Source organism: Malus sylvestris, chromosome 12, assembly GCF_916048215.2.
Source record: "Malus sylvestris chromosome 12, drMalSylv7.2, whole genome shotgun sequence".
Lineage (NCBI taxonomy): Eukaryota > Viridiplantae > Streptophyta > Magnoliopsida > Rosales > Rosaceae > Malus > Malus sylvestris.
The window spans coordinates 32,478,744-32,548,339 of record NC_062271.1 but is presented as its reverse complement, the minus strand read 5'-3'; the positions used below and the strand labels follow the sequence as shown (position 1 = coordinate 32,548,339).

Sequence of the window (69,596 nt, the reverse complement as noted above, 5' to 3'; positions counted from 1 at the left end):
AACCCTAAACCCTAAACCCTAAACCCTAAACCCTAAACCCTAAACCCTAAACCCTAAACCCTAAACCCTAAACCCTAAACCCTAAACCCTAAACCCTAAACCCTAAACCCTAAACCCTAAACCCTAAACCCTAAACCCTAAACCCTAAACCCTAAACCCTAAACCCTAAACCCTAAACCCTAAACCCTAAACCCTAAACCCTAAACCCTAAACCCTAAACCCTAAACCCTAAACCCTAAACCCTAAACCCTAAACCCTAAACCCTAAACCCTAAACCCTAAACCCTAAACCCTAAACCCTAAACCCTAAACCCTAAACCCTAAACCCTAAACCCTAAACCCTAAACCCTAAACCCTAAACCCTAAACCCTAAACCCTAAACCCTAAACCCTAAACCCTAAACCCTAAACCCTAAACCCTAAACCCTAAACCCTAAACCCTAAACCCTAAACCCTAAACCCTAAACCCTAAACCCTAAACCCTAAACCCTAAACCCTAAACCCTAAACCCTAAACCCTAAACCCTAAACCCTAAACCCTAAACCCTAAACCCTAAACCCTAAACCCTAAACCCTAAACCCTAAACCCTAAACCCTAAACCCTAAACCCTAAACCCTAAACCCTAAACCCTAAACCCTAAACCCTAAACCCTAAACCCTAAACCCTAAACCCTAAACCCTAAACCCTAAACCCTAAACCCTAAACCCTAAACCCTAAACCCTAAACCCTAAACCCTAAACCCTAAACCCTAAACCCTAAACCCTAAACCCTAAACCCTAAACCCTAAACCCTAAACCCTAAACCCTAAACCCTAAACCCTAAACCCTAAACCCTAAACCCTAAACCCTAAACCCTAAACCCTAAACCCTAAACCCTAAACCCTAAACCCTAAACCCTAAACCCTAAACCCTAAACCCTAAACCCTAAACCCTAAACCCTAAACCCTAAACCCTAAACCCTAAACCCTAAACCCTAAACCCTAAACCCTAAACCCTAAACCCTAAACCCTAAACCCTAAACCCTAAACCCTAAACCCTAAACCCTAAACCCTAAACCCTAAACCCTAAACCCTAAACCCTAAACCCTAAACCCTAAACCCTAAACCCTAAACCCTAAACCCTAAACCCTAAACCCTAAACCCTAAACCCTAAACCCTAAACCCTAAACCCTAAACCCTAAACCCTAAACCCTAAACCCTAAACCCTAAACCCTAAACCCTAAACCCTAAACCCTAAACCCTAAACCCTAAACCCTAAACCCTAAACCCTAAACCCTAAACCCTAAACCCTAAACCCTAAACCCTAAACCCTAAACCCTAAACCCTAAACCCTAAACCCTAAACCCTAAACCCTAAACCCTAAACCCTAAACCCTAAACCCTAAACCCTAAACCCTAAACCCTAAACCCTAAACCCTAAACCCTAAACCCTAAACCCTAAACCCTAAACCCTAAACCCTAAACCCTAAACCCTAAACCCTAAACCCTAAACCCTAAACCCTAAACCCTAAACCCTAAACCCTAAACCCTAAACCCTAAACCCTAAACCCTAAACCCTAAACCCTAAACCCTAAACCCTAAACCCTAAACCCTAAACCCTAAACCCTAAACCCTAACACCCTAAACCCTAACACCCTAAACCCTAACACCCTAACACCCTAAACCCTAAACCCTAAACCCTAAACCCTAACACCCTAAACCCTAAACCCTAACACCCTAAACCCTAACACCCTAAACCCTAACACCCTAAACCCTAAACCCTAACACCCTAAACCCTAACACCCTAAACCCTAACACCCTAAACCCTAACACCCTAACACCCTAACACCCTAACACCCTAACACCCTAACACCCTAACACCCTAAACACCCTAAACCCTAACACCCTAACACCCTAACACCCTAACACCCTAACACCCTAACACCCTAACACCCTAAACACCCTAACACCCTAACACCCTAACACCCTAAACCCCTAAACCCTAAACCCTAAACCCTAAACCCTAAACACCCTAAACCCTAAACCCTAACACCCTAAACCCTAACACCCTAACACCCTAACACCCTAACACCCTAAACACCCTAACACCCTAACACCCTAACACCCTAACACCCTTAAACCCTAACACCCTTAAACCCTTAACCCTTAAACCCTTAAACCCTAAACCCTTAACCCTTAAACCCTTAACCCTAAAACCCTAAATGAAAATATAAATAATGGGCATGAAAGGGTAATTAAAATATAAATAAATAAAAAATAAAAAATAAATGTCATTCCTTAGAAAGCACTGATATACCAGATAACAGGCATGAAAACCCAAGTAGGGCAAATCTTAGATCTTCCTATTATTGAAAAATTATGCTGGGTATAGGCAGCTCTTATAAAGGCTAATGCCACTGCAGAATTGTCTAACCCGCTCGCGTCCGGAAACAAGTAACCTTGTCCATCACCGAAGTGACAATAAGGTTAGAATCTTGTCCCGAAGTAGCATTGCATCGATGACGACCAACCTCTGGAACGGGTGTTAGGCAAGGGACTGCCTTCCCATAATAAGATAACCCAGCCTCTATCAATCTCCTTATCATGGACTCTCTAATGCCCACTTTGTCCATACCGCTGGCCTCCATAGTTTGAGGTCCACTCCAATTGACTGAATCCCTACGTCTTCCAGCTCCACTCCGCCCGTAAGCTCCGGCGTCAACTCTTCAACATTTGTTCCCCCATCAACAAGTGCAACAACATCTCCAACATCAGCAATCTTCACAACCTCCTCAGCATTAATGGCCTCAACCAATTATATCTTCATTCCCTTGGACTTGGCGACGACCATTTCGTTGGCCTTACGAAGTCGCCTTCTTCTCCAAGGTACTTAATCCTCCTAATCCAATTATCCTCCTTCAACTGCCTCTATCGGGCCCAGAGTCAATCACCAACAACTCCGCCTCTAACTCCGCCTCACCTCCTGCGGCACAACCAGACTTGCACAAGTCAATGACTTCATCTCGAGCCTTACCCCTCAAAAAAATCTACCTTTTCTTTAGAAACGGTGTCAGCTTTCCTCTTCGCCACCCTCAACTCCAACTGGTCATCCTTAGGAACTTTGACAACTTTGTTAGGCTTCTTCACGTCCAGGTAGTCACCAACTTTTTCTAGCACCACCTTTTCTAGTCCACCGCTTGGTGACATCCTTCAGTCCGTTGGGAGAATCTCAGTCCGGGTGAATGATCCAAGACCAGTCCCTATGAATGTCAAGAATGACAGTGAATGTGCAATCGGTCAGATGCGCTCTCACGATTCTGACGAAGCGAGCAGGATCAAAGATGGCAGATAAGGTAGCAGGTATCATGAGAATGTGAGGGCCATGTATGTCACCCTCTCAATTCCCTATAGGTTGGAGTTTGTCACGGTCGTAGTCCTTGTCTTTGTTAGGCACATTACTAATCCAGGTCCGATTCCAAAATCTAGCATGACGACTCTAATAAAAGTATCTCGGACTTGCAGAAATACTTTTTAGAAGATACAAAGCCCGGAACTCAGGAAAGCCCAACCCAGCTTCGTAAATCCTATTCAAACACTCAAAAGCATACATGAACCTATAGGCGGTGGGGGTAAGATTGATTAAGGCATGCTGATAGTGGGCCAATACCTCTTTGATGAAGCCAAACTTGGGGAATTGAAGACCCATACTTAAATACCACGTGCTGGGTCAACTTCTTGCCTTCATGCGGGTCAGTGAACACGTTCACCCTATGTGCCTCTAGTCTTAGGCGACAACCCCCCAACACATCGCAGTGCAACTCTACAAACACCTTAAGATCACCTTCGTTGTTTATGGGCAAGGGCATACAACTATTACACGATGACTTGCTAGAGATAGGTTTATCAGATCTGAGACCTCCCTTGATAAGCATCAAGTACCTGAAGTCTACAGCGTCCATGGCAGAATGAATAAATGCGAAATAACAAAGGAAGAGATTTGAGAGGAATAAAAGAAGAAGGAAATTATGCAAGGAAAATAAGCAGAATGAAATAAGGCTTTTTGTCTCTCAAAAGCAAAGTCTTAAATCTCTAAGGAGATAGAAAGAAAAAGAAAACGGATGAATCAAAGGGTATAAATGCCCTGTGACGTAGCCATTCAAAAAGACATACAGCATCGGGTGAAGAGTCGTATCTCAACCAAGGTATTAAATATCGATGATATTGAAATATCGGTAGTCCGAAAACACGGAAATATCGATGGAAATATTGGGATATTATCGATATCGATAAAAATAATATGGAAACCACGAAAATTGTAAGAAAAACTTGGAAATTTTTATTGAAACTTTGCAGGATATTTATTTAGTCAATTATCTATTAGTTTATCACAAAAAATTGGAAGGAAATGCATTGCATGGTGGATTTAACATTATCAAGTTGATTATATAGCAAGCTGGCAAACATTGTGAGTGTAGAAAATATGTAGTAATTAATGAAAGAAGTTTAAACACATCATAATCATTTATATATAATGAATTAGTACAATATTTTACATGGTCTGAAATTGTAAAAAGTGATTGTAAAAGTTGTCAGGTGAGTCAGATGACCCAACCACACACGCACACAGACATCACACGCAGACAATCTCTCTCTCTCGATCCTTCTCTTTTCTCTGAGCTCCCTTCTCCCCCTTCTCCATTCTCCCACACACACACACAGATCTCCCACACACACGCACAAAGACCCAAGGTCTCTCGATCCTTCTCACACACACACGCACAGAGACCCAAGATCTCTCGATCCTTCTCCAACATCATCTTATGCTCCTCCCTCGTCGACGCCGTCTCTTTCCTTTCTCTCTGCACCGAGGGTCCGAGACCCACATACACACACGCACACCATCACACCTGCTTCAGAAAGACACCCATCATCATCAGCAACCTCGTCTTTCTCCCTCTCATTCTCGTCTCTGCAACTCGGCGAACGCAGGAACTCCGACGAGTTTCTTGAATTTCTCCGGTTAGGTAAGCTTCGGGTTTGCCTCTTTCTGTTCTAGATTGAAGCTTTTATGTGAAATTTAAGTTCAAAATCGTGTTTTTGCAAGGTTTTTGGGATGAAATCGGCTCGGGAATAGGCACACCCATCTCCGGCGAGGCCGTAGGTGTCGACGAACTTTCCGAACACCTCCGACCGTTTCACGGCAAACGAAATTTATAAAAACATTCATCTCGTCTTCTTTCATTTTGATACCTAGATCGGAGTCTAAGGTGCTCTTTTACAGTCGGTCAGAGCTGTAGAAGCTCCGGCATTCTTCTTCGATTAGCATAGTTCCAAAATATCACGATTGTTTCAGAAATATCGCGATATTATCGATAATATCGTGATATTTTGATGAAAACCCGTTGGATACCTATTAAAATTTCGGTAACGTGAAAAACCGATAATATCTATAAAATATCGCCGATATTATCGGCATTTGAGACATTGATCTCAACACGTGGCAGTTCGAAAAAGCAATCGACAATTGCTGGGAACCCATGCGATCTTCACACCTCGCCATCCACATATGATGACATATCAATGATGGCCATCATGGAATGAGGTGTCGCTTAACATCTTTCACACGCCAAAACTACCAAAAAGCGAACCTTGAGCGTCGTGCATAAACAGGCACGACACTTTGCATTAATTGTTGAGATCATGCCTTTTCATCTCTCTTCAATGGTCACTTCGCCAGTTACTCGCTTAGAACGACAATAGAAACAACAAAAGGCCATGGGTAAGGTGAAGAACCTACTCCGAGAAAACGTCCAAACGCCGTTCGCACCACTCCAAAAATAAGCAAGCACACAACCTTCGCTCGAGGCAACACCTTGGCAGAGAGCTCGACAACAACAAGGTTTGAATATCAAATATTACTCCAGAAAAAATTACCTCAAATGGATGTAATTATCCCTCCAAGGGACTTGGGAAGGATAGTTAAAGGCAATTGTAAGACCCTAAATTATCACCTTTCCAGAGTGGACATAACATAAGCTCTCACCGTTGGGTGCGACCTGGAATAAATAAAAGGCTAAGCCTACCCCTAGAGGGGACCGATGTAACATCCCACATCGCCCAGGGGAGTGATCCTTAAATGTATATTCTCATCCCTACCTAGCACGAGGCCTTTTGGGAACTCATTGGCTTCGGGTTTCGTAGGAACTCCGAAGTTAAGTGAGAAGAAGGCCAAAGCACTCCCATGATGGGTGACCCATTGGGAAGTTGCTCGTGAGTTCTCAAAAATAAAATCGTGAGGGAATGGTAAGCCCAAAGCGGACAATATCGTGCTACGGTGGTGGAACGGGTCCGGGAAGTGATCCACCCCGAGCCGGGATGTCAACATGGTATCAGAGCCAATCCATGGCCGGAAGTGTGCCAACGAGGACGTCGGGCCCCTAAGGGGGGTGGATTGTAACATCCCACATTGCTCAAGGGAGTGATCTTTAAATGTATATTCCTATCCCTACCTAGCACAAGGCCTTTTGGGAGCTCATTGGCTTCGGGTTTCGTAGGAACTCCGAAGTTAAGCAAGAAGGAGGCCAGAGCACTCCTAGGATGGGTGACCCATTGGGAAGTTGCTCGTGAGTTCTCAAAAATAAAACCGTGAGAGAATGGTAAGCCCAAAGAGGACAATATCGTGCTATGGTGGTGGAACGGGTCCGGGAAGTGATCCGCCCCAAGCCGGGATGTGACAACCGATCTAACCAGGTGGTTCCAGGTATGACTGAATGCAACCGACTTACCCTTGGAGTGAGCTAAGCCAATCCAGAGTAAAGCCTCCACCAGCTGTCCAACTACTAGGTTTAGGAGGCTAGCCTGTACAATACCTTCTGGACCACGTGATGTGTCAGGCGGCACAGTCTGGTGCAACCATTCCTCCCGCCCACGATGGAGAAGAAACAAAGTGCCCTCCGATGCGGTGTATATGTTGTACTTTTATGCCCAAATGGAAGCGAATTATAACAAGGTACCAAATAACAACGTCGTAGGCGACAGCTAAAACAAACAATCTCAAACTAACACAAGAGATTTACATGGTTCGGCGTAAAGCCTACGTCCACGAGCGAAGCACGGCGAGGAATTTCACTAAACAAATGGAGATTACAAAAGAGTGTTTAAACTCTCACAACCCAAATCCCACAAATTACAAACCCTAAACCAAACAAGTAGAGAATCCAAAACTAACGGAGAAGATTCTCCCAAATTGCTCACAAACTCACAAATTGACTCTCACCAAATTGCCACACGAATGAGCCACACTAAATACACTAACCTTAAGGTTCTATTTATAGTGTATAGGACTTAGGTTACAATAAGAATCCTAATAGGAAATAAATCTAAATCCTAATCAAATAGGTAATTAACAAAATCTCTCCACCAAGGAGACCAACTAAGAAGTCAAATCCAAACCTAAATAGGACATCAAAACCAAATAGGTAACACAAACCTAATTTATTGCATCATCCTAATTTTGAGCCAAAAACCCAACAATCTCCACCTCGGCGAGAAATTAGCAAACTTTCAAATCAAATACAAACTTCAAATTTGGGATACCAAAATACAAACACAAACGATCTCTACCTAGAATAACAAAAAATTATCTGAAAGTCTTCAAACTTGAAATTTCCTCCAACGCCTTCTCCAACAAATTCCATTATGGAAACTAACAAATACAAAACAAAATCCAAGCAAAAGCTTGAACATACGAACAAAAAGTGTGAATTGCACTCCACCCAAAGAGCTTAAGTACCAAGCTCCACCTTTTCACGTAAACTTTAGAGGAGTTCAGAACAACGATATTCTGCAATGTTTTGCATCAACACTAGCAAAAGACTTATCAAACGACTTCTTTTTGTTCATCAGCCCACGAATTCGGCAAAGCCTTCACACCCTTTAGCGTTTTCAAAAGCCCTTGTTGAACTAACAAAGCACGCATCTTCAATTGCAAAATACCAAAGTCATTGTTGTCAAACTTTTCAATATCAACTTTCACTTCACCGATGACACAGAAGGCTTCATAGTGACTGCCAAGCAAAGCCCAAGTTGAAACCTGGCTCTGATACCACTTGTTGTACTTTTATGCGCAAACGGAAGTGAATTATAACAAAGTACCAAATAGCAATGTCGTAGGCGAAAGCTAAAACAAACAATCTCAAACTAACACAAGAGATTTACGTGTTTCGACATAAAGCCTACGTCCACGAGCGAAGCACGGCGAGGAATTTCACTAAACAAATGAAGATTACAAAAGAGTGTTTAAACTCTCACAACCCAAATCCCACAATTACAAACCCTAAACCAAACTACAAACCCTAAACCAAACAAGTAGAGAATCCAAAGCTAACGAAGAAGATTCTCCCAAATTGCTCTCTAACTCACAAACTCACAAATTAACTCTCACCAAATTGCCACACGAATGAGCCACACTAAATACACTAACCCTAAGGTCCTATTTATAGTGCATAGGACTTAGATTACAAAAAGAATCCTAATAGGAAATAAATCCAAATCCTAATCAAATAGTAATTAACAAAGTATCTCCACCAAGAAGACTAACTAAGAAGTCAAATCCAAACCCAAATAGGTAACACAACCCTAATTTATTACATCATCCTAATTTTGAGCCAAAAACCCAACAATCTATATGTCAAAACGATCTCCTCGTCGGACCCTTTATTCCTGACCACGAAAGAGAATGTCGGGTGACGCAAACTGACTCTGTAGAGTGCCTATAAATATACCTCATGGCCTTCACCATAGTTAAGCCCAGAACACCCCAGACTTAGGCATCAAAGCCTCCACGAGAACCACCACCCCCCCCCCCCCGGTGGGGGGAGCGCTTGGACTCAGTGTTTCTTAGTCTTTGGCCTATGCAGGTTTCACTCCACGGCGGGTCAAAGTCTGCTCCAACAACTACTAATTGTTTAGATAAATACGTATAAAATAAAAAGAAAACTAATGAAAAAAACTTGAAAACTTTGAGTTTTAACGATAAAAACAAAATAAATGATAAAATGAATAGTATCATGATTGACTTTTTAGTGTAAAAATGTGATTTTTCGTTAAAATGAACAATACCAGAAACTTTTCGTTAAAGTTTTCTAAAATAAATGAAAATACCATAAAATTGTATGGCTGTATAGGACGTTTAGGCCTTCGTCCTCTTGGACCTTGCATGAAATTTTTGGGCCCTAACAAAGGAGGAAATACTATCATCTTCGATTACAAATGATACTAGACTACAGATATATATACATCATACTGATATGATCCACATTACAACTTTGTCGCTACAATAAACAAGATGTGTCCCTCCTCAATCACACCCCACCCCCACCCCCCCCCCCCCCCCCCCCCCCCCGGCGACGATAAACTACCAACTGCACAACCTAACGCGAGCTTAAATCCTAGCCTAAGGAACCAATATTTTAAGAACAAAAAAGATTCTTTTGAGAAAATACCTACTGAAGGAAAAGAATATTCCCAATTTTCAATCGAGCATCAGACAAACTAAACTGTAAAGCCTTTTCAACAATATCTGCCTTTCCTATGTAAGATATTAGAACTCTGATTTCATGAGTTTTACTCGAGGTCCTATGTAGACGTTGTCAAAAGGCTTTGCCTGTTCCACATGGATATAATCCCTTGTCTTAAGCACCTGCAAAAGAGTGAGTAGAACCACAAGTGAAAGATTATTAAGCATTTCAAACTACACACCCACAATTTGGACAAGTAGGCTAAAGTATAGCAAAACAGAGTATTAAACTTAATGGCTACTCAAACCCTATTTTAGTAGTATTTACATGGGATAAATGAGAGATGATGAGGCGCCGAGGAAGAATGGTGAGAGGGTTGTGGAACAAATGCATAGGGTATGGTACACAGTTCTAAGTCGTTTTCCCTAAAAACCTATAAACTGAACACAGTTCTAAGTTGTTTTCCCTTTCAAGTTTTTGTTTCATACCTGATCCTTCATTTCACCCTCCTCCCACCTATCACCCTTTGTCCCTCTTTTCCCCCATCTCTCTCTCTATCTCTAGCACAAAAATAAACTAAAAACAAAGTTTTATCAAATGGGCCTAAACTAGTTAGACAGGAAATTATTTCCCAAATACTTTTCCAGAATACATATGATAAAAGATAAAAATTAAAAGCTTAAAGCCTTCCATTGGTAGTTAGTATCTTCCTTCTCTTGTAAAATTAATGATGTTACATAAAAGGCTGCCTCATGGATTGCTGCTGCTCTAACCTATCTTTAAAGTTTTTGCTTTAGCTCTTTCAGGACATGCTTTTGGAGTTCCCAACATTGTACTACATTCTATATATGCATGTGTGTGTGTGTGTATATATATATATATATATATATATAGAGAGAGAGAGAGAGAGAGAGAGAAAGAGAGAGAGAGAGAGAGAGAACACGCTACATCCTCATTAATGAAGTCTTCTGACTAATTTAGCAGATCACCCAGATATAAGAAAACCACAGCATAGCATTCAATTATAACACTTACCAATGTTTCAAAAAACATCCTTGATGCTTCCTTTCGAGTTTTACCATTTAATAAACTGTCCATGCCAAGAAACTTTTTCCCATGCACAGGTTCCTTATAAAGTAAAGTCTGGAGATACTTAGCAACAGCCCTATAAGAAAATCAAGAGTTGGGTCTTAATAATAATAGAAAACTGATAGTAGAATGATAACAAATAATTGAAAATCATCATCACAAAAGAACAATCAGCAATTTTAACTTAGGAACTGTGACTAAAGGAATTGTATAGCATAGGAATTATGAAAAACACCTATTTACAAGTGCACAACCATTTTCTCGAAGTGGAGAGAGAGAGGGTTTACGGTTTTTCCATTTAAAAATTCTTAAATCAAAATATAGCAAATTATTTCATATTGTAAGGCTTCAAAACATAAACTTGTCAGTATCACCTTCAACGAGGTCATGCAAACCAGAAAAAGCAATTCCACTGACTTACAATAAAATGAAATTAGCAGCATGCATTAAACATAGAACTGACCATATTAAGTACACATACCTGGTGCGGGAAGACCATCCACTATTCTCAAGAAGACGAGTATCTCCAGCGCATGGCATGTCATCGACATCTTCAGCTATTTCATCATCATCTACATTCAAAAATTCTGAGAACAACAATAAAATATGTTATTCAAAGGAACTCAACAATAAAATATGTTATTCAAAGGAACTCCAGCACATAAGTGCAGGGGCAAAAGAGTATTTTACTTTAAATATATGTGTAGACACTAGTACAAGAACACACATAGTCATCAATTATGCATGCACAGACAAATCTTCATTTATCCTTTAGGTGTTTCACAGCATTTAGTTGTAGCTAAAGTCCAACAAAGTTGAGAAAGGAGTTTGGAAGGGCCAAAAACGTACAAAGAGTGCATTCATAAATGCATAAATAGTTCTGTGTAATGTGGATAGTCCGTGTACACCAAATCTTCATACTAATAGGTTCTAAGCAGGATACATAAGAAAAAAGACAGGCCAAGAGATATAAATAAGAAGTCAAGAAGGCAGGAAGAAGAAAAGGTCAACCTGTGTCATCTCCAAAAGCTACATCTTCATAATCCTGCACAATATAGCCAAAATGTGAAGTTAAAAACACATATTGAACTTTACAGAGAGACAATGCCTATAAAACAAAATGACATGATGCAGAAAAGAGCCCTGTTTCCAGAAGACAATGCCTATCCACAAGGCAAAAACATATATAGTTTAGGAACAGCATTACAATGTCACTTCATCTTTTTCTAGTCATTATTAGGGAACTTAAATCAAACAATTCTCAATGAATCCAGGGTAAAATATGGCAATCATAAAATGAAAAGGAAGGCTGGGAAAGTAGTTTTGACAGGCAAGGGAATGGAGCAAATACTTGTTTGAAGAATAAAGGTTTATTTAGTTCTAACGGAAATAGGGCATCACCAGCATGAGGGTGTACCATTGTAACAATTAAACAAGGCCAAATATATACGTACATGTGCACAAAATGTTTGTCCCCAAGAAAAAAAAAAGAACACATGCATTGGGTTTCCTTTGTCCTTTTTAAAGGCTTACATTCAAATAACTCTTTTTTTTTATATAAGAGATGTTCCAAATTATTTTCAGAACCAACAAGAAAGAATGTTAACAACTTACACCACGATCTTCTGGAAGGGGGTCTGCAGTGACTTCTGCATCAATACCACTATGTGGACCAACCTCCCGGCAACCTAGATTTTCCTTACCATTCCAGGAAGCATTCTCGTTGTCTTCACCGTGAATACAATAAGAGTTTGGGTTGTCATCACAATGCAAGTTTTCCTCCAGGACCTCAGTTTCATTCACAGTATGTTGCTTGCTGTTTTCAATTTCTCCCACAGATTGATCAGTTGAAAAACGAAGGTTTTTGCATTCCCCAGTTGCAAGCGTAACATTTACACTGTCGGTAAGTTCAGATGCACCTATCTGAACATCTGCTCTGATTTCGACACTGCGGTCAACAACTTCAATGGCATCAACTTCTTTCTGGATACTTGACTCCACTATCAATGCGTCCACCCCCATGGGTTCGGCGTCCAACTTATTGTCCAGTGACCCGAATAATGCATCGATCTGCAGTGACGCATTTTCCTCAGTTTTATCCGTAAGCCTTGACTGGACGTTAACTTCAGCTGACACCTTGTAAATATCTTCTAAAACAGGATCAGCAACTTCAAAATTTTCTTTGTCAATTTCCATTTCAGCTATATCTCCCAAGGGTTCATGTTTGGAAGTATTAAGTTCTTCCAAGTCACTGATCCTTTGTTCTTCAGCATCAATATGGTGAGACCTTAGGTTATGATCTTCCTTCTGGTTTTCATCCTCAATGTCAGCAGGCTGTGCTGCTGTGTCATCTCTCGCTATTAAAGGTTCAGTGCTTCGAAGGGGTTCAATTTCTTTAGTAGCATTTGGCTCCAGAGAGGATGCTACATCCTTCAATGGCTCCATAGAAGCATTGTTTTGATCATTTTCAGAAACCCGGGTTGTACTCGGATCAAATGCTTCAGTGTGCAGATATATCAGTTCCGCCGACATGCCTGACAAACATCAAACGAATTCAGGTGGCTTGTAAAGATTTTGTGAAGTATATCAATCATTCACATGGCTACCAGTATTCCTAAATAAACCAATAAATGATAGGCAGTAATTGTATACACGCACATCTAATTATATTTAACTTACCAGTAAATATGGGTTCAGTGAAAATTGCATCTTCCAAAAATTGTCGCTGAATAATTGAAATTTCTGGGCGAGTACAAGGAGCCTTTTTTCGCACACGACGTATGTCTTCAGTATTTGTCAACTGCTGGCGTATTTGACTTCAGAAAACCAGCAGGCAAGTAGTTAGCATTGAGAGAGAGAGAGAGAGAGAGAGAGAGAGAGAGAGAGAGAGAGAGAGAGAGAGAGAGAGAGAATAATGTAGTATGCAACAACTTATACAATCAGATAGGCCTAGCATGCTTAGTATGTTTATTTTCATCTCAAAAATTTACAGAGTATCTAAAGTAAATTACTAGTCAGTCAGGTCCCACTCTGCTACAACTACCAAATAATATATACTTTTAAGGAACAAAATGCCAAATTCTCATGGAAAAACAGCCCCCCCCCCCCCAAAAAAAACCAAAAAAACAAATTAGTTTCTATATGCAGCTATAATCTCAATTATACAAATTTAGTAGTATAGGCTTTTTATAGTCTTAAAACAAGAAAACTTTATTTTCAAAAGGAAGCACTTTTCTTATGCTTGATCAAAATTAGTTGGTGTCCGTTATCACATACTCGCCATGCAAAACCATTGTATCATCCATTAGCACTTTCCTCTTTGAAGAGGTACCGCGGACAGCAGTTCTTGAGCGTTTTGTGCACATTATTTGAAGTGCAGGCGGAGTGGGTTTCATTTTTAGAACTGAAGACCTTCTTCCAACTGAAGCAACAAAAAAAATTTAGTTCAGTCTTCATCATATAGCCTTATAACTCTATCAAACAAAGATTCAGGGAAAAAAAAAGATAAATGCCAGAATGATCTATCAACACAAATGACATGTAGAAATTTCTGATGGCATGAAGAAAGAACCCATTTGATACCTAAAATAGAAGACAATAAATCATCATCATCAGGGATAGATTCTGCGGTTCTCTCTTCTCGGGCCACCCCAAGTGATTCAACTGAATTTAAACTCTGCACTGTCATTGTACTTTCTGTGGAACTACGTTTTTTCCCTGATATGAATTTAATCCCATCACCATCACCAGCATCCCCAACTATGACTTCTTTTTCAGGCGTAGTTTCCACTATAAAATCACTTGGTTTAGAAGTGAACCCCTCTGGTACAGAGAGCAACTTTTCAGGTGCAGGCAAGTTAGAAGCGGCAGATCTATCCAAGTTCTCCAATTGAGTCTCCAAAGATGTTGCATTGTCCAATGAACTTGGCACTACAACCTCAGATGGTAAGTTGCAAGGGACTTCCGAAATTTTATCGGTAGGAGATAGCATATCATGATGACTTGGGAGGGAGCTGCATGCCCGGAGCACAGGCACTTCAGCAGCTGCTGTGTCTTCATACATAACAGGCTTCAAAGGATCTGTAATGATAGGTGTGCATGATTCTCCCATATTATTAGCAATTTCAACATCATTCTGTATTTCAGGCTTTAAATATGTCTGTTGATACTCCAAATAATCCTCTGATACTCTCGGAAAGTTACTACTTGCACAGATCTTACGAGAAGGGTCGTCCAACTCAGATGTGACCTGGGAGCAGCTAGGAGATGCATCAGTTTCATCCAACCTAACTCCAGCAGGTTCTACATGTTGGTCATCCTTTTGATCTAGGCAGGGCATAAGTGGTTCATTGTTTATCACAATACCATTATGTATATCTTCCACCCTGTTTCGGCCATCCAATGCACCAACTGTCCCCTTTGAACATTCCAATACTGGAGAAAGGGGTTTAATTTGGTCATGCTCCTGTGGTTTTGCTTGTTTGATGTCTATATCGCCCAAATGATAGCCATTCACCTTGGTACTATCATCCCCACAACGCGGACCTGACATACTACCAGCATTTTCTGAGCTGCCCACGGATGCTAAGTTTGATAAATTATGGTCTTCAAAATCCAACTGATCATTGCAGGCCATAGGTTCCTGAACAGCAAACAGGTTTGGCTCTTCAAATAGTCCAGGAGTTGATGGAGCCTGAGCATATGTGACAAAATCAGTATTTGCAGCCAGGACTTCATTCTGTTCAAAAGGGATAAAAAAAAATATTCATCACTGAGGCAAGAATTGTATTATACATAATATTACATGAATCGCACCTCCGTCCACCCCTCAACAACAACGAAAAAAGAAACAGAATAGAACCTTGCTTACACATCGCAAATAACGAATAATTAGGACAAGACTTAAAACAGAAGAAAATAGGTGGTATTAATAGACCTGGCTTTCAATCCCATTCATTTGCATGGTTTCTGAAGTTCCAGGTATCCCCTCATACATATCATGCTTTTCCAAACGTGTTACTGATTGGCCCAATGTCTGAGGATCACCACTGAAATAGTAGAGAATGAATAGGGTCATCAGAAAAGTTGTAGTGTCCTAAGTGATTCCATGGATCAAGGAAATAAAGAAACCACACAACCATACACAACACCGCCCAACAGGGACCAACCTCATCAACATGAAAAAAATTCCAAAGAAACAAATAAATGCATTGAGGGCAAAAAAACCCAACTTTATTATTAAGTAGATAACAGCATACCACTCACAGTTTTCTTCTGCAGCTTAATGACGGGGAAAAAAATATACTTTGCTTAAAAATTAAAATAATAAATCACCACCACCATTCATACTGACAGATTATTGAATTCCCGATGGATAAATTACAAATTTCAGCGTTCAACTTTACCATGAAAATTGGAGCTAAAACATGAGAATCTACAAATCCTAACACTTCAAATTTGTAGTCTCAAATCCTGTGATTTAAAATTTATTGGATACTTCCAAGTTTACCTTATCCAAACCCACGATTATTATTTTTTCCATATATAATTAATCTTAAGGATATGGTGGTCAAAAAGAAGATGGGTGAAAGCAGAGGCTTTGTTTACTTGAAAAGAGGTAGAAACATAGGTCTAAACAATCCACCAAAGAAGTTTTTATTTTTTTTTCAGATTCCAGCAAAGAAGTTGAGATGCTTTAATTCTAACTTATAGAATCCTCTTCGTGCAATCAAACAATGTGTGAAAGAATTAAAATTGTAACCCATGCTTGACACTTTTGAGATATAGAGTTTACTCTGAAATTCCATCATTCCCTTGAGCTGAAACCTTGCCAAAAAACAGGTCCTGTTTTCCATCATTCAAAAAACAATAGCATCTATAAGTGACATATATACATACGTGATATAATAGTTTTGTATTGTAGGAAACATAAACAGGTCCTGTTTTCCATCATTCAAAAAACAATAGCATCTATAAGTGACATATATACATACGTGATATAATAGTTTTGTATTGTAGGAAACTTAAAGATTATATTAGTGAGGTCTACAAAGGAAGTAAAATCAAAGTGGACCACAGCCCACGGAAAACAAGCCGCCATAAACAAGGTAAATGACAAATATATCACAGTTAAGCCTCTATATTCTTGCACAAGCAACACATAACACCAAAGAGCACCCAAAAAAACAATGAAAGCTACACATAGCCCAAAGGATTTGAAGACATTAAAAATTGGTGAAACCCTACAATTGAAAATCAGCCCAAGCTGGCTTTGTGATTATATAAGAGATTTAAACAAAGACATTAGAGAGACGGGCACGTATGGCTTCTTGAAGTGGTTATAAATTATATACAACAGTCAGTAAAAACCCACTAGCCCGCTTTTTACTTTGTCCAAGCCCATATGAGAATATGAGAGCTTGCACATGTGAACTTTAGCCACTCCAACCAACTTGAAGCATTCTAAGAAGGCTTTCGTTTTAGTCGGTGAGTGACACAGGTAATGCCAAACCCTATAACAATCAATTAGTGAAACCGTAGTAACAAATCAATAAAAACAGTGGCAGGCCATAATTTCACTGCAACAACACAAATTTTAAGTAAACCATGCATAAAGAGGAAAAAAAGACAAATTTTCCATGTATGCAAAGGAAAGGAAGTCTTGTAATTCCATACTATTCAACTATCCAGTCCATTACCAAATTCTTCCACTTAAAAGTTAATACTACAAAGCAGGAACAAAATATTACCTCATCAAATTCCAGACCAATTTGAGAAGTATCGCCATCACCAAACCGCTCTGAAAATAAACCAGGAAATATTGGACATTTAACGTACATAAACATCATTAAGTTTTATCCTAACCATAAAATTTAATTCAATGTACAATCATATCACTCATGACAGTGAATTGATGAGTACTAACCATCCAATCCAAATTGAGATGTTGAGTAAACCACACCCTCCATTGTATCTTGGAGAGTTATTTGCTCCCTTGTACTGACATGATGGTCAACATAGTTACTGCAAAACAACTAAATGTTAAAACCAACACAAATACAAATCTTCATATCCAGCATCTCTACAGTGAACGCTTTAGTCCTAAACATAATTGAACATACTAACCCCTGAAAAATTTCATTATCTGGTAGCTCAAAATCATCAAGATCAAACGTCTCAGGCAAGGTTATGGAATGATACGGAGCAGTAGATTCTTCTGGAGGTAAATCGACTGCAGTGGAGCGAAAAGCTTGCTTTATCTTAAGCAAAGCCTCGCTACAATCATCAAACAGGTAATTCACCTTTCTAGAATATATCCTCACCACACCAAGCAGAAGATGGCTGGACAACCGGAGAGCAATCGGAACTTCAGGAAAAAGAATAGAATCTGTAACCAAAGATTGATCATCAGAGTTACATGAGTGGATAGATGAATTGGACATTAAGAGAGAGAGAGAGAGAGAGAGAGAGAGAGAGACTACAAATTGAAAAACAACTGAGATTACTGAGTGCAACTACATGCCCCATGAAATTTAATGCAAGAATAAGATCTAAAAGAATTTAAATGCATGAATTAACTAAAAGTGCTCTGCACTTAAAGAAATTTTCTTTTTCTTGAATTTTTCTTTTGGCCGAGAAGAATGAAACATTTAATTAGAAACAGTAAAAGATTGAAAGCAATAACTACTGATACAATTACACCATAACCATACATTATGACATGCATGATGCACCATAAGTCAAGTCTGTCTGATGAATTACAAAGCCTTAATTTATAGAACAAAAACCAAATAAGAAGCCCTGTGTAACTAAATTACTAAGACATCTAGCTTTGAAAACCCTCGAGATAATTATACCACGAGCATAAGCAAAGTTAACGCATCAGTAAAAATATTTGAGAACTAGAAAACCCTAAATTAAAATAATCCTGGTCTATTCTGCATCAGGTACACTTCTGGGCATCATTACGGCCTTCAGTTTCTTTAGAACTCATAAGTAGCTTTGCCACATCTGTTGATGCATTCGGTGAGTGAATTCAGTTTTTAGGTTTCTTAGCCCAGTGGAAATCTTATCCACTGCACTGTCCACCACCTGTTCTTTTAAAGAAGATCTGTTTTCTAGTGAATTAATAATAAAAATAACTGGGGAAGGAAATTCAGAAAAGAAGAAGAAAACGCAGCTCTTCTTGGAAATGTTTGTGGAGATTCCCTTTCAAATTTAACTCTTTTAGGTATGATGTGATTACACGCAAATATGGATTATATGTCAATACCATGGGATAATAACATTATGGTTAATGGCTCCCTGCAGAATAATATCAAGGATATTATTATTTAGTTTCCTATATCATCTATATTCCTATTTATTATGGAATTAAGATTATTTTCCTACTTGTAGATTTACAATCTTTCCTGTTTGTTGTATGATTAGGTTATTATAAATAGGTGCTTTGTTCTACTTCTTGTAGATTTACAATTCTTTCCTGTTTGTTGTATGATTAGGTTATTATAAATAGCTGCTTTGTAATTCAATATTGGTAGACTTGAATGATTGATTAAAAGGATTTTCTCCCTGTTTATCTTCTTTCCTCTAAATCTTTATTCTATCTTGATCTTCTTCTCCAGAGTCTATTCTAATCCTCTGTCTGATTCTTCTAAATTCTCTTCGGCCTATCCCTTTTCTGTCATCTAGCTCCAAACCCTAATTTCTGGTTACTCGCTCTACATCACTCCCATCGTTGTCCTTGGAAAGTCATTTCAGACCGCATGAGTTCATATTTCCTAATATTGGGTTGTGCAAATCATTTCCTCATCTTTATAGATAAATATAGAGTATGGTACTCTCGTAATGTATCCATGGCAGTGTAGGTTGGTTTTCTTTTCCATGGGTTGAAATCATAAGTTTCGTAGGGTCCCTTTGACAGAAAAATATATCCTTACAATCTGCTAGATCGAACAGAAGGTCTTGGAAACTTAGAGGTGAGACACTTGGTCTTGTGCAAGTCTTATTTCAGCAAGTTAAGTGATGAGCCATCTTCCAATGGTTAATCATCCTCCCGTGATTTGAAAGGTTAAAGTAGCTAAACATGGTCCTTTTCGTACTGAAAAGCTGTTGCATCCCAAAATGCCCTATGTTATCAAGGGGTTTCTGCTAGTTTTTCTTCTTCTGAGTATCAATCCTAGTGGTCATCCTCTACTAGATCGAAATCCAGAAAGAGTAAGAGTTCCGAAATGGGCAGGCATATTGTGATACCATGCAAAAACAATGCCTAATTTTGTATTATATCCCCCCTCCATGGGAAATGGTGTCTTGATTCATTGGGTAGCTTTTCCATGAAATTTTATTGCTGCTTTTTGCTAAAAATGAATGCAGATATGGCTTTTCAGCCTTATGGTTTGATTTGGAAAATCTAAAGAGCCCCGTAAAGTGAAAGTCTTTACTTAGATAGGGGCTCGTGGGAAGGTTAACACTTGCGACATGCTTCAAAAAAGAGGACCCAATTCTTTACATATGCTCTTAGTGGTGTATCCTTTGCAAGAATTGTCTATAATCTGCTGATTGCATCTTTTTACGCAGTCCAGAGGCTTTTAATCTATGGCTGCATTTGTTTAGGGAGTTCGCGATTAATTGGGTTGTATCCAGAGGTTGTTCTTCTTTTATGTCAGTGAAGCAAAATTTACCTGCAGAGGTTTGGTTATGTTCTAGGTAATATGGATGGAAAGAAATAGGATAATATATGAGGATTTTGCAGGCAGTAGAGGAGAGAAGTTATGGGATGAAGTTCGCTTAAGGTTTTCGCTATGGGATTAGGTTTCTACAAAATATAAAGATTTATCCTTCTGAGTTATTTGGCTTGATCAGAATGGTGCAATAGTTAGCCTTATAGAGTTTTCGTAACTGTTTCAAATTCAGAGGGACTTTATTTGTTGTCTCAGAAAGGTGCAATAGTTAGCCTTATAGAGTTTTCGTAACTGTTTCAAATTCAGAGGGACTTTATTTGTTGTCTCGATTTTGCATTCTGTTTTTTGTTGTGGACAACCACTTGTGTAAATTAAACTTCGTCTCTTTCTCAATTATGGCAGTTCGTGGAATACAGTTTTGTGGCTATTGTTTGGTGGTTTGGATTAAAATTTGAAAGAAAACAATGATTTATCAAAAATAAAAAGTGTGGGAGGATGTGTAGTTCCTAGCGGATAAACACATTTGGAGCATTCTTGTAGGCTTTATTATCTCTAAATCTAGGGACAAACAAAATTTTCTTTATTCATGCAGATTCTATTTTCTCCAGGTTAGCTGTTCTGTAATCATTGTATTGCTATCTGTACATTTGGTTTCCACTGTTGTAGTTGTATTATTTCTGTTTCTTTTAAAGGAAAATTTTTCCAGCGTTTACAAAATTCAACCAATTCATAATTCAAGCTGAAAAATTGCTGCTATCATTTTCCCATATTTTCTCGAAAGAAGAAATCATAAAAACATGGAGCACACAAGGTAAAAAAAATGAGAACTGACCTACGGAGACGCCAATATCGGTGTCGGCGACCTGATTCTTGCGAAGCTTGCGCTCCAAATGTGCCGCTATCCATATCGTTCCAAGAGGACCTTTCTTGGCCAATATAAACTGAGAATAAAACATTTCTCTCTGTTTTTTTTTTACTTCTCACCAGATTACATACAACAATCTTTCTATACAGGTACAGGCGAAGCAAACCCCCAATTTTTACGCCAGCCAACCCAGAGTTAAGAACATCAAAAGGAAAAATACTAAATTTACATGACAAGACTTAACCTCCAAAACCTAAAAACTTCAATCGTCTCCTCAACCTAACAGTGAGGATTTAGGAAAATCCCAAATTAACAAACAAGAAAACCCTAACAAGCCATAGCGCTATTCTACCCTTTCAGAAAGCCCAACACTTATCATCCGCGACTATTTGGCCAAGAATTTGGAGCTTTGGGAGAAAGAGATACAGGAACTTAAAGTAGTTGGAGTTGACGAAGCGTAGCTAAATTGGAGTTGGCACTTTGAAACCTAGGCGTCGTAAAACGACGCTGTGTAGATACATAGACAAAATTATACAGCTTGGAGTTGGATTTGCAAAGGTGCCAAGGAATGAGTTTGACCCAGTGAGTCAGAGATCGGACCGAGTCGAAGCGTTTATGGAGAGAGACTGTGTGGAACAGAAGAGAGGTAGCGCCTCTGGATTTTCGAACTTGGTTATGTCATGGTGTGGGTTGGTACACCTTTGGTGATGGATTTTGGATTTTGGATTTTGGATTTTAGGGATCAAATAGAGCGGAGCACCAAAAACGAAAGTACGTGGAACAGTATTTTCTCTCGTTCGAAATGACTTTACCGTCTTAAATTTACACCATGTTTGTCCATGAAAATAAACTTAGAATTTAAGTAAATGCCAAAACTTATAAAATTGACATACATTAACGGGTTTATTCAATTGGGAATTTGAGAGATTTTAATAGATTTATAAATTCATGGATTTTTAAGGAGTTTAACTTATTTGTAGAGATTCCATATAAAATTTTGATTCAATTCCCTCGAAATTTTATGGGAAGATGTAAGATTTGTATATGTTTAAAATACATTACAAAATCTCTTCAATTCTCTCAGATTCCTCAACTTTTCCAAATTCTTTAAATTTAAATTTTAATTGAATACACCTAGAATATTATAAACTTCTTTAAAATTTTAATTGAATACACCCAGATTACTAAAGATTTTAATAAACTATCTTAAAATCCTGATTGAATGCAAGTTGAATTTAGGGGAATCACTTAAAATTCAGATTGAATATCACTAGATTCAATAAAAGAATTAAAATACCTCAAAATCCCAATTGAATACACATCATTCTCTTATTTGGATTCATAAACATTTTCCGTATGAAAAAAAAAATAGAAATTTGAGACCTTCAATTCTCAAGTTTAAATTCTATATAAATTAGATGTCATTTCCTAATTTCTATTATTTAAAGTTTAAAAATAACAAATTTGTATTTAATTCCACTGTTCTTTTAGAAAACAAGATATTTCACAAATTCTATAAAATAAAATCTCGTCATTTCAATTTCTGTCATTTTAAAATTCCTCCAAACATAGTGCTTAGGGGCATATTCAATTAGAAATTTGAGAAATTTTAATGGATTTATAAATTTTTATAGAGTTTAATTGCTTTGTATATATTTATATAAAAATTATGATTCAATTCTCTCAAAATATCATAGGAGATGTGAGATTTGTTAATATAAAATACACTAAGAAATCTCTCTAATTTCCCTCTAATTCCTCAATTTTTTCAAATTCTTTAAAATCAATTTCTAACTGAATACACCTAAAATGTTATAAACTTCTTTAAAATTTAATTGAATACACCCAATTTCTAAGGATTTTAATAAACTACCTTAAAATCCTAATTGAATACAAGTCGAATTTCAAAGAATCCTAATTGAATACCCCTAAATTTATTAAAATAATTAAAATCTCTCAAGATCTCAATTGAATACACCCTCAATCAAATGTTTTTGGTGTGGAGTTTGCTCATCAAGCCAATAATGGGGTGGAAGCGGTAGTTGGTGCAAGTGAGTAGAGGTAAAGGGAGGCGCGGTAAATTTAATCAAATGTTTTTGTTGTGGAGTTTGCTCATGCTCTAGGTTAGAAAATTTTAGGTCAATCGATAAAAATGACCCATTCTTTTAATCTTGTGACAGAAATAAGATTTTTCGAATATGCACAGAACATGCACAACAACATGACAGAAGTAGAATTTTTTTTACACCTTAAAATGACTTAATATATAAATAGGTTATTTCCTCCCATTTTCTAATTTCTCTATCTCTACTCTCTCTAAAATTGATATTCATTGGTTGTTCTTGGATTAATGAAAGATAATGAAAACCCCAGTTGGAATATTTGATCATATGGGTGTGATATCCACATACCCCATTTTACTTCTCACACATCTTTTTAATTTTCGACCGTCGGATCATATGAATTAAAGAAGATCAACGGACAGAAATTATCAAGGGGTGTGTGAGAAGTAAAATGGGGTGTGTGGATAGCACACCCCTTAATTATATATGCTTTGGTTGGAAATGATAATTTTGTAGTAGAAATTTGTTGAAACTTGTAAGAATGGAAAATAAATAAATAAGTCTGGTTAATGATTTATTTAGAGATTCTTTGTGTTTGCTGATTAGTCCTTTTGGAAAATGAACACATTTATGTGCTTGTAGTTGCAGATTACAGATTGGGAATTTCGTCTTCAAATCATCTTCTCTTCAAATTCAAAATCCCATTCAAAACTCATTTGGGTCAAAACCAATCTACGGTAAAAAAAAATTTCAAATATCGAAGAAAATTCATTATGAAAAAGTAAAGACACCATTTTTTCTGTTGCAATCTCTCTCTCTCCTCTGCTGATGAACGCCTTATCCCTTTAAGTTCAAAGAAAATCCTAAATTTGTTATATTATCAATACGTGCAGCGACATCGGTTTTGTTGTGACGTGCATTGTGCAATTAACGGTGTTGAGGGATATGTGGGGGCCTAGATTCTGGAAATCCCTTAAAAATCTGTAGGTTACAAATCTTTGACCTGAACCTAGATTCTGGAAATCGCATTAAAAATCCACTCTTTACAGTGACATGCACACGACATGCATAGGACATGCACATGATATACTCACAGATCTGAGCCAACCTAAAAACCCATAGCTCATAGGTCTCTCTTCGAAATTAAAAAAAAATGATGTCATCACATATGGCTTCACCACCATATACACTATATGCACACCACATGCACATGATATGCACAAAATTGGAAATCGAGCAATGAGCTTCTTTTTGCATTAATAAGAAACTCAACCTACTGGTATAGTAGATACAAAAACATAATTGTTACGTATATAAGGTCAAAGTGGCAGTTTGAAAAGCCTTGTTACGTATATCAACCACCGCTTAACCGTGCACGTGGAAAACATGATACTCGTTATCGTTATTTCATGGACATGTATGACCCTTAACGTCCTTTAAGATTTTTCTTAATTTTGTTTTTTGCCGAGGCCAGCTACGTTGTGGTTATACTCGCTAAATTTCAAGGCACGACATACGTGCATCATAACTAATGAACATTCTCACTTCTCATATTAAGATGTAGCCATGAACACCATATGCACACAACATGCACATTACGAGAAAATTTTCACAAATTTCTGCAATTAGACACTTGAACCAGAAATTTTTCCAACCCGTTTTGAAGCACGTCAAAACTTAAAAATTATTGCACAACCCATAAGCCCCAACATGGAACACAAACCCTAATTTAACTTCTAATTATTAATTCATCTTACCAACAACCCATTTATTCCATAAATCATTGGTGAAGGAACTTGGAACTAAACATCCTACCTTACTATGTCTGCCGAAGCTTCAGTTGCCCAAAAAAAAAATGGAATTTACCAGCCAAAACATAAAATATGGTATAAACGTTCTATCTTTAAGGATGGAACAAATTATTGTGTTTGGTTATGGAAGAATAACACACATAACTCATAGATCTAATCTAAACCCCCTCGACCTCACTCTTCTCACCTCTCTCAACATCCTTGTATTCAAAATCAGAGATGTGAGGTCAACCCAAAATCCATCTTACTCTTCTCACCTCTCTTTGGACTTATCTCTTTGAAATCCTAGCTCAGAGATCTGAGCTCAAGATGAGTTGATAATATATTATATATTTTACCCTAATCTTAGTATTAATTTATTGGTTATTTTGTGAGAATTTTTATACTTTGAATTATATTTTCAATACAGGATATTTGACATCCTATTGATCAAAAAGTTATCATACAGATGAATTTTGGAGTGATTCCAATTGGAGGATGTCCGTGAATCTTTCAAGATGATTGTACCAAAGTTTCAAATTTTTCTACTAAGTCGTTTGACTGCGGCAATGAAATAAAGACCCAGCGCGCAACTTTCCCAGATTGACGTTTTTGGACGTTTTAGGTATTTTGGAGGTCAAAATGGCATATTTTGAGGAAGATTCATTCTGAGGATTTGTTGGGAACTACTTAAGCTTTTAAAAGAGATATTTTGGGACCAAATCGAAGTTGATTTGGTTGGTCAAAAGTCTAATTTTCTGATAAATCTGAATTTCAGTGCAAAGTAGAAACCTTTTATTTGTTGTTTTATTATTTTATTATGTTTCCTTGTTTTATTGTAAGACCCTTTCTAGGTAGGGTTTTATTTTGTAGTAGTATAAATAAGGCTTTTTAGCCATTAGGGTTAGAGGAGAGGGGGAAGAACGCATCAATATTGTGCTAGGTTTTGACAATTTGTGTTTTTCTTTCAAGATGTTTTCTATCATTTTTCTATTTTCAATAATATTTTGTTTTATGATTGTTCGTAACTAATTTTCTTTTGTTAGGGTTAGGCCATGAGCCTTAACAAGAATATTTAGTTTCTTTTCAATTTGCTTATGATATTATGCATGCAGGTTTTGAATTATTAATCACCGTGTTTGAAACTGATTGGCCACCATTAGGATATTTAGAAAAGCTATTTGATGCAATTTTCGCAAAGGGTTGTCCTTGGAATTTACTAAAGCTTCTTGTGGTTAATATGTGTAACTTCTTAGAATGGACGACACGTCTTAAGTGTTATATGGTCTTTCAAAATGTTTTCACATAACTTAATGAGTCTTGCATCTTCACATTTGATCTAGACACCATGGACATGTTGCATGTTAGATATACGTTCTATGTTGGAAGTTCCAAGTAGGATATACTTTAGGAAAACCTAACCTTCAAATATGCATGTGTAAGTTATAAGTAATTGGAAGAACTACGTAGAATTGTTAGGGTGACGGCGGAACCCTAGTGCTTAAATATATTTTCAAAACTATTTTCTTTTGTTTTCTTTACTTTCCCAATTTATTTAACTGTTTTAATTAAATTCGTTTTTAATGTTTTAGGTCATAAAATCACCATTTTTCAAACTTTGTTTTCAAATAATTAATTAAGATATGGTTAACATAAATTATTCATTCAATCCTTGTGGAGAACGATCTTGCAAGAGCCGACTATACTACAATTACTTTGTACTCTTGCAAGTATTTAAGTGTTTTTATCCCTACTTTTGTAGGTGGTAAAAATCCTATCAATAAATTGGCGTCGTTGCCGGGAATTGTTTTAAATAATTTGTGTTTATCATTTTCTTAGTAAATTATTTTTGCACATAACTTTTTTTATTTATTTTTATTTTTTAAGTTATAATTTGTGCAATGATGGAATTTGTTCCTCTTCCTGGATTCAATATACAATTAGAAGGACCGTCTTTATGGGTCAAATATGTAAAATGGGGGTTTTATGGATTTAAACTCATAATTTGTGCACTTTGCTATTTGAAGACCCATGATATTTTGCAGTGTCCAAAATGGAATATTTTCCACAGTTTGTCCAAGAGCATATCAATGTGAGAATCGACTCAAAAAGAAATTGGAACAATCCATATTCAGAGTTCTACCCCCCAAGTTTGCAAAAGCATCTTGAGCAGTCTAATGTGCCACAAGAGCTTTTGGTAGAGGACAAACTCTCTGAATTGTTGGAATCAACTGAGTTGTACATAAAAATAATCAATCGTGTATTTCAGATTCAAGTATTAAATTGTGGGAAAAGCTTTGATGATTGAGAGGATATTAGTGCAAAAATTGAGGAGCAATTTGCCATTTATTCACGCCCAAGGGAGGAAACAACCCTTGATGATCTTGAAATTTCTCCAAAACCTGCTTTAACTCAAGTCCATATGGCACAAATGCCGAATCAAGAAGCTACAAAGAAACCAACCAAGCTGCCGTAATTCATCATAACAGACGTGTTGCAAGGGGTTGTTCACACCAAGTTAGAATCTGCTAAATCACATGACAGTGCACCAACAAAGCCATTCATAATTGCAGAAATTAAGTGCAAGTCCATCGAGCAGGCTACATTCTACAACGGGAAGAAGAAAAAGCTTAATGGCTACTCAATTCTTTGTCAAGACATTTGGCCTATATAGAAATTATGGGTATTAAATACAAGATTGAAGTCAGTTCAAGGGAAACACAAGTATCGATGGAGGGGACCCTATTTGATCACAAAGATTCATTTACATAGAAGGGCAATTATGAAGGATTCAACCACTGAAAAACATCAACTCATTATGTACCTACTGTTGTCGTATGATGCTATCAATGAGTGGTTGACTCCAAGAGAACAAGTGACGTGATCACAAACCTCATTCGAATCTATCTAGCTATAGACATTAACTAAAGCGCTAATTGGGAGGCAACCCAATTTTTCTAACTTTTTTCTTCTTATTTTCGTTTATTTTATTTTCTTGCTTTTATTTCAATTACAAACAAATCAGAAAATTGAAAAACACAAAAACAACAATTTTTAGTTAATCAGTATTTTATGTTGGATTTTATTCTAATTAAATTTTTATTGTGTGATTTTTGTAGATTGCATTGGGAAGCACTTCGCCCCTAAATATCATGTAAGCTCGCATTCGACTGAATCATGCATTCAGCAGCATTCATTCGTTCACATCGAGTCATATTCATGGCAGTCAAATTCAACACAAATTCAAGCAAATAATACAGAACGAGCACACGCAGAGGTCCAGGGATATACTCATAGTGGGGTTGCTGATGAAGCCCTCTGCTTCGCTTGGAACCTTCTCTCACTCAATATCTCCCTCACATTTTATTAAAATTCCATTACATTCCTGCCTACATATTTGTCTCCCCTTTTTTATGTGTGTTTTAATTTCCCAATCAGTTTGGCTCTTTGTTTTGCAGGTTATAACCTTCTAGGTTTAGTTTTAAGGGGTTTAGCCTTATGTTTCTTCTCTTCTTTTGTATTTTATTATTTATAAGGGGTCAGGTTTTATGTCACTCCCTTTTTTATTGTAATTTGTGTTCTTAATTTTTGAGGGGTAAGGTTTATATTCCTCTAGACTAGATATAATTTCTTATTTCATATCAATAAAATTTCCTCGTACAGTTGATGTTTTTAAAAAAAAAAAAAAAATCGCCTATTATTAGATGTTGAATTTTATTACAAAAATGCTAGGTGATCTTAGGGGTGGAAATCCTCTTTATAAATTGTGTGGTACTTTGTCATATGCCTAATGCGAGACTCTATTCTCCAACATGTCTCCTCACGAGTGAACCCACATTGAGTCACAAGGAAAATCAATTCCTACATCGGGAATTGGTCAAATCAGTTAGTATCAACTCTTTGGAGCCAACGCCAATCTTTGCAAATGTGCAGTCATTCAGTAGGATATTCGAGCCCATAATTTGGGCCCATTCTGTCTAGAAAGCAAATTCGAGTGCAGACTGCTCAATTAATCAAGCCCAAGACATGTCGAAATAATAACACGCTATGATATCATGATAAACTTTTCAAGCCTCTACAGGTCCACCACCAGTATTATCGATATTGCCCCCAACTTAACCACATATTATTAAGTCCTGAGTCTTATCACAAAATAGCTTAGTGATAATAGGGCAGAATATCTCCTATATAAATTGTACTATTTTTTGTCATATGCTCCATATGGCATGTAGGACTCTATTCTCCCACAATGTGCAACTTAAAAATCGTTATAGTGAAAGCACAATTTATGGTTACATCACATCGAAAATCAAGGAGGACATTAGATTAAAACTCCGCAGTTTGTCATACATAAAGTTCAATTTGCCATGCATGAGCAAGGTGACTTCACAAAATTTACAAACCATACTCAGAAACTCAAATTATTTATAACTATCCAATTATTCAAGGCTGTAAGTAAATTGCCTCAACTTGGCCATCTCTCTCTCTTATAACAGTGCAAGCAGCAGAGAGAGAGGCGAATCATTCATTCGTGGGCTACACGAATAACTTGCTTACCAACATTTGTTCCCGCAAATAAGCCAACAAAAGCAGATGGAGCACTTTCCAAGCCTTCATTCATGTCTTCAATGTAAATAATCTTCCCTTGCTTGTAGTAACTAATGACATGTTCCAAGAAGCGTGGGTACAAGTGTATGTAATCACTTTGCAGGAATCCCTGCATCCTGATACGCTTTGATATCAGATTGAATACATTGCGGATCCCTCGGGGATCAGAGAGGTTTTTCTCAGACACCATTCCACAAACAGCAATCCGACCGTGAATTCTCATGTTCACAAGTGCTGCATCAAGCATGTCCCCTCCCACATTATCAAAGTAAATGTCAATGCCTTGTGGAAAGTACCTGTAACAACATAACATACTGAGTGTAAACATCTTCATTTGACAATGGCCCAAAGTCTCAAATATCGTTATGCAAGGCTTAAAGTCTCAAATATCGTCATGTTCACGAGTGTAAACATCTTCAACATAACACGCCCCCTCACCCTAGCTCAAGTGCAACTAAGGCTTGAACAAAAATGTGGATCAGTGATATCGAGGGCACATACGTGGATTGCCTATTTTATGCCAAGTTAAAAGTAAAGCATCCAACTCAAAACCTTGTATCATTGTATCATTGTATCGGAAGGTTTTACATTCTCAACATGGGTTATACTCTCAATACAACATAAATCAATCACTAACCTTTTCAAAGCTGCATCCAGGTCTGCCTCTTCTTTGTAGTTAAAAGCTTCATCAAACCCAAGCTTATTCCTCAGAAGATCAACCTAGCAAATAACATGTCCCAATTAAGCTCTATTTCTTGTCAGCGCTATTTTATGAAATATGATTCAAATATATTGTCTCAAACTATCAGCATAAATAACAGAGAAACACAAATGAGACCTTACTTTTTGGCTTGAGCCACAACTTCCAACAACATAACAGCCATGCAATTTAGCAAGTTGGCCAACAAGCTGACCAACAGCTCCGGAAGCAGCAGAAACTAAAACACATTCCCCCTTCTTAGGGGAGCAGACCTCGTAGAATCCTGCATATGCAGTAAAACCTGGCATACCTGTAACAAGAAATTCTTGTTTGGTTACTGATTTAAGAGCTAAACAAAAGAATTTTATTTAAACTAATTTTTTTTAATCTAACAAAAACAGTAATAGTGTAATACACTAGTCTAGAAGCAGGGTTGATTTGAGTCCCTCGCATCCTCCCTCATTCCTGTCTAAGGGGGAAAGGAACAATTGGACACAGTTATACAACACTCTAAGCTAAAGCATACATTGAATAGAAAAATGGAAGCGTCTTAAATCTCCAGGAAAACAAGCGGGACTCTGAGAATGACTAGAATGCTGAAATTGCGGCTGGTTGTTAGAAGTGATCAAATGACTCAGAGTCCTTCAAGAAACTATCATTAGTTAGATGCTAATGCTTGATTATCTAGTGCAGAGTAATAAAAAAAAAATGAATGGTTCGTACTTTAAAAAAAAAATTCTCTTGCTTAGTCAGTCAGCATTACATAATCAGTGATTGACCGGACAAGTACATGCGCAATCCAATCTTCATAAGTTCATAACCATAACTAAGGTCTTCAACTATTTACAATGACACTTTAGAGATAAAGAAGCACTTTACGTTTATAAGTTATCTAAACAATATCGTCAATGGTGTTTCTGTTGAAGTCCCACATCGGTAGGGTGAAAAGAAACCAAGGGGTTTAAATAGTATTACCCTACTCACACACTGACGGATTGGGCAAGTGGTAAAGTTGGGAACAGTATCGGTGTCGTTAGAGTGGGACGGGCCCGACGATCCAAAAATCCAACAGTTTCTAGGTCAATATTCACTCTTAACAGTTTCTAGATCAATATTCAGATGATGTACAAGTGTTTAATATTCTGATGATATTATTCTTCTCCAGCGGAGATATACATATATGCTGATTTACAAACAAGTGTAGGCATATGAATCGAAAAATGAGATAGAAGAATGACATTACCAAGAAGACCCATATGAATCGAAAGATGAGATCAAGTGTAGGCATATGAATCGAAGGATGAGATAGAAGAATGACATTACCAAGAAGACCCACATGGAATGATAGAGGGATGTCGCCGTCTGGCGTAACTTTTCTCAACTGCTCAGTTCTAGAAATCAAACTGTATTCTTCCCATCTAGTGAACCCAGAGATGAAGTCGCCACGCTTGAAAGTCGGATTATCAGAACCCACAACTTTGGACACACCAAATCCTTCGATTGGCTAATTCATTTATGTGTTTGTGTAAGAGGAAGGAAGAAAAACACAAATTAAGAATGATTGAAAAAATGAGTGAAATGAAATGACAATTGTTAGGTAGGTAAGGTAGGTACCTGGCCAGGAACGAATGGAGGAATATAGGAATCACCAAAATCGCGCATACGGCCTCTCATGTAAGGGTCGCAAGAGAGGTAGAGATTCTTGACCAGAAAAGCTCCGGAGCCTTTAGGAGGCTTGAGCTCAGTCGTGGCGCCGACCAACACTTGCAAGTCCGTCTCCTTTGGAGTTCCCTCAACGAACCCCTTGAAGATCACTTGCTTGTTCTCTACTACTTGTACTTTTTCAGCCATTCAGTTTAATAACACTAGACACTCACAGCCTGCCTCTGGTTTCAACGCTTCTTCCCTATCAAAACAATGTGACTGACTGACTGACTTTCGTGACGAGGGAGGGAGTGATTAGGGACTCTGAGTAACTACTCGCCTGCCTCTGGGACTGGGTCCGCCCGTACCAATTATTCCAATCACCGTGTTCGTTACCACTTACCTACCACCACCGTCCACCTAATAGTCTAATACCTTTTGCACGGGCCGTTGTTTCTATCTACACATCCTGCCTACCTAAGACGGTAAGACCAAACCGGCTCCCTTATTTTTCAGTTATTGGATCGGATGAATTGAAAAATATAAATAGACAAAAATTAACAAGAACATGTGAGACGTAAAAATATATGTAAATAACACTACCCAACAATAATGCCATAGAAAGAGAGATCATCTGCACAACCTAAAATCCACCATTTGAGAAAGAAAACGAGGAATCCATGTTGTCGAGGCCGCCAAGGCATCAAATATACATGGGAAATGATCTCATACACCACTTTTCTCTTTGTTACAAACCCCTGTTCATTTCTCAGGAATAATGAGAGGTGAAAATCACTTTCCAATATAAGTACAACGATTGGCCGGTGAGTGCAATTTCCACGGTACGAATTTAACAGCAACCAACAGCAGCATGCAATTATTAACATCCTAAAAAAGGGATCAAAGGAAAATTCGGACCCTCCTATATCACGCCTTTGAATTCACTATACCTGTACACTTCGGAATTGAAATGAATTCCATATATTATCAGTTGGACCGACAATAGGCCTAAACAGGAAAACAATGACTCTCGTTGCTTGAACTGAAACACAACTCCATGGACACAAATCAAATTTTGTAAAACCTTAGAAATTCAACAATGTTTCTCGGTTATTTACAACAAAATCCTTGAAGAATTGGTTAATAAAAAAAATAAAAAAAAAACTCGTTCTGCCCATCAAGGAGCCAGTTTTAGTGTGCTGCTTTAAGGACTACGCGAACTCCAGAGATGATCAACCACATCATAGGAACTGCTCAGGTGTTGAAAATCAGACCGGCGAAGAACCGTCCCTTGTGCTTGTCTGGTGCTGTCACCAGTGGGTTCATTTTGGTTTGTCTTGGCTGAACAGCATTGGCGCACACAGACACGGTGATGTCTTGTGTCAGTAGTGTAACTGCCACGCACCTTAACCACCAATATGACTTCCTTGTCTCTGGTGTCTTCACACCACCAATTTTGTGGAACACCATCAAGAAACTCTTCTAGGGTTTGGTGCTCCTCGTGATGAACTGTCACCTCAGCTATATGATCTGGTCTGATAATGCCAGCTGAAGGAGTAACCTGGTTCAGAATCAAGACTAATTATCTTTGGCCAAAAATTAAAAATTACAACAAATTATTTTCAACTAAATGTTGGAGAGAACAAGGTTTGACCAAGGTACCACGTTCCATCCTGATCCAAATGGAAACAATTTAATTATGCAACAGACTAATCCAATGATCAATAATAACACGACTTCTACTGCTACAACATTAGCATGTTATCCCGAACGTTCAGTCTGGTGTACAAATTAAAAAAAACGGAAGAATTTCCTTATTAACAACAATAACTTTGGTAAAATTTGTTCCTAACTTGCGGATAACAATGAAACATGGTTATGCCCAGAAGGAACTCATTAGACTGTATCTATACAACGCACAAGTTTCCAACATTGGTGCAACTCTGATTTTAACATCCATATCTTAGTCTTAAATTCTCAATATAGAACAATCCTAACTTTCCTTACAGAAAAAGGAAAATGGCAAATTCATAAGCACTTTCTGTGGTCTAATTCACCTTTCTAATGGTAGAAAATCACTTTCTTTTCTTCCTCCCCCCCGGGCTAAAAAAAAAACCCAAAAATGTGCGGCAGATCACTTTGACATATAGATATTGCAAGGATAGAAACTGCATAGTATCTTCCAACTCATTTCTAACAGCTCCAATCGTTGAAACTCCAATGCCTACACGCATTCCTTGTCCTAATGGGTTATTGTAGCTAAAAAATGCGTACAAACAACTTTTCACTGCAAAATTACCGAGTTGACTAACACCCTCCACAACCAAAACACTCAATTATTGTAATGAAAATTGGGCCAAAAACAATAATTGGAATGAAAAGCACATGTACTGTTCCAAAGCTTGGGAAGTTACCTCAAGCCATCGTGGAAAGCCAAAGGAACAATAGTCTGATGTGGGTCCATCCTCCTTAATGATTGACTGTCCTTCGCAAATAATATCAAAAAAAGCATCTTTATCGCCACATTTATTTGTAATACGCAAAATGGAGGTGTCCTGGTTTTGAAGGATTATGTTGTTTGTACTGACAATAGTTTCTGGAATCTTGCATTGTTCTTCGATAATACATTTGATTTTCTCATTTGATTTAAGGATTTCTCCAAACTCTTGTCTCCTTAGAGACTCATCAACTCGAGCAATATCAACAGTAAAAATGCAACGGACAGGCTTGTGATCACTGTCTGTCACATCCATGCAGGCCTCGTACCTATAAAAGAAGATGTCAGACTTGAAACACATTTTACTCGTGCGTTCATTATTCCATCAAAGATTTCACTGCCACACAATCTCATGAACTTTGCATATTTCATAAAACAAATTTATTTCCAATAAAGTTTGCCTCTAACAACTAAAAATCAAGTGGTGAGCATGAAATGCATAGGAGATGAGATCCTCTGGCCTCAATAACTTTTTTTTCCTTTCCAATCCATAAGTTACACAAGGCACAACATATAACAATAGGCCTGTAGGAATTACTTAACCCTATTCCTTTGAAATTTGAAATGGCCAAATACTTCATGGTAGGAAAACTTACTGTGAGATTGAAGACACTACAGGGCATTCTAAGCTGCACTCTGATACTGACGCTGAGCGGCTGTCACGGTACAAGATTCTATCGCACCAAGCTGGAGTACGCTTCTTCTCACCAGAATCATATCCTATAGGAATGCAATTAATACGAGTTTAGAGTTCAGGAGAAAAGCAAGGCAAATGCCTTACATTGGAAAATGTCTTATCTTTTTCTTGCAGAAGCATAAATGTCCAAACAGCACAATACAACATAAAAGTGAAATGATCTAGTAATTCAAAAAACAGAAACATTGTCACCGAGTCTTGACAGACCACCTAACACACAAGTTATAACTAAATACTGCTAAATGACCTAAATAGATTACTCAGCACTCAGTAAAGAATCTTCAACCAATCCCTTTTTTTCTTTCGCTTTTTAGTGCCCATCTAAAGCTATGAATTTAGGAATCATATGTGCAACAGTAAACTGTACCTGCTAAACCAGCTTGATGCCTTTCAAACTTATACGTGGGAGGAAACTTAATATCTGCCTCACGCATTCCTTGGAAGACATTTCCAGCTTCCATTTCCACTCGGAGCTGATCCCTTTCTCTAAGCCAATCAAAACATCTTTGAGAAACAAAATCTCTAGCTTCATCGTAAGATATACCATCAAGTCGATAGTTAAAATCGCCAAGAAATATGATCATGTCTGCCTCAGATAACTCAGGCATCCCTTCTGCAGAATTGTTACCAATAGCCTGAAAAGGCACCAGCAATGGTTTATAAGATGGCTGGAAGAAAATTGATCCTGTAACAAGTAACTTAAAAACCAAGAAGGTGCTTCTACCAATTTTACACATACATGTGTGCCACGAAGCATTTGAACTGCAGATGAAGCACTAGCTGCAATAGAATGGATCAATGGCAAGCCAGATCTATAAACAAACCAAAATAAATATATTGAGAAGGCAAGGGAACAATAGAAGAAAAGTTAAGTGTTGTACCAGCTGCACAATTGAGAAAGTTAGGTCGGCAGAAGGTCATTGTTCGATATACATGATCAAAGTCTCCATTGCGGCGATTAACGGCTTCTAAGTGTGCAGCAAAGTGACAATTAACAAAGCACATTACCCGGCCATATATTCTAATCCTCAAACCAACAGCTCCCTGTTTGAACGACCTTTAGCCGATTAATATTGGTCATAACCAAATGAAAATGACAACACAACAGTACAATGAACAAAAGCACAGGTGTACCAGTGTGTATGCAATATGCATGCTTATGAAAACACAATGGGAGACAGAAACCCCCCAAAAAAATTCTTTTTATAGAAAACAGAGTACACGTATTAGTAAAAATGTAATACAGCAGAATGAAGGTGAACAAGCAGTCCAGGTCAAGTCAAGATAAATCAACATGCACAATATGGGGCAAAAATAAAGCAATCTCGTAAGTAACCACAGCCTTCCAATCCAAGAAGATAGGTTTTCTAAAAAACTCAAAACCTGATCCCACAGATGCCCAAAACAATATTTATCCTACTAAAAATTCACCTCCTCACATTTGTTCTTAAAAAAAATTTCTTTTCATCTCCATCCAGAAATTGGGACCATCTAAATGACTGCTAAAAAATATATGAAATTAATTGACCACCTCCTGATCTATATTCATCAAGTTATGAGCAGAAACTTAGATTAGAACCAGAATACTGATGTTTCTACCCTCTATGAGTAGATTAATAAATAAAGTTCACCAAATTGAATAATATCACTAGTACAGGGGAGAACTCATAGGATAAGCAGGAAAACTATCAAATCTCATTTGTGATGTACAACCAGTATTAACACTAATTTTTCCGCAAGATTATTAGCGTGTGGAATTGTGAACTTTGACCTCAAAACAGATACTGGGACAAGCACAGAGCTATTAAAATTCACTCACATGCAAAGCACTAAAGTTGATCCTTACTTCAATATATTTCATCTTTCCTTTTCCGTTTTCCCTTTATATCTTTGGCAATCATTTTGTTAATTATCGCAACACAAACACAATTTTTTTCACAGTACAAATCAGCATAACAGAGGTAGCCCTACCTTGTTACCAATGGCACGCCCAAAACCACATGGAACTGCTGCAGCATCAACATCCCCAACATGAGTCCTAAGATTGTTTCTCACCCTCAAAGACAAAAAAACTGAAAAGTTATGATGACAGACTTGCAAGGGTAAAATCTATATAAAATGGTAAGAAAATCAATTCTAGGGCCCGTTTGGATTTAAGGGTGAATTTGGACTTGGATTTGAATTTGGGTCTCTAAATCCAAATCTAGTCATTTGGGCTGCATTAATGAGAACTAGTCATTTGACAAATTCCTCAACCTCTTCAACGTCCTCGATGACAAAATCGCAATCCAACCGTCTCAGAACTCATGCCCCCATCTAAACCTTCACCACCCTCGATTAGAGGTATGTTCCTCACGATCTCTCTCTCCCCTCTGCTGCCGTCTCTCTCATCCTTCTCTGTCATCTCTCAGTATTTCTCCCTTTCTTTCCTTTCTCCACTTGCGGATCAGATTTCAGTTTTTATTTGCAATCGATGCAGAATCATGGATCAAATCTCCATCTCTCTGTACAAAGTGACCTCAAGAAGAGGGAGAGACATATGAGGGATGTAGGTTGATTTGTGGGAAATCAACAATCAAATCCCACAAATCTCCATCTTCAGTGTTTGGTTGTTGAGAAATTGAGGGAAAATGAAGGAAAATTCTGAATTGGTGAGACTGTGAATCACTGTTCTTTTACTAAATTTCAGTCTATATATTTAACATTTTAATTAACTGATTATATTTTTTTATATTTTTCTACACCTTGAGATGAAATCTCGGAGCCAAGAATTTTTATTTAAACAAAACAAATTTCAAATAAAAGGATTTGAAAACCAAATTCAAATCCAAATTTTAAATCCAAACAGACCATTAATGATAAAGAAATAATCAATCAACGAATTAGGGAGCTTCCCGTCAAAAGATACTCACCACACAGCAATGAGCAATCCTGCCAATTGCCTGGAGCCAACGCGCTCAAATGTCAAACCTTCATCCAATGTTTTTCCGATCATATCCAGCCACCACTGCCCAACAGAGCTGCCCTCAAGCCCTACCTACAGATGAAGGAGAGTCATGACGAGAGGTGATTTAGTCAACCATACAAGTGACAATACTAACATGTGAGAAAATATCAAGTTACACCATTCCATTGCTTTCATTGGAAAGAGACTTGTGATTAACAGGTTAAGTAAAGATATACTCAAGCATCGCCTTATTAAAAATAAAAATGTTACTATTTGTGTTTGGTTGCATCATAGAAGATACAGAATGCTGCCCCAGAGGTCCACTTCACCAGGGGTATGTGTGCTCTCAACAATGCATGGCATTTGGGTGATGGAAATAGATTCTTAGAGTTTCAGCCCAATATTAATAATTTAAAATGATTTTTAATAAATGGCTATAACCTTAACATCCTCATCGTCTTAATTGTAGACCTAGGCTTCCGAACTAAATGACTGATGATCACACACAATAACATACATCAGTATTGTTCTTCATCGAAGGCAGTTTGACAAGCATTTCAAAGATAAACTCAACACATGCATATCGCCATCATTATTATAATAACAATAATCTTCGTCTAGGCTGGTTGTATCAATTGAAACTTGCTCATATGCAAAAGAACGCATAAGCATTGTCCTCGATGGAAAACATTTTGATGAGCATTCAAAGATACTTTTGGATAAGATTGACCTTAAGGCATTCTATGTGGCTCAAAATTTCTTGCATCGAACCTTTTTCCTCAGGAACCAAGCAGCCATTTATCAACTCTCTAGGCAAGAAAATTCATTAATAAAAAATAAAATAAAAACTTACAGTTTCTTTGGCTGCAGACATGGCAAGAAAACCAGCGCCCATTTCAACTTCTTGCAACCCAACAACAACAATTCCAACAGTAGCAGCAACAGAGCCCAGCCAGGATATAAGTGAGTCCTGAGATGCTCTTCCCTGTCCAACATTCCATGTACCGGTCAATATTTTCAAATTTTCTATCCTTGTATATGTAAATTCTTTGCCGGCTAATTCTGAGCACAATATATTGTCAAGAGGTCCAGGGGACGTGATATTCCATCCACATATACCACCTTGATTAGCCAAGGTAAATATAAAACCCGCTCCTGCAGCCATTTTTATGACAGGACTGCTGTGAGCCACCCATCCTCCAAGCAGATTACCCTCAAGGTCCAATACATGGACAGTACCACTTGCATAACCAACCCATATACGTAGCCCAAATGTACAAAAGCATTGGACAGCAGAAGAATGATAGTGGTATTCTTGTATACGATTGCCATTTCTATCCCATTGTACAAGTAGGCCATTTGTACACCCAGTCCAAATCATTCCATCCATTGCTATCACCAGTGCTTCAGTTCTTCGATTATCATCTCCAAAGGCACCCTTCACTGCAACTCGACGAACAGCATCTGCTGCTCCCATTATGGCATTACGTGACCGCTGAAAGAAACCAAAAGAACTTTGTATTTTGTCTTTCTTTGATCCAGCAATAGGTTCGGCTGAGAAGTCCTGTGCTGATGAAATGTCCACTCGATTCTCAATCTGACCATCTGTACTGAAAAGCTTCAATAACTCCCTTGTACGAGCATCCCTGTATATGAAAACTACTAGCATAACTTAAATACATGACTTTATTTTGCCTGCCCTTACAACTGTAGGTGTCTACAGCTTACTCTATAAAAATGTGAAGTGGGAAGGAGGGCGGGTGGGGGTCAAACTTCAAACTTTGAGCAAAATATTCAACAACAAAAAAATTCAACATTCTCCAGTAGAAACGTTTGCCAATTTGAAAAAACAAAGAGAGGAAGAAAGTCCTCTACACACGTAATCATTCATATTGTAAAACCTCTATATAGTCATAATGCTGGGACCAAACCAATTTATTACTACAGGGAGGTTATTACTTAATAGAGTTGCCTTTACAAAACTTATTCTTTCACTTAGTTATCTAATGAAAGCTGTATAGATATAGAAACATGTCAATTCCCAAGATGTAGGAAAAAAAGAGAAACCTAGTCTCTAAAATAACTAATGCATTTATGTATGTAGTGATATCTTTAATGCCTAAAGTTTCATGCCAAGAAGCTGTAAACATGCTTGAGAAGCTAGAAACATTTTGGCTTCAAGAACAAGATGTCCATGTTGACGAGTTAGTGCATACACGGAAGCTCAAAGACGTAGCAACAATTCTAAAGAATAACTCATTATCTCAAACAACTTTAGAGAAAATATTTCATTTCATCTTAAATTTTTATTTGTGAATTGCATATTTTTGGACTTACTGACAATTATTACCATGTAGAAGCAAGTTTCTTAAGGCAGAGCCTAGAAAAATTATAACTAATTAAATTGTGGAGTTTATTCCTATTATAACTGGCCCAAGTTGGAACTGAAACTTTTCATGACTAGATAAAGGTTGTTCCAATAGAGTATTGCTATAGAGAGGTCTGAAGTCACAAAAGGCTAGTAGTTTCTGCAGTTCTCATTCACTAATAACTCTAAAACATCTCATACTGCATAGATAATTCAAAGGGGCACTGAAAAAAACTTTAAACCCATATGCCAAAACAATACTCCCTAACATTTTACACACACAAAAATGATGAGTTCGCACCAGAAAAACCAAAATAAGAATGGTTCAATTCAAATTTATTACTTTTATCAGGAATGGTAGGCATTATTCTCAAAAAAATTAGAATATTGAGGGTGGTGACATACCACAATGCGAATGAGAGATAACCAGCAGTCCAGAGCTTGGCTCCAGAACGATCAGATAATAAGTAGCGAACATCTGAAGTTAATATGTTAGTGAAACCATTGACGGCAACTTGGGTCCAAGGTTCAATGTAAGATCTCTCGACCAACAAAGAAGACATGTGCCTTTCTTCGGCTGTTAGGGAGAGAGCTTTTTCAAGAGCTTCCCGTGGCCATATCTTGATGGAACCACCCTCTGAGCCTGACCATAGATCCCCTAGATGGATCAAAGTAGTAGTAGTAGCAGCATTAGCAGCAGCACTAGTAGAATAAATAAACAACAACAACAACAACAACAACAACAAAGCCTTTTCCCACTAAGTGGGGTCGGCTATATGAATCCTAGAACGCCATTGCGCTCGGTTTTGTGTCATGTCCTCCGTTAGATCCAAGTACTCTAAGTCTTTTCTTAGAGTCTCTTCCAAAGTTGTCCTAGGTCTTCCTCTACCCCTTCGGCCCTGAACCTCTGTCCCGTAGTCACATCTTCGAACCGGAGCGTCAGTCGGCCTTCTTTGCACATGTTCAAAATCACCGGAGCCGATTTTCTCTCATATTTCCTACAATTTCGGCTACTCCTACTTTACCTCGGATATCCTCATTCCCAATCTTATCCTTTCTCGTGTGCCCACACATCCCACGAAGCATCCTCATCTCCGCTACACCCATTTTGTGTACGTGTTGATGCTTCACCACCCAACATTCTGTGCCATACAACATCGCTAGCCTTATTGCCGTCCTATAAAATTTTCCCTTGAGCTTCAGTGGCCTACGACGGTCACACAACACGCCGGATGCACTCTTTCCATCCAGCTCGTATTCTATGGTTGAGATCTCCATCTAATTCTCCGTTCTCTTGCAAGATAGATCCTAGGTAGCGAAAACGATCGCTTTTTGTGATCTTCGCTAGATTGCTCCGGTCATTAGTGTGGATAAGTATATAAATGGATAGAGATAGGAAAGCAAACACAAGATGTACGTGGTTCACCCAGATTGGCTACGTCCACGGAATAGAAGAGTTCTCATTAATTGTGAAGGGTTTACACAAGTACATAGGTTCAAGCTCTCATTTAGTGAGTACAAGTGAATGATTTAGTACAAATGACATTAGGAAATATTGTGGGAGAATGATCTCGTAATCACGAAACTTCTAAGTATCGGAGTGTGGTGTCGTCTTGACTTGCCTTATCTGTCTCATAGGTAGATGTGGCATCTTCTCTGGAAGTACTATTCCTCCATCCAGGGGTGGTATCTTTAACTGGTGGAGATGCACAAGGTAATGTATCAATTTCACTTGAAGCTTACTTGTAGTTTCAGGCTTGGTCAAGCGCGATACAAACCATGTAGTAGGAGTCCCCCAAGTCGCCGAGCTAGGGGGTCTGCTGAAAGAGGTGACAGACAAGGTAAGCAATCAGAGCTCCGACTGATTGTTCACCTTCTCCCCATCTTGCAGCAGCATGAAGGATAAAGAGAAGAAAAATGAGAAGAGATGATATGAGATACTTTTGCTTTTGAAGAAGTAACTTTCCACAGGCTTATTCTTGAACTGAGCTGGAGGGTTTTCTGGTTTCCTCCAGAGTATAAGGCCGACTGAAGAATTTGAGGGTCAAAACAAGTCCATCAAATCTAGAGTACGTTCCACCCTGCTGATATGGGATACTTTTGCTTTTGACAGAGTAATGAATGTATCGGCACGTGTGCTGTTACGCTTGTCTCCACATGCTTCCTTGTATCCTTGTATCCTTCGCACTTGCCCTATCTGTTCCTCAAGCAGATGCGGAATCTTCCCTGGAAACATAAGATGTTGAAGATGAGTACTCGAGAGCAATGCCAGGTAAGTAATCAGGTAAGGGGTTCCAGGCAGTCAGTTCCTGGCTGGAAGCTTGATTCCAAGTGCTGACTGATTGCTCTCTTTCTCCTTGTCTTGCAGGTAAAAACAAGGCCAAAAGAAAAGACAGGGAAAAAGCATGATATGGGATACTCTTGCTTTTAACCCTGATGATATGAGATATTCTTGCTCTAGTATAGCTTGTTTGCAGAGGTATTATCGGGGGGAAAGAAAGCTGAATATTTCGAAAGGCTTCGTTGGGAGTGCCCTCTCAGATATGATGAAGGGTTGAGCATTTTTGCAGGTCTGCCTGTCCGTTGGGGATGGAGGTCGACATATATAGGAGTCTCCCTAACAACAAGTAGTAATGCTATTCCTTTACCCTGCTTGGTCATAGCACGGTAGTGGGAGCTGCCTGTTTCACATGTTTTAACTCTGTCAGAGCACTTTGAAAAAGTGGTCTGTGGTATCTGGCTCTCGAGATTCGGAGAACGATGCCTCTTCGATTTTTGAGAAAGCAATCATGATGGGGGTATGACTCTCGAGATTCGGAGAGCAGTGTCTCTTCGATTTTTGAGGAAGTAATCATGTTGGGAGTCTGGCTCTCGAGATTCGGAGGACGGTGCCTCTTCGATTTTGGAGCAAGCAATCTTGTTGGGAGTGTTGTCTCGAATGTGAGTAAAGGTTGGGCATGTTTGCTAGTCTACCTTGCCACGAAGCACAAAGGTTGACACACAGGGACTTTCCAATTATCCAGCAATGGTACTGTTCCTTTACCCTCTCTTCGATTTTGAGAAAGTAGTCATGTTGGGAGTCTGGCTCTCGAGATTCGGAGGACGGTGCCTCTTCGATTTTGGAGCAAGCAATCTTATTGGGAGTGTTTTCTCGAATGTGAGTAAAGGTTGGGCATGTTTGCTAGTCTACCTTGCCACGAAGCACAGAGGTTGACACACAGGGACTTTCCAATTATCCAGCAGTGGTACTGTTCCTTTACAGTTGTGGGTAATAATATGGTAGCTAGACCTTCAAAATTTATGTGTCTAAACTTTTGTTAGTGCTGTTTCTTTGCTATTCTTTTACCTTTCTTGGTCAGAGCGATGTAGTGGGAGCTGCAAGCTTCACGTGCTCAACTTTGGCAGAGAACTTTGGCAAAGTTATTTGTGGTACCCATGAGCTATTGTTGCGTGTGGGAAGTGGGTGATTGAACAGTAAGATTCATGTGCTTTCTACTTCACCAGAAGTCTTCGACAGAATGCCCATAATTTCTGCAAAGCTGAGTGTGCGTGTGACAGGTGCTGACAAGGCTAGAAAAGTAGGTGCCTCTTCGATTTCTGAGATCGGCCCTCGTGGTCTCTGAGCAGCCCAGCTTTTGAGAAAGCGAGCGCCTCTTCGATTGATTCGGAGAACGATGCCTCATCGATTTTTGAGAAAGCAATCATGCTGGGGGTCTGGCTCTCGAGATTCGGGGAGCAGTGTCTCTTCGATTTTTGAGAAAGTAATCATGTTGGGAGTCTGGCTCTCGAGATTCGGAAGGCGGTGCCTCTTCGATTTTGGAGCAAGCAATCTTGTTGGGAGTGTTTTCTCGAATGTGAGTAAAGGTTGGGCATGTTTGCTAGTCTACCTTGCCACGAAGCACAGAGGTTGACACACAGGGACTTTCCAATTATCCAGCAATGGTACTGTTCCTTTACCCTCTCTTCGATTTTTAAGAAAGTAGTCATGTTGGGAGTCTGGCTCTCGAGATTCGGAGGACGGTGCCTCTTCGATTTTGGAGCAAGCAATCTTATTGGGAGTGTTTTCTCGAATGTGAGTAAAGGTTGGGCATGTTTGCTAGTCTACCTTGCCACGAAGCACAGAGGTTGACACACAGGGACTTTCCAATTATCCAGCAGTGGTACTGTTCCTTTACCCTTGTGGGTAATAATATGGTAGCTAGACCGTCAAAATTTATGGGTCTAAACTTTGTTAGTGCTGTTTCTTTGCTATTCTTTTACCCTTCTTGGTCAGAGCGATGTAGTGGGAGCTGCAAGCTTCACGTGCTCAACTTTGGCAGAGAACTTTGGCAAAGTTATTTGTGGTACCCATGAGCTATTGTTGCGTATGGGAAGTGGGTGATTGAACAGTAAGATTCATGTGTTTTCTACTTCCCCAGAAGTCTTTGACAGAATGCCCATAATTTCCGCAAAACTGAGTGTGCGTGTGACAGGTGCTGACAAGGCTGGAAAAGGCTGGAAAAGTAGGTGCCTCTTCGATTTCTAAGATCGGCCCTCGTGGTCTCTGGGGAGCCCAGCTTTTGAGAAAGCGAGCGCCTCTTCGATTTTTGAGATCGGCCTTCGTGGTATTTGAGCAGCCCAACTTTTGAGAAAGCAAACGCCTCTTCGATTTCTGAGATCAACCCTCGTGATCTCTAAGCAGCCCAGCTTTTGAGAAAGCAAACGCCTCTTCGATTTCTGAGCAGGCGCCTCTTCGATTTCTGAAGCTTCGTCGAGTGCAGATTTTTATAGGGGCTGGCATTAAGTTCCAAAGCACACTTGAATCTCCACCAGTAGAAGCTTCATTCTTGCACTTCTAAGATCTTGATTTGTCCGACCTCTTCTCTCTTCAACACCTTTGAAAATGTCTGGCCCCTCCGACCGTCGTTTTGACTTGAACCTTGTTGAAGAGGCAGCCCCGCCTTCTCCAGACAACATATGGCGCCCATCCTTCGTCTCCCCTACTGGTCCTCTTACCGTTGGGGATTCCGTGATGAAGAATGATATGACCGCTGCGGTGGTGGCCAGGAACCTTCTCACTCCCAAAGATAACAGACTACTTTCCAAACGGTCTGATGAGTTAGCTGTTAAGGATTCGCTGGCTCTCAGTGTTCAGTGTGCAGGTTCTGTGTCTAATATGGCACAACGCCTATTTGCTCGAACCCGCCAAGTTGAATCATTGGCGGCTGAAGTGATGAGTCTCAAACAGGAGATTAGAGGGCTCAAGCATGAGAATAAACAGTTGCACCGGCTCGCACATGATTATGCTACAAACATGAAGAGGAAGCTTGACCAGATGAAGGAAACTGATGGTCAGGTTTTACTTGATCATCAGAGATTTGTGGGTTTGTTCCAAAGGCATTTATTGCCTTCGTCTTCTGGGGCTGTACCGCGTAATGAAGCTCCAAATGATCAACCTCTGATGCCTCCTCCTTCTAGGGTTCTGTCCAGTACTGAGGCTCCAAATGATCCCCCTCCGGTGCCTTCTCTTTCTGGGGCTCTACCGACTGCTGAGACTTCTCCTAAGCAACCTTTGTGAAGGCTCCCTCTTGTGTGCTTATTTTGACTCATGTATATGTACATATTTGTAGCTTATTGGGGATATCAATAAATAAGCTTTCCTTCATTTCAACGTATTGTGTTAAATACACCAAAGCCTTCTTCGCTAAGTTCTTTGAATTTTCCTTTGTTAAAGCTTGTATGTTGAAGCTTTCTGAGTGGAGCATGTAGGTTGGGGTAGTGTTCCCCTAATTTCCCGAGTGAGGAAAACTTCTCGGTTGGAGACTTGGAAAATCCAAGTCACTGAGTGGGATCGGCTATATGAATCTTAGAACGCCATTGTGCTCGATCCTGTGTCATGTCCTTCGTTAGATCCAAGTACTCTAAGTCTTTTCTTAGAGTCTCTTCCAAAGTTTTCCTAGGTCTTCCTCTACCCCTTCGGCCCTGAACCTCTGTCCCATAGTCGTAGTAGAATAAATAAACAAACAAATAAATTTACCATAGCAGGAGATGACAATTGAAAGAACGGGGCCTCTGTGAGCCTGCCAAGATAAGCCCTCCTTAAACGGATTCGTCGGAGTAGGAGCCGAATCCATCTTCCAACACCTGATCCTTCCATCCCTATGCCCGCTCCACACCATCTTATTCCCCTCATCCCCAACCAAGCATATCACAGCCGATGTGCATACCGACTCCCTATACGGCACCGCCTCCTCATCCCCTGATTCGCCTTGTCCTGCCGCCGAGTACAGATCGCTCAAGTTCCAAACCCTAACGGCGCACTCCGTCCCAACCCACAATTGGGACGCGGTGCTCACCATTGTCCGCAAGAAGCACCCTATCTGAGTCTCCCTCAGCGGGTGGGGCCTCACTTCCAGCCTCGGCGGCCGGTTCGGATGGACAGCCGCCCGAATCGGGACTTTGAAGATCCCAGTCCCTCCCCCACTGGCCAAGAACTCCGGAAGCGAAGACGAGCAGTTCCCCTCGGAGGCGTTGTTCTTATTATTATTATTGTTATAATTACTGCTGCTGTTGTTGTTCTTGTTGTAGTCGTCGTCGTTGATGACGGAGAGCTTGCGGTCAAGGAATTGGAGCATGTAGTCGAGGCGTTTGGAGGTGGAGTGGAGGGAGACGACGTTGTCCTCATCTTCCGATGAGGAAGAGGAAGAGTCCGGGAATAGCTTTGAAGCGGAAGGAGTAAGTGTGTCAGCGCGAGTCTGGTCGAGGAGGCTGAATTTGCGGAGGCCACTTGGTGGTGGGTTACCGGAGAAGCTCGGGGACGAAAACAGGTCCTCGTTTTCATCCATCTGTGGCCGAATCACAAATTCTGATTCAGAGATTTTGGACTGTTAAATGTTGAAGGCGGAAGCAGGAAGCAGAGCCAACCCCCGATATTGGAGCTTTCCAGAGGATCTATGTCTACCTACACCAAACAGAAGTATCATTAACTAACAAAGGGTCGCTTAATTTATTCGAGTAAACTGCCGATTTGCCCCATGAACTATCACCCAACTTTCGATTTGCCCCCTGAACTTTTTAATTGGAAAATTAAGGACTTAAACTAATTTTTTTGGCCGATTTGCCCCCTGCTGTTAATTTTTCATTCATTCCATCCAAATTTCTGTTAAATAGAAGCATATGCACAACATGTGTAGGTAGTTCGGTCGCTTCATTCTTTAAAATAATTGAAAACCTTCGATTTTTAAAATATAAACCTATGCAAATATGTGTGATTCTATAGCTTTTTTGTCTGAATGTCTAGTGAAATGACGCTTTTGTCCACAAATGAGAGTTACGTGGTTTGCACATGATAAGAGTTAACGTTAATTTGGATGAAATCTATGAAAAACTAATGGTAGGGGGGAAATCGGCCAAAAAAATTAGTTTAAGTCCTTAATTTTCCAATCAAAAAGTTCGGGGGCAAATCGAAAGTTGGGTGATAGTTCAGGGGGCAAATCGACAGTTTACTCTAATTTATTCCCTCCCAAGTGGGGAAATAAATAGCTGCAAATGTAAATCCTCCGTCACTTTGACCGTCAGCTCAAACGTTTGTATTTTCTTTTTCTTTTCTTTTTGGTCAACTCAGCAGAAATGCTTCGACAAAAAAAAAAAAAAAAAAAAAAAAAAATCAGCAGAAATGCCCACACGTCGCTAGTACATACCGTCGATATTTGTAATCAAATTAAGAGATTCATGTGTGTGTGTGTTTTTTTTTTTTAATATGGAAGCGAGAAATATTTGATTATCAAGAATAAATAGATATAAAAGATACAATTGTGGTTTAGTGGTATTTTTTTCACTTGTAAATGAAAGATCTTATATTCGATTATTACCAATATGAGTTTAAATCATATTATTACTAACATATTATGAGGCTAAGCCTATCTCCTCCCTCTTAATATAAATAATATTGTTTGTTCAAAAAAAATAAATAAATATAAAAGGTATTTCATAGGTATACATTTTTCTATGACATTTTTTATTTGGAGATATTTTGCACAAAACAAAAATGATTATAAACCTATACATGCTACACTAATCTACACTAAAAGGTACTCAAAGGAGGTAGGGAGAGTTGGATTTGGATTCCATCCTCATCCAAATTGTAGGGATCCTCATATCCTAACTGCTCATCTTACATCATACGGTCAAAAATCATTTTGAAATTTTATAATTAAAATTAAACACAAATAGTACCTAACAAAAACTGACCGCACAATGTACTGAACTTTTAGGATGTGAGGAACCCTAGGATCCCCATAAAGAGGATCCTCATCCGGGAGAGTTTATGTGAGGAACCCTAGGATCCCCATAAAGAGGATCCTCATCCGGGAGAGTTTAAGCTCAGGACACAGTGAGTTAAAGAGTAATACCTAACAAACAAGGCAATCCATTGATTGTAGAGAGTTTGAAAATTGTTAGACCAAGTTTAATGGTTAGGCCATCTCCAACCGAGGGCTGACCAGAGGGCTCGTTTTAGCCCTCTGGCCCTCCAAGATTCTCCAATGTATTAATATTTTAATGAATAGTACAGGGCCATATTTGTCTCCGTCTCCAACCGAGGGCTAGATGACTCGTTTTAGCCCTGTCACAAAAAACCGTCTCCAATCGAGGGCCAAATGGCTAAACATATTTTATTATTTAAATTTAAAAACCACAACTTAAATTTAAAAACAACAATAACTTAAATTTAAAAACTACAACTTATATTTAAAAACTCCAACTAAAATTTAAAAATGACAAATTAAATTTAAAAACTACAACAACTTAAATTTAATATCCATAATCATTATTATCTTCATTATCCGCCATCGTAGAAGTATAGTCTGTCACAAACAACCGCCGTCGGCTCATAATTTCTTTTTTTTTCCTATCAAAATAGGCCTTACTCATTGGAGTGTAATTCGAAGTGTTCCTTTCTATATTCTTATCATCCATCTCTTCTTGTATTTGCTTGGCCCGTTCTTCATGCCTACACTTCCTTTCTTCCGCCTCAAGAGCATTTTGCTTAGCCAATAATCGCAATGAGGCCGCCACTTCATGTTGAGCGGCGTAATCAACATTTGCCTTGCCCTTTTTCCTCAACCTTCGGACCTTGTTTCGTCCCATAGCCCTAGGTAAAGAACTTTCGGACGGAGTCGGATTTTCTACCCTTGTTTGTTGAATGGTAGGAGATCCATCTTCATTCATATCTACAAATGGGGATGCAGCTCCCAAAGGATCCACTCTATGTTGAGGTGGATCTTTAAATAAAACCCACCATTTACAAATTTCCCAACAACCATGAAACTGAAATGGTTTTGAGCTGCCTTCCATATACAATTCCTCCACTTGGCGTACCTAGAAAATATAATTACAAAAATTTTAGGAAATTAATTCATGAAATTAAATGTAATATAATGACATATAATTACAAAAATTAAATGTAATATAATTAAACATTTAAAATAAACTATGAAAACACTAACTTCGTCATAGTAATTAGCGCCGCTTTCATGTCTACTTGCGGCTGCTAATAGTGCTTGATGCCATTTATTCAAACTTGGATGAAGATGTTTATTCCATCTTGAAGAACAACTTTCGTGGTTTCGGGTATTCGGTGGAATGGTGCCTTCGTAGAACTCTAAGTATTTTTTGGACACACGAGTCCAAACACCTTCACTTGTTTGAGAAATCCCCCTCACACTATCTTTTGAGACCCATCTATAAACCTTGCAAAGAGCTTCATCTTCTTTTCGGGTCCAAGCCCTATCTTTCATTGCAGATGAGGCTATTTTTTTTGAAAAAAATGAAGGAAATATTGAAGGAAATTATTGAAAAATTGAAACAAATATTATAGATGAAGGAAATATTGGAAGATATATTGAAGGAAATATTGAGAAATATATTGAAGGAAATATTGAAAAATATTGAAGAAGGAAATATTGCAAATGAAGTGAAGAATTGAAAGAACTTCACCATATTTATAGAAGAAAAGAAATGTTTAAATTAAAAAAAAATCCAATGGCTAGCTGACTTAGCTAGCCGTTATATTAAAAAAAAATTCAAACTATTAGTGTCGGTTATGACCGACACTAATAGTAAATAAATAAAAAATTTGCCTATGAATACCTATTACTGTCGGTTATAACCGATAGTATTAAAAAATCATTCTTTAATGCTGTCGGTTATAACCGACAACAATAGGAAAACTATAAAAGAAAAATAGCCAGCCCTTTGGCCCTTTGAAATTACGTGGGGCCTCCCAGATTCCCGAGCCCTCTAGCATAGCCCTCGGTTGGAGACGGTTTTAGAGCTATTTTCGGCCCTCTGGACTCTTGGGTTGGAGAGGACCTTAAATATGAGTAGCACGCGGCTTATGGTATACCTTGCAATTTTTTGCATGACTCTATGATTGGACCCGAAATGGCACTAAAATAATGAGTTTTGAGTCAACACGTTAACTAACATGATCGTTATCTTGTCACCTGTTAAGAAAAAAATTAATTTGATAATTTTAAACTACTAAAGAAAAACATTACTAGTTACTACAATTGCCATAGTAGTATATAATCTCCCATAAAAATTCCAAATCACATTAAAAAAAATCATAATAATTAATTTACAAATGTAATATGTGAAAAAAGGGGTTTTTGAACATTAATCCTTGCAAAAGATTAAAATTTAAAAAAAACCTGGTGTTAGATTAAATATTCAATTTAATCCCTTGAGTGTACTTTTATCAAAATTTACATTCAATTTTTGTTATTTAATGTGTATTTTTATTTAATCTCTCCATATTAAAATTTTATTTTATTAATATGCACATATTTAGTTTTTTTTTTAATTAGAAATGAATGTAAATGAGAAAATATTAAAAAAAAATTGTGATACAAAAATATATAAATACATAAGTGTTCAGAAATGATTGTGCCAAAATATATAAAATTGACTTTTTTGTACCGAAATATTTGTACCTACATGATTGTACCGAAATATATTATAATGAACCTAAATGTATGTGCCTAAATGTCAATACCGAAATGTATGTACCTAAATGTTAATACCGAAAATGTATGTACCTAAATATCAATACCAAAATGTATGTACCTAAATGTATTTACCGAAATATAATAATTGAATTAATGTACCTAAAAGTCGATACTCAAATGTGTGTACCAAAGTGTACGTAACGAAATACATTATATTGACCGAAATGCATTATATTGAATCAATGTAACTACATGTTTGTACCGATGGATATACCAAAATATTCAAATGTATTAATGTACCTAAATAAAGAACATACAAATTTGTTATCGGAATATATATTATAAAAAAATTAGTTGCCTAAATGTAGACATTAAAATATATTATGATGAATGAAATAAAAATTAAATTTAAATGTAATTAATACATAAAAATAAAAATAAAAGGATAAAATAAAACATCAAAATACAACTAATAAATGATATGATTAAATGTGCTAGGGACTAAAATTGGATTTTAATCTTACTTATGGTTATAATCTAAAACTCATCTTTTTTAAGGATTAAAATGAAGTTTTCTAAAAAAAAATATGCAAACGCTCGTGATTGCATCATCTACAGTTTGACGATGAGTACATCGTCATTTGAGTTTCTAAAACCCTACAAACCCTCGTAAACAGTGTTTTTAAGGAGAATGCAAATAAATAAAAATTCATAATTACAAACCCCTATCAGGTGTAGAGTTTTATCACAAAATGTCTCGATATTAGTTGGAGTGGAGCAATTACATTTAAACTCTTCTTTCTTCTTTCCTCTGGCTGGTGTGGGATACTCAACAAGAGTTCATGCTTGACTTGACTGTTATCCTGAATTGCGCCGTGAAATGGTGAAAGAGAGACCAAAAGAAACAAGAGTCATGGGAATGAAAAAGTTGAAATATGATGATCTGTTGGAAACTTGGAAGGGCCAAATATGATAAGGAAGTTTGAATGAGATTTTTTTTTTTTGGTTTTAAATAAACAATTAATTTTAATATTAGAGAGAGAAATAGAATTGTTAGAGGGAAAAGGATCCTCGTTGGATCTTTTTTATAGGGATTCTGCAATCGTGTCCATTCATTGTACATCGTGCAGTTAGAAATCATTTTAAATTTTAAATTTTAAAATTCAAATATAAATAGTACTTAATGAAACTGACCGCATGATATACAATGAACAGACACGATTGCCGGATCCTTTTCCTTGTTAAAGCATATTTGACATAAAAAATTCTTCTAATTGATGTGTTATTTGCTAACTAGATTTGAAACTTTTGTGTTAAACCATCTCCAAAGAAAATGTCAAATTATGAGAGTCAAATTACAATTGATGGCTGATGTGGATAATCTGAAGTCTTATGTAATATTTTGTACTTCTCTAACCGAATTGTCAAATGTTATTTTATTTTTTAAATAGAGATTTCAATGATTGTAATTATTAAAAAATATTACAATAAATTTTTTATTGGTTAAAATGTTAATGAAATAAGGGATCTACCATTAAAATGAATTAAAAATAAATTTGATATTGATGTCAAATTTGACTCCAAAACACAAAGCCTTCAAATCTAGTTAGCAAATAGCACTTCAGTTGGATAGAATTTTGATGTCAAATATGCACAGTGGCATGCCACCTAGAATTTTGACATCTCATTTGGAGATGCTCTTAAGGAGTCAAATTTGACAACAACATCAATTTTTTTATTAATTTAATGGTAGGTCTCTTATTCCACTAACCTTTCAACTAGGGGTGGAAAAAAAATACTGAATATTCCAAACCGAAAATCCCAAAAATTTTGGTACCCAATACCGAACTTTCTGTACGGGAATCGATCTCACATTTTCGTTTGTTTGGTAATCCCAAACCGAAATAAAAAATATTATATTATTTAATTTTAAATATATATTTGGAATTGTAACAGCTGTCGGATTTGGTTGAGATTTAATCAACCGTTGAATACAAATCAAAGTTCAAACCCTCGTAAAAGTGAACTCAATCACTCTCTCTCCGTCTCTCGACTCGAGCTCCTTTCAGACAACCTCACTCACCACCCTCCTCGACCTCACCTCAGACAACCTTACCACCTTTCTCGACTCGACCTCTCCTCAAACAACCTCACCACCCTCCTCAACTCGACCACCCTCCTCTCTCTCTCGACTTCTCATCCCTCAGACCCTCATTGTGGAGGAACCTTCATTCACGACATAGAGGCAAAGCCATGGCCACCGACACCGCTCATCTCTCTGATCTTTCTCGACTTCTTCATCCAGATTCCAGTGCATTATGCACCGATTCTCCCCCAAATCAGGTAAATTTTGGAATTAATTTAGGGTTTGTGAAATTTAGATTTGGGTTTGTGATGATAAACCAAGTTCAAATTCAAGGGTTCCTGCCACAACATTCACTGAAGATCGCAACCAAATCAGTCAAAAGGAAGGCTGAGATAAACCTTATCTGTTGCAAGTGTTTTGAATTTAATTAGGTTATTTATCTTTTGTACTATCTCTGAATTATCCTTGGCTTGAAGAGTTTGTTCTTCATCCAAATACTTCTTGTAGTCTCTATAAAAACATCAAATGGAATATGCTCAGATCATTGAGCACATTTACTTATATGGTATCATCCTTTCCACTGTCTCACGACATTTTTTTTTCCTTCTCAATCCTCATGGCCTCTTCCGTTGCCACTCCTCTCACTAATGTTTCTGCCTTCCTACCCTTGAAACTTGATCGTCACAATTATCTTTTGTGGCGCGCCCAGTTTGTCCCTTTACTTCGAAGTCGAAGTCTCATGCCCTTTGTCGACGGCACGTCAAAATATCCCCCTGCATTTTTGATTGATGATGATGGGCAACTTACTGATGCCATCAATCCCCTTTTTGAACCCTGTATTCAGCAAGATCAGATGGTGCTTTCGTGGATCACCAGTTCCTCTCTCCTCCTGTCATGCATGTTGTTGTCAAGTGTGTTAGTGCTGCCGAAGCTTGGACAGCCTTGCAGGAACGGTATGCACCTTCCTCTCATAATCGAGTCATTCAACTACGTGGTGAACTCCTCAACCTTCGTTGCGGTGATCTTAGCATTTTTGACTTTTTGGATAAAATTAATAATTTGGCTGACCAATTAGCTTTGTCTGGTGCTCTCATGTCTGATGCTGTGAAATCTAGATTAGGGTTTGTGAAATTTAGCACTTGGAACTGATATGGATCAGACGGATGAGTCTTTTTACACTATAATTATCAATCTTGGCAATTTGATTCCTATTGGCAGCTGAATTATAAAGAGGAAATGGGGTGGAAGTTACAAGTTGGTTTGTACTCAAATATAAGAAACAGGAAAGAAAGTCTATATGAATAATATGGAATCAACACCAATATATTGGTCTCTGTTCTTTAATTTCATTTCCAGCAGCTATTTTGAGAACTTTTATCCTATTGCAGTCATTTTGTCGTTCATTTGAAAGTCTATGAAACTACAAATATTAATGTCATTTAAATGAACTAAAATCAGGAGTGTTTTCTATAGAAACATGAGGAACCCCTTTAATTTTTCTACTAGAGTTGGAGACATTGTGTCTAGCACACCAAGCACATTTTGCTAAATCGATTTTCATTTTCATTTTCTAAATTGAATAACTTGTTAAACCGATCGAATTAGAACAAGTTATTCAATTTATTTTTCTGTCTCCTGTGGTAATGGGGAGGCATCTCACATATCGGATTTATTTCTTCTTGTGCCTGATGTCATATGATGTTCTTGCTTCGTAGGGCTTCCGATCTTCTTCTGCCAATCTTTCAGTTGGTGCTTCTGAGGTCTGATTTAGTGCGTCAGGTTGAGGCCAAGTATCCGACTTTGCTCTTTAAGCAGCAACTTACGGCATATGTAGAAAAGATATATGGAATCGTCCGAGACAATTTGAAGAAGGAATTATCACTTCATCTTTCTTCTTGCATCCAGGTACAATAAAGTTTGGTATTTCATGATTGGAAATTGGCACGAGTTTTACCTTCTTATATTCTTTTAGGTCCTAGGATGGAAGAGTAATTGCATTCAGCTTTAATTTCTCCTGTAAACTTTTTCTATGCTCAAGTTTCAACCCAATAGCCTGAAATCCCGAAACAATTTTAGGATTCCCAAAAATTTGGTTTGGAATCAATATTGAAATTGGGATTCCCAAAAATTTTGGTTTGGGAATCGAGACATGGGTTTCGGTTCATTATACCATACCGAACCAGCCCTACTTTCAACTAACAAAATTTTGTTTCAACAATTTTTTTAATAAATTAAAAAAAAAAAACCATTTAAAGCTCCACATTAATAAAAAATTATTATTTCTCAACTCAGTTGGAGAAACACAAAATTTGACATAAGTCTTCAGACTACCACATCAGCCATTAATTGAAATTTAACTCTAATAATTTGACATTTCCATTGAAAATGGTCTTAGAAGTTGAAATAGGTAGGGCTTAATTTTCTGATTGGAATATTATTTTAATATTGCAAAGAGAGCCACTTAGTACTACGGTTTACTGATATTACTCTTCACTTGTAAGTAAGAGATCTTAGGTTCGATTCTCGTCAAAGGCGAATTTGAACCACATTATTGTTAGTCCATTATGATGTTTAGCCCATTCCCTTCCCCTTAGTGATACACCTCGACCCGGAATGTCCACTTGGACTCCAAATCGAGTTGTGCTGGCCGACACTTGGAGGGTGACGAAACCATAAAGTGTAGTGATGTTGAAGATATGGGTAAATTTAAACCTAAAGTGCCTAATCAAGAGAGTGTGCAGGTGAGCGGGTTTGAACCCTATTCACACGTGATGTCAGAGCATAAGACAGTATAGTAAACAGGATGAGAGTTATACCACTGAAGGTAACCGTCTCCTGAGATTTGCCATAATCCTCGTATAAACGTAAGCACAACTATTAAACCTGGAGGGGCGAAAAACAAAGTTGAGTGGGTCAGCAAAACAAAGTTTATACGAAAACCCTTATTTTTGAATATACTAACCCTTCGCCGTAAAACAAATATAGTTTCCTTAAAACATACTACGTAAGTATGTAATAAAATATAACAGCAATATAACCAGAAATATGCCAAGTCATGATATATCAAATGCCAAAGTAATATAATCATGTGATAATCAATTATAAGTAGTTTGTTCATCATCTAAGCTAGCACACAAGTCGGAACTGCCTAAGGCAATTCTACCCGACAAGACTGGGTGTAATCAATGCGCTCTAATACTACGATCACGCGAAGACTGTTGTAGAAGCACAGTCACATACAAGTCGGATTGCTTAATGCAATCTACCCGACATGATTGGCACCTAACTTGGATCCAAGGCAAGCAAATGGTGAGGATGTGAACATACACGTGAAGTACTAACATATAACAGCATGTATACAAGTATGTATGAATGAATGTCATGTATACAAGTATGTATGAATGTCATGACAGTAATATCTCAACCATATAACAGCATTCATCACAATTCATATCACAAAAATGATACTAGGCAATATAGGCGTAAAATGAAGTAAATACGCATTTATGAAAACTATAAAATGTATAGGTATAAAAACAAACTGCCCACTCACAAGTACGTCACTAAGTCGTAGCCCCCAAGCCTAGCTTGGCCTCGAAAATCCTCGGGATAAGTTTCTCCTATATGTGAAATAACTAAAATAGCATTAATTAAAACATATAACGGAAACCTAAAAAAAACCCCTATAGTTTGCTCAAACCTAGGGTTTAAATATATGAAATCGATCTACTCGACGACAAAAACACACACGTGTCAACCATGCGCCAGCCGGAGGCCGGACGCGCCCTCACACGCCGCCCAAAGTGGCTGCCAGAAAACCCACGTGCCCCGCAAGTACACTGTACTTGCCTTCCTCGCGAAAATCTGCAGTTTTTGCAGATTTTTGGCCCAACTTCCAGAGCTTCTAACGAGCTCGATTCTTAACCTAATTCACTTCTACAAAAGCCAAATTAAAGCTAGGAATGTGGTTTACCGATCCCAATTCACAGAAAGTTCGAATATGGTCCGAGTTAATCATAAATTTGGCCTAAAAGTGGCCAAATGACCACGGTTACAAATTTTCCATAAACTGAAATTTTCTTCCTAACTTCTAGAGTTGATTTCTAACTCGATACTTAACCAAACTCAGTGATTCAAAAGCCATTATGAAGTTAGGAATGTAGAAAACAAGTTTGTACCTAGAAGAAGTCCAGTTGTGATCGAGGTTGACCAGAAAAATGGTTTGAAAGTGACCCAATAACCATGGTTTTTGAATGAAAACGTGCAGGTTCTCATTCCCCTCGAGTTTCTGGGTAAAACCACACGTCCAAAACACAAACAAAGGATCAATAACAACCCATAGAAGTGAAATGAAGGTTCTAAGTGTTTCTCAAGGCTTACCTAAGCCATAAATGGCTTGAAAATCGATATGTCGAACTCGTCGAGTCGACCTTCCGAGTTGGTGAGTTCAAACTTAATCACATCCCGGCCCGGGGTCCACCACATCCCAGGCTCGCTCCACCACCGTAGCACGATATTGTCCGCTTTGAGCCCCGACTACACCCTCACGGTTTTGTTTCTGGGAACTCACACGAGAACTTCTCAGTGGGTCACCCATCATAGGAGTGCTCTCGCGCGCTACTCGCTTAACTTCGGAGTTCCGATGGAACTCGAAGCCAATAAGCTCCCAAAAGGCCTCATGCTAGGTAGGAATGTGAATATACGTATAAGGATTACTCCCCTAGGCGATGTGGGATCTTACACTTAGTGTAGATAATATCGTTTGTTCACAATATTGCAAAGAAAGCCGAATTAAAAATTCTAACTGAAATTGGAAAGGTCAAGGCCAAATTGGCCAATTGTGCAGACTGATAGTATTAAACTAGCAAATAAGCCCTCGCTCCGCTGTGGGTTTGAAACTGTAACCGAAATTTAACATTTATTTTTAAATTATTCAAAAATAAATTAAAGCAACTGAATCCACATGATATTTATTATTCATCTATAATGTTGAATAACTCACTTATGGAGTCAATGAGTTTATTATATTCATTTGAATTATCATCTGATATTTTTTTATATTTGTAGTTCTTGGTAATTAAACTTTATATGTGTATTGGTTATGATTGTGTTCAAATGTAAAATTGCTGGTCACAATTATTTTACATTTTACATATGAATCATATCTCAAAAAAAGAGACAAAGTTGAATGACGGCACCTAATTATAATTGATATTTAGAAGCTAGAAACAGCTTATCTGCATTGACAAACACGTATATTACTATACACAAAGCAATACATTCATTACAAAACATTTTATAAATTAATAGAACAACTAAACAAATAGGGTAAAATAGTTTTTTAAGTTACATTACATTCTATTTACTTTACATCAAAAGCATATTTGCAATCCAAGGGGAACATTCCTAAGTTACATTATATACATTTCCAAAAGTCTCCCACATTGTTTAGTCGCTTGCACTTGTATTTTACTAATTCTATGTTAAAAGTTCTATGTATAACCAAAAAAGTAGATTTGAACGACTAAAAGGACGGACTTTCAAGTCCTAAATATATATGGATTCAAAAATTGCCCACACTGTTTTATTTTTCATGTTACTTCTTTGTTCTTGGGCTCATAAAAAAACTTCTCATTTGTTCTGTATTGTCACAGAGAACTTTAGTCATCTTTGCATTTCTTCTTGCTGTAGATTGGAATTAAATTTTTTGTATAAGAAATATAATAAAATTTGAGTTCTGAAAATACATGTATTAATAAACTCAATTATGATACAGAACCAGACGTTGAAAACCAAGCACAAAACTTTAGGCGTAATGCGAAATTAGAAATCTCATAAATTAAAACCAAATGCTCGCATAATTCCTAGTCTCTCACAAAATCCCCAAAATCACGTACAGATAGACATACCGGGTATTGAGCAGTGTTTCACCTCTTTTTGACGGAACTCTTTCAATCAAACTTTTTCACAACCAAAAACAATCCTTAATACTCAGACCTATATTTCTTGTTCGGATTTTTTCAGAATTTTTTATACCGTATAACTTGCCAATTTCCTTTGTGTTTGAGAAGATAAATTGCTTTTGTAAAGAACTTTTGAATTCTAAATTAGGATAAATTGCTTACCTTTAGCAAAAGGGAAAACTAATGGAAACATCCTAGAAAACTTTCTAACAAAAAAAGGCAAAAGTATCTCAATCTCCAACATCTATCAGAAGTCACATGCTCTTCATCAAAGCAAATACAAAAAAAAAAAAATGACAAAGTTATGGGCTCCATGAGACAAGCCATGCAACAAGTTGACATGCAAAAGGAGACAAGCAAGTTTACATATATTCATAAAAACAAGGCAAAAGAAGACAAATAAGTTAGACTATGTTTCAGAAATAATGCTGACAATTTCAGTAACGGTAGAAGTAAAGTGACAAATGACAAGTACCAAGGATACGTCTGCAACATTCATTTGTAAAGAATTTTAATACCATAGTATTCTCATTCAATATATATAAGAGGAGTTCCATTCATTGTAAACACATACCAGATACACACCATACTTCAATCCTCATACACTTAAGCATCTGAAACCTTCTTAGCATCCTTTGTAAACACTTCTTTGCAAACATTTTATACATCAATAAAAGTTCAAGTGTACAGATTCAAGCAATCTCCAAGTTTTATCTTTCTTTAGTGTGTTTGTTTAAATAGACTTCTAGTCAAAAACAGGAAAACACTATTGTAGTTATATTATTAACCTACTAAACTAACGATCATACTTTGTTCAAGCACTTTGTTATAGTTGAATGCTTGTTATACAAATAACTGGACATTAACTAGAGTACCTCTGAGTTCTTCGTACCTCTGAATTCAGTTATTAATGCCTTATACCTGCATTGTGAGTGACCGTCATGTTGAAACATGTCGAGTTCCATGTGCAAGGTTTTATATCTAATTGTTGTAATGACCATCCAACTATTTAACCGAGCCTGCTTAATGAATTTGGTATCAGAGACAAGTTTAGCATTTTAATAGTATAATTATAATAGTAAAGTACCTTGAGGACGGAAGTCATTATCACAACTGATATCACACTCGTTTATTTTGTATGAACAACAGATATTATTGTCCTTGTAGACCTTGTCAACTATAACCACCAGGTATTTATTGTCCCAAACACCCAACTATAACTAGCATAAAGAAAAGATTAGCATCTATATCCAAAAAAATTAGCAAGACTTTGAAGAAGTAGAAGTTTTATCTTGGTTATCTTGAATATCCTTAATTTATTTGTAAATATAATAACACAGAAGTGCAACATAAAGTTTTAGAAGCAAAAAGAGCAACAGATCAAGTTTTAGAGACCTTGAGCGAAGAAAGAGAGTTTCTAAGAAACTAGTTAGCTGTAACTTTAGAGAAATGTAGACTGTAGTATATGATAGATTATCTTAATTTAGAACTTAGTGAACCACAAAAAAGAAAAATAATATTAGACCAAAATAGTTTAGTTTGTTATTTTCCATTGAGAAAGCATAATCATATTTTGCGTAGTGAAGAAAATTCACAAGCCAATAGTATAATAGATCTTATTTTTAGTCAAACAGAAAATATAAAATTAGAAAATAATAAGCATAATCATTTGTTAAACCAGTTATTAGAGCATTTTCAGAAAAATTCCATAAAAACAATTAGACAAAATTTAGATTATATTACATCTCAGTTAGAAGATAATAATAAAAATATTCAAAGGTTTCCTAGCAAAAGAGAGATAAAAGAACTCATTGACCTTATAGATAGTAAGCCTAAGTAAGTAGAACTTAGATCATTAGAAATAGTTGAGCAGTTAAAATTAGAAGTTCAAAAAATTCAATTAGTGTAAAAAGATTTGAGTGAACAAGTAAATAAGTTGCATAAGAAAATAGATAGATTATTAGTTTAATAACCGATTCTAGAACTAGCAGAAAATATATCCAAGCTTTGAAAGAAATTAGTAAGTTAGATAAAGAATCAGTATGTTTAACAGATTTTTCAACACAAGTAGTTAGTAGTAATATTCTCATTAGGCAAAATAATTTAATTATTCAATTAGTTTTAAGTTTGGCTGAAAAATTAGACCAAGTTGAAGAACAAATAACAGAAATAAACTAAATTTTACATAACGATTCTTCATCGCTTCCATCATATTTGCTAGAAAAATTAGAAAATTTAACTTTGTTTATACCATATTTAGGGCCTTCGTATTTAGATCTTGTACAAATACTCGGGTGACTTAAATGTAATTATGTAATAAAGGAAGGGGCAAATATGTAATAAGTGAGGAGCTCTTATTCTATAAAAGGACTCTTCACCCTTACAATTAGGGAGAGGCCAATTCCTAAGGCTCCTCACCCCTTCTCACATCCCCTCTCACTCTCAGAGCTCCCTCCCCCTCAGATAAATACATAACCAGTGTGGACGTAGCCCAAACCTTGGGGTGAACCATGAAACATCTTGTGTTCTTTACATTTCTGCAGATTCACGGCCGGATTTACGTTGTTCCAAGACCCCTCCGGTTTTATGCATCAACATTTGGCGCCGTTTGTCGGGAAACAACACGAAAAGTTATGTTGGTTTCTCTCTCAATTTCTCATCTCCGCCGTGAATCTGCAAAAAAAAAAAAAAAAAAAACCCAGGAAACCAAATACTCTCCATTCACTCCCAACTCCTCACCCAACCCAAATCCTATTTCCCAAATCTCGTTCTCTCTCTCTCTCTCACTAAAAAATGGAGCAGAGGATCCTAGAACTCGAACTCATCTCAGCCAAAGACATCAAAGACGTCAACCTCATATCCGAGATAGACGTTTACGCCGTTATCTCCCTCCAAGGCGACTACATATCTCACGCCAGCAAGCAGAAAACCAAGACCAAAGTCTCCCAGGGATGCGGGACCCATCATATTTGGAACTTCCACATGAAGTTCGTTCTCGACATTCATGAGCATCACTCATATCAACATTCATGAGCATCACTCATGTTAATCAGCTTCAAAAACTTCATTTACAAAAGCTCTAGCATCAAAAGCTTCATTTACAGAGCTACAGTTTCAAAAGCTTCATTTACAGAGCTACAGCTTCAAAAGCTTCATTTACAAAAGCTCTAGATTCGAAAGTTTCATTTACAGAGCTACAGCTTCAAAAGCTTCATTTACAAAAGCTATAGCTTCAAAAGCTTCATTTACAGAGCTACAGCTTCAAAAGCTTCATTTACAAAAGCTCTAGATTCGAAAGCTTCATTTACAGAGCTACAGCTTCAAAAACTTCATTTACAAAAGCTCTGGCTTCAAAAGCTTCATTTACAGAGCTCCAGCTTCAAAGCTTCATTTACAAAGCTTCAGTGCAGGGTATACAAATACTGCCTCTGAACAATCGCCACTTCGGCCCATACATGGATTCAATTTGAAGTCTCCGGCCAACAGACTCTATTGACCAAAGACTTGGTGGGCTACATTATGTACTATATATTGGGCCTCAACTGGGCCTCATAAAAAATACTTGGGGGACTTAGCCCATTATTCATGTACTTAGGAGCGATCCCTTATTTTATAAAAGGGACTCCTTCACCTCCATTAGAGAGCATTGCCGTCAGCTAAGCAACCGCCTTGCCGCGAGCATCACTCATAACCCATCACTTATGTATTGAGGAGCGAACCCTTATTCTATAAAAGGGACTCCCTCACCATCATTAGAGAACATCAACTCTAGCCCATCATTCATGTATTGAGGAGCGAGCCCTTATTCTATAAAAAGGACTCCCTCACCTTCAACGCCACAAGCCGAGCCAACCAAGGCAACATAAGTCACGAGCCGAGCAGCCTCGCAGCATATGCTACTTCTAGTTGAGTATCATTTCAGACTGAGCATTGCCTTATATCAAGTATCAGTTCAAGACGACATCTAGTTACTTGGCCAACACATGGACTGAATTTCAAGTCTCCAGCCAAAAGACTCTTTTGACTGAAGACTTGGGGAACTACTGTTTATACCATATTTAGGGCCTTTGTATTTAGATCTTGTACAAATACTCGGGGGACTTAAATGTAATTATGTAATAAAGGAAGGGGCAAATATGTAATAAGTGAGGAGCCCTTATTCTATAAAAGGACTCCTCACCCTCACAATTAGGGAGATGCCAATTCCTAAGGCTCCTCACCCCCTCTCACATCCCCTCTCACTCTCAGAGCTCTCTTCCCCTCAGATAAATACATAACCAGTGTGGACGTAGCCCAAACCTTGGAGTGAACCACGATACATCTTGTGTTCTTTACATTTCTGCAGATTCACGGTCGGATTTACGTTGTTCCAAGTCCCCTCCGGTTTTGTGCATCAACAAACTTTAAGTGCAAATAATAATATTAGAAGACCTAAGATAAATTGTTTTGATAACAGAAAATGGAACTCTTTTGGAGCAAAGGAAAAGAAGTAGTCAGAGCTGAATATATTTATTCAAATGAAGAAGAAGCACAAGAATTTATTAGAATAGGATTTGAGAAAACACAGAAAAATAAATATAATTTGTACCAATTAGGATTATTTAAAAATAGAAGTAGAATTGTAAGTAGCATTAGTCAATATGAAGTTAGTTGTATTGATAAAGAAGTTACACTTAATTTACTTAGTAAGGAAGCAGTTATGCATTTGTAGTAAGAAAGCAATTATGCATTTGAGAAAATTACATTTCAGTCAGATTCACATAGGAACAATATTAATTGGAATAACAGGATTAACCAAAGCACAAGTGGGCACAAAAGCTTAAGTATACATATATAATGATAGATGAGATAATCACCAACAAGCAGCAATAGCAACAACTGAAGTAGACTTAAGTTCAAACTTAGCAGTTATAGGATGTATTCCAAATTACGTTATGACAATTAATGAATTTAGTAAATATATTAAAGTGAGCATAAGAACAAAAAATTATAATATGAAAGGAGAGTATAAAAAATTGTGTATTAGTTTAATGTATATTGGAAAAGCGTCTGATAAATATAATCATAAGTTTAATATAGAATTTCAAAATTGAGTTCAAACATTTGGTAGTAAGCATATAAATATGATAGAAGCAAAACCCGTGGATAATAGCTTTTTAGAAGGAACTCAGTGGACATTACTTAATTTACAAGTAGCAAAAAATAGACAATTAGATAGAGTACAAATATATGAAACTAGTATAAGTAAAACAACAATTACGTTTAGTAATTACAAGCAACTAGAAAATATAGAAGAGGATGAGAGTGAGATCGAAAATGAGAGTATTTATATGACTTTTGATAATTTAGATATTAATTTAGTTGAGCAAAATTTTGATCATATTGTAGATAAGCTTATAGAAGATATCGATCATTTAGATGAAGAACAATATTTAGAAAAATATAAGACATATAATTTAGGACTATATAGAATTTCAGATGAAGAGATGAAAATATTAATCTTAGAAATAGGAGTAGAACATATTTTAGGATTAAAAGAATATAAGAATTTATTAGAATTGAAAGTAGAATGTAATCTAGCAGAAGAAAGCAGTACATCAAGAGTAGAAAATCCAGGATACACATGTAGAACTGATTAACAATTTTTGAAACCAACAAATGAACAATATAAAGAACAAGCTGGAGTAGATTACATAAAAGTATGATGAAACCACCTAGAAAAAATAGTATTCCATATTTAAGAGGATTAGAACAAATTAATATGGTAGGAAATATATAAAATTTAGATAATGTAGATCCACAAGATTAGGAAAAAACGATTAAGAGATGGGAGAAAGGTTGTGTACATGCAGCATTAGTGTTAGATTTTAGTAATTCACGAAATATGTTAGATTACTTTGAGCATACTTTAGATGGGTTAGTTTTTTATTATTTTCAGTCATAGAAAGTTCAAAATTCAGAACAACATCAGGTAGCTAAAACACATTTTAATATTGATGATTTTGTTATTTTGATTAAACAAGAATTTTTAGATCATAATAGGCTAGATGACAGAAGCGAACAAGAATAGATAAGAGCAATTAGAAATTTAGAACAATTACAAATTTGTGATTTACAATATATAACTAAGTATACAATAGACTTCTTTAAATATTTAGAAAGAACATGTAGAATTAGTGATATTAATTTATTAGATACTTATATGATAAAAATAAAAGGACCAATAGGAGAAAAAATTTAGAATGAATGGCAAAAGCATCCAAAGAAAAATGATATTGCAATAGAACCTAGAATTCAACATGTATATGATATACTTAGACAAAAGCGTAGTCAAATAAAAGCTAAGAGACAAATTAGGAAGCAATTTTATATGAGTTGTAAAATTATAGATTTACCACAACATTAAGATTGTCATAAGAAAAATAAGTATAAGAAAATATACAAAAAGAAATATAGGTCATATAAACCCTACAAACAACATAAGAATTTTAGCATAAGACTTTCAAGAACATAGAGGAAGAGAAAATATATTCCAAAACAATTTAGAAAAAGAAATGGTAAACCTTGAATTAGAAAATATAAAGCACCAAAGGATAAGAGTAGTTGTAAATGTTATTTATGTGGAGAAGTTGGACACATTAGACTTAAATGTCCAAAATTAGGTAAACAGCCGAGAGAAAAAGTACATTTGATGGAGTTGTTTAAGTTAGAAGAAGATTAAGATATATATTCAATATATAGTTTAGATGATTTAAGTGATAATGAGAGTATTTATAGTATAGAACATATAAATATAATAGATTCAGATTCGGAAGATTCAAGTAGTTCAAATAGTGATTTAGAAGAATATATGTGTGCATTCATAGAAGAACAATATGAAGAAGAGTATAAATATATCAATTTAGGTTGGCCATAAAAATGTTATAAGTGTAGCAAGTTAGTTGCAAATAAATATTATAATACATATTGTCACATTCCGGCCTGAGCCCCCACCACATCCCGGGCACAACTCCACCGTAGTACAATGTTGTCCGTTTTGGGCCCCGACCACGCCCTCACGATTTTGTTTCTGGGAACTTACACGAGAACTTTCCAGTGGATCACTTATCATGTGATTGCTCTAACGCGAACTCGCTTAACTTGGGAGTTCCGATGGAACCCGAAACCAGTGAGCTCCCAAAAGGCCTCGTGCTAGGTAGAGATGAGAATATACATATAAGGCTTAGATGATCCACTCCACTGGACGATGTGGGATGTAACACATATTCAATTTTATGTGAAAAAATGTTATAGTAATAGATTATTAGATCATAAGAAAATACTGAAATATTAGGAAATATTGTTTATAGTATAGAACAGCCAAAAATAATTCTTTAATTACCATAAATTGTGAAATAGAAATAGCAAAAGAATACAAAATACAAACAACTATGATAGATACAGGAAGCCTAAAGAGTGTCATAAAAGAATGGTTAGTACTAGAAAAATATAAAAAAAATGAGCAAAAACAGTAAGAATAACACATTTTGATGAGAGACCAATTTATTTAATACATTGCATTAATAATGAGTCTATTAAAGTAGAAAAAAAATAATTTAATTTATCATTAACATTTGTTTCACTAGTAGGATCATACCCATTCATTTTAGGTTTAATTTTTTTTAAAAGTTTCCAAGGTTTTTTATTTATGAATCCTAAGATAACATTTTTCAAAAGAGGCATCACAATAACCGATCAAACTAATACTGTAGAAACATACGAAAGTATAAGTATTGAAGAATCCAGTAGTCAAGATAGTTATTATTTAGAAAACTTAAAAGAAAATTATTAGCATAATAATATAGAAGAGTTTGATGAATAAATATTTGAACATGAATATCCGATTTTAGAAGAAGAAAACCGTCTAGAAATATTACAGTTAGATAGACCAAAGAGTTTAGAACAATTATCACAATTAGCAGAACAAACTAGGATTATAGGAAAAGTCTCACAGTTACATTGGAGTAAAAATAAAATATTTGCAAAATTAGATATAATTAGTCCAGATTTAACCATAATGACAGTTGATATGCCTTATAATATAATAGATAAACAAGAGTTTGAGCAGCAAATAAAAGAGTTGTTAAATTTAAAAGTAATTAGACCCTCTAAGCCTAAACATGGATCATCAACATTTATTATGATAAAACATTCAGAACTAAAGAGAGATAAGGCTAGAATAGTTTATAATTACAAGAGATTAAATAATAATACATATAAAGATAGTTATAAGTTATCAAATAAGGATGACCTTATAAATAAAATTCAAGAGACTAAATATTTTAGCAAATTTGATTGTAAATCAGGATTTTGGCAAATACGATTAGCAAAAGAATCAATTGAGTGGACAACTTTTACTTGTCCAGAAGGACATTTTGAGTGACTTATTATGCCATTTGGACTTAAAAATGCTCCATCGATCTTTCAAAGAAAGATGGACCAAATCTTCAAGAAATATGATAATTTTTATAGTGTTTATGTAGATGATATTTTAGTACATAGTAAAAATAGAAATGAACATAGGAAACACTTAGAGATAGTTTTACAAGAATTTATCAATAATGGAATTGTGATTAGCAAAAATAAAATAGCATTAGAAAAACAAGATATAGAATTTTTAGGAATGTATATCAAGTTAGGTACAATACAATTACAAGATCATATAGCTAAAAAAGTCTTAGAATTTCCAGATAAGTTAGAAGATAAAAAATAGTTACAAACTTTTTTAGGATTGTTAAATTATGCAAGAAATTTTATCCTTGATTTAAGAAGAAAAATAGCAGTATTATATAGTAAAACTAGCAAAACAGGACAAAAATATTTTAATAGTGAAGATATTAAATTAGTTCAAAATATAAAGGAAAAAATTACTCAACTCAAGCCATTAACATTACCATTAGATGATAGTTACAAAATAGTTGAAACAAATGCTTTATCATTAGGATTGGCATGTATACTATACCAGAAAAAGCATAAGGAGTCACCAAAGTCTGACGAATAAGTTTGTAGATATGCATCAGGAAAATTTAGCGATGTACAATCAAGATTACCATCAACATATTTAAAAATTTTAGGAATAATTAACTCACTTGAGGCATTTTCTTTATTTTTACACGATGAAGTATTTACGATTAGAACAGATTGTCAAAATATAGTTTTTCATTATAACAAGATACATGCCAATAAACAGGCAGCCCGAAGATGGGTTAATTTTATTGATTCAATTACAGGAAATGGTTTTAAACCAATTTTTGAATATATAAAAGGTAGTGACAATATATTAGCTGATATCTTATCAAGATTAATTCATTGAACATGAATTGAATATTGTGGATCATCATCCTCAAATACCACAAGACCGCAAGGCAGAAGAGCACATTTCAATAACATAGTGATGCACCACAAACCTCTATCATTCAATGGATTCCAAAATAGCATAAGCAGACCTGCATCACCACCAGTACCCACTTTAACTTTAATGCCATTTTTGTTGAAGGAATCAGAAATCAAACTCTATGGTATAGGCCAAAGGTATTAAAACTCTCTAATAGGCAAAAAGTTCTCTTAGATAATTTTTGAAATATCTAAATCAAATAACCAAGCATAAAGTTAGGTCATGAAAAACTAATTAGAGCTTTAGAACAAGAGTTTTATAGTTTTAATTTTAATTTCCATCAATTTCAACATCATATTCATTCTCTTGAGCACAACCTTCAAGTCATTTCTAGAGACCATAAGTCATTACTTAGTAAGTTTACCAAAATGAACCAAGAATTCCAATCTTTTATAATGCAGCTAAAAACAAGTGACACTTTGAAAAGAGTATTGAAAATAGGTTGGGAAACTGATTAGCATAAGTATAAAGAAAAAGAAGTTATTGAAAAAGAGGTTATTGAATCCATAGAACAAGAGGCTAATGAGCCCATATAAGAGATTAAGATTGAGCTCTTAGAAGAAGACATTGGAATGAAGCAGTATCAAAATAATGAGCAGCATCAGTATCTGAGTGACAAAGAAAAACAAGAAAAATATGAAAGTTTTCTTAGGAATGTATCTTTAGACTTAATAATAGATGATATC

General features: G+C 37.0%; 4 protein-coding genes across 6 annotated transcripts; 1 reads left to right on the top strand and 3 right to left on the bottom strand.

The window, feature by feature from the left end:
- Window positions 1–9,101: 9,101 nt before the first annotated feature.
- Window positions 9,102–21,911, bottom strand: LOC126593108 (sister chromatid cohesion 1 protein 4-like). Of its 2 annotated transcripts, none has more exons than XM_050258993.1 (14): window positions 21,094–21,911; window positions 17,707–17,968; window positions 17,507–17,604; window positions 17,331–17,380; window positions 16,376–16,425; window positions 15,518–15,629; window positions 14,164–15,274; window positions 13,858–14,002; window positions 13,261–13,397; window positions 12,196–13,115; window positions 11,593–11,626; window positions 11,063–11,168; window positions 10,528–10,657; window positions 9,102–9,674 (listed from the first exon to the last, which is right to left on the bottom strand). In XM_050258993.1, exons 1-14 carry the CDS (start codon window positions 21,215–21,217, stop codon window positions 9,576–9,578), a joined length of 3,378 nt encoding a protein of 1,125 aa, XP_050114950.1. In that variant the 5' UTR covers window positions 21,218–21,911; the 3' UTR covers window positions 9,102–9,575. The 2 variants fall into 2 exon arrangements, with proteins under 2 accessions (XP_050114950.1, XP_050114949.1); XM_050258992.1 differs by having other exon boundaries at window positions 14,164–15,319; window positions 21,094–21,910.
- Window positions 21,912–29,284: 7,373 nt separating this feature from the next.
- On the bottom strand, window positions 29,285–32,338 carry LOC126592818 (2-alkenal reductase (NADP(+)-dependent)). The gene is made up of 5 exons (XM_050258604.1): window positions 31,902–32,338; window positions 31,611–31,791; window positions 30,431–30,597; window positions 30,225–30,307; window positions 29,285–29,883 (listed from the first exon to the last, which is right to left on the bottom strand). Exons 1-5 carry the CDS (start codon window positions 32,136–32,138, stop codon window positions 29,505–29,507), a joined length of 1,047 nt encoding a protein of 348 aa, XP_050114561.1. The 5' UTR covers window positions 32,139–32,338; the 3' UTR covers window positions 29,285–29,504.
- Window positions 32,339–32,889: 551 nt separating this feature from the next.
- On the bottom strand, window positions 32,890–47,409 carry LOC126592817 (type II inositol polyphosphate 5-phosphatase 15). The gene is made up of 11 exons (XM_050258603.1): window positions 46,457–47,409; window positions 40,846–41,098; window positions 38,926–39,718; window positions 38,038–38,162; window positions 37,097–37,181; window positions 36,007–36,169; window positions 35,865–35,905; window positions 35,493–35,760; window positions 35,025–35,148; window positions 34,346–34,697; window positions 32,890–33,492 (listed from the first exon to the last, which is right to left on the bottom strand). The coding sequence occupies exons 1-11, from the start codon at window positions 47,262–47,264 to the stop codon at window positions 33,136–33,138; spliced, it is 3,369 nt and encodes a 1,122-aa protein (XP_050114560.1). The 5' UTR covers window positions 47,265–47,409; the 3' UTR covers window positions 32,890–33,135.
- Window positions 47,410–53,462: 6,053 nt separating this feature from the next.
- Window positions 53,463–60,666, top strand: LOC126591866 (uncharacterized). Of its 2 annotated transcripts, XM_050257570.1 has the most exons (4): window positions 53,463–53,771; window positions 54,359–54,467; window positions 55,230–55,419; window positions 60,627–60,666. In XM_050257570.1, the coding sequence occupies exons 1-4, from the start codon at window positions 53,747–53,749 to the stop codon at window positions 60,642–60,644; spliced, it is 342 nt and encodes a 113-aa protein (XP_050113527.1). In that variant the 5' UTR covers window positions 53,463–53,746; the 3' UTR covers window positions 60,645–60,666. The 2 variants fall into 2 exon arrangements, 1 of the variants encoding a protein (XP_050113527.1); XR_007612536.1 differs by lacking the exons at window positions 54,359–54,467; window positions 60,627–60,666 and having other exon boundaries at window positions 55,230–55,718.
- The last annotated feature ends 8,930 nt before the right edge of the window (window positions 60,667–69,596 follow it).

Bases quoted from the DNA above. Each gene is read 5' to 3' on its own strand.
- LOC126592817 (XM_050258603.1), bottom strand. From the start codon at position 47,264: ATGGATGAAAACGAGGACCTGTTTTCGTCCCCGAGCTTCTCCGGTAAC. The intron at 41,099-46,456 runs GTAAATTTATTT...TGATCCATCTAG, and splicing joins AATTGTCATCTCCTGCTATG to GGGATCTATGGTCAGGCTCA. The intron at 37,182-38,037 runs GTGAGTATCTTT...TTTGTCTTTGAG, and splicing joins GGATTGCTCATTGCTGTGTG to GGTGAGAAACAATCTTAGGA.
- LOC126592818 (XM_050258604.1), bottom strand. From the start codon at position 32,138: ATGGCTGAAAAAGTACAAGTAGTAGAGAACAAGCAAGTGATCTTCAAG. The intron at 30,598-31,610 runs GTAATGTCATTC...TTCTTGTTACAG, and splicing joins ATTCCATGTGGGTCTTCTTG to GTATGCCAGGTTTTACTGCA. The intron at 29,884-30,224 runs GTTAGTGATTGA...ATGTTGTTACAG, and splicing joins CTGGATGCAGCTTTGAAAAG to GTACTTTCCACAAGGCATTG.
- LOC126591866 (XM_050257570.1), top strand. From the start codon at position 53,747: ATGCACCGATTCTCCCCCAAATCAG. The intron at 53,772-54,358 runs GTAAATTTTGGA...CCCTGTATTCAG, and splicing joins CCGATTCTCCCCCAAATCAG to CAAGATCAGATGGTGCTTTC. The intron at 54,468-55,229 runs GTATGCACCTTC...CTTGCTTCGTAG, and splicing joins TGGACAGCCTTGCAGGAACG to GGCTTCCGATCTTCTTCTGC.
- LOC126593108 (XM_050258992.1), bottom strand. From the start codon at position 21,217: ATGTTTTATTCTCAGTTTATATTGGCCAAGAAAGGTCCTCTTGGAACG. The intron at 15,320-15,517 runs GTCTATTAATAC...CCTTTTGAACAG, and splicing joins TGAATGGGATTGAAAGCCAG to AATGAAGTCCTGGCTGCAAA. The intron at 11,627-12,195 runs GTAAGTTGTTAA...TATATTGTGCAG, and splicing joins CCCTTCCAGAAGATCGTGGT to GATTATGAAGATGTAGCTTT.